This window comes from Catharus ustulatus, chromosome 5 (genome assembly GCF_009819885.2).
Source record: "Catharus ustulatus isolate bCatUst1 chromosome 5, bCatUst1.pri.v2, whole genome shotgun sequence".
In the NCBI taxonomy this organism is placed as follows: Eukaryota; Metazoa; Chordata; class Aves; order Passeriformes; family Turdidae; genus Catharus; species Catharus ustulatus.
This window is the reverse complement of record NC_046225.1, coordinates 7,192,116-7,264,204: the sequence shown is the minus strand read 5'-3', so window position 1 is coordinate 7,264,204 and position 72,089 is coordinate 7,192,116.

The following is a 72,089-nucleotide window of genomic DNA, read 5'->3' as shown; positions in this document are numbered from 1 at the left end:
AGCAATGCCTGTGCAGTTCCTTCGTGGCAGCTCACTTGATAATAATTTGAAGAAATAGTCAAAATAATTTGAAATGATGGTGCAAGGCAGCTTTCCAGAGCAGAGAGGGTTGTAAGCAATCAAAAACATGTTTAGTGAGAAGTTGCCACATCACTGAGCCCAATTTGTTTCATTCAAAACAGCTTTATGTACTTTCCTTCACCCGCAGCACCATTCCTGGGGAGCTTTCCTGGAGTTTCTGAAGGAATATTCTGGGTATTTCTGTGCCTGTATCTTACAGAAAGCTTCTTCAGAAAACTGAAAAAATTAATCATCTGTGAGACAGAAAAGCAGCTATGCTTGTTTGCACTGCCTTTGGATGGCTATGGGCCATAAACAATGTTAATAAGCCAAAGAGGAAGGCAGGGAGGGAGTATTTATACATGGTTCTATCCTGTATTCCAAATGTATGCCTGTAAGAGATAAAGGACCACAGTGCAATTTTTGCATCTGCCCATGTTCAGTCCCATCCCAGCTGAGGAGGGAGCAGGTCAGGGAGGGAGGGAAGGTGGTTTGGCTGGATGCATTCCATCTCAGCTGCCGTGCACCTCGTGCCTTTAGTGCTCAGAATAGCTCTGGGGCCAAGCTGTGGATGACTAAATTTCTGGGGAGTACTGGAGATGCCAAGGTAACTAACGTCACTTTTGTCTGCCCCCTCCTTCCTATTCTTTGTGCTGGGAAGAGGCACGAGGCACTCAGAAATAGGAATATTCAGTGCACATCGATTCAGAGCTGCATTTCTGACGAAAGCCCCTGCAAGTGACAAAAAGATCATAGGAATTTTTTTTTAAATAGAACAAAATTAATTATATTTTTTTTTTCTAATACAGAAAACTATTTCTAAAAAATAGAATTTTTTTCCTAATATTTCTAATAATTCCAATATTTTCTAATATTGGCATTTCTAATACCAATACATAGCGGATGCTAATGTATTGGTGACCATCTGAAAGGGATTAAGGGAACTGCATTGTAGCTACCACTCCCTAAAACATACCAGTTCAGCACTTATTATTATTATTACTAATATTACTATTACTATTATTATTATTACTATTATTATTATTATTTCTAAAATTAAAAAAATATTTTTAAAAAGCTTTCCTAATCTATTCCTGGTTGCAGCAGTTCAGCATTTATTATTATTATTATTATTATTATTATTATTATTATTATTTCTAAAATAAAAAAAAATATTTTAAAAAAAAGCTTTTCTAATCTATTCCTGGTTGCAGCAGTTCAGCATTTGTTATTATTATTATTATTATTATCATTGTTATTATTATTATTTCTAAAATAAAAAAAAAATTTAAATAAAGCTTTTCTAATCTATTCCTGGTTGTAGCAGTTCAGCATTTATTATTATTATTGCTATTATTATTACTTCTAAAATTAAAAAAATAATATTTAAAAAAAAGCTTTTCTAATCTATTCCTGGTTGCAGCATTACCCATTGAAAGGCTGCTGGGATTATCCATGTTTCAATTTAACTGTGTCAGAATTCAAGGCCTACATTTGGTGCAGCCGGGGTGTTCTATTTAATTAAAAGCACTGCTGTGGTGATCCCTGGCACTGTGAATTAGTCCTGGTCCCTGGGATAAAGGGAAGCACGTTAATTGTAAGCTGATTTAGTGGTTGTTTTCGGGCAACTGGATGGCACTGCTATTTACACTAAATGCGGTCAAGTATCCTCTTAATACAGACATGGATTACACACATTAAGCACGAGACAACATAATCTGAAAGCACACTAAAATGTAACAGAAATCCTGACAAAATCGAAACCAGCTGTTGTGCAGCTACAAATTACTTCTGCAACCCCTCCTAAGAGTTTTAGTGAAATAAATGGAGTGATAAAGAGCGAGGAAAAAAAAACCCACCCAACAATACAAACCATTAGAATAATGACAGAGTGAAAAATTAACATATTTTAAACTGTGACAGAAAGGATTTTCTGTATGAGTATTTCTCGCTAAAGAAAAGTATTTTTACAAAGCTTAATATGAGCATAAATGCACACATTGTTTGCTGTGACCCAAAACTTTAAAGGATTTTTCTGCTTGACTCCCCAAACCCTCTCATGAAAACAAATCGTGCAAATTTCATACACAGGGTGCAAAAATTTTCGTAGGGATTCTTTTTTTTAATTTTCTCATGTTGCCTCTGAGACACTGATGGGTGTAATCCCTCATATTCATTCTGATTTTCCATTTCTGTTGTTGATTGTAAGAAAGTCTGACATCAATGTGTAGACAAATTTAATTACCTCTGGCAGGTAGAGAAACTCTAGGATTGAGGAAAGCTGGCCTTAATTCTAGCATGTTTTCTCTTCAGTTTTATTCATATTCTGAAAAGGAAATGGCAAGTATCCTATATGGAACAGCTTGAGGGTTTTAAAAGTATATATATTAAAACAGTTTGCTAAGATGGTGTAACAGTCATGCTTAAAATTATGACTAATTATGATCTCATTTTGATCTCATTCTGATTGAAATATTGCTAATGGAAGAGAGGGTTTTTTGGGGGGTTTTTACATAAAGCATGCTAATTTTGGTATTTGGTATTTGTTTTTGTCTCTCCTGTAGATTTGGTGGTGTCAGCTGGTTCAAAATACCTCTATGTGATGAACTGTGGGAGGGTTGTGCAATAAAAACCTTCTGAGACCAGACCTTCAGCCAAGAAAGAAAGGTTCTATCCTACCCTTGGCAGTGTTTTAATGAACTTGGTAATAACTCTGCCTAGGTACAAAGATTTACATCATCAAAGATCAAGCTGTTGGGTGCATTATGCATAATGAAGTTATTGTCAAGGAGGAGGAGCCAGGAAACTGGATCAGCCTTTATATTCTTGCAGTCAAGTAAGACATGGGGCTTAAAATTGAAAATAACTTAAAATTAAACAACCTACAATGTAAAAATGCACACTCATGCTTTTACTAAGAAGAAGCAAAAAAGGAAAGAAAAACTCACAGTTAAATTAGCTGAGTTGTCTGTTTTTACTGAAATTAATAAAAAAAAAAAGATGGGAAATGAAGGTAGCCTTCTACTATTAATTTCCAATATTCCTAACAGTGTTAATAATTACATTTATCCTTTTTTTTTGGTTGTTTTTCTCTGGCTTTTGTAAGTGTGTTTTTTTTTTTCCTTATGAAAACAGTATAAAAGTATTTTGCCCCTTGCAGAAAGGAGAAAAATGGGATTTGAGGTAACAGGACCTCATTACTGAGAACACATTTAAATGAAGGGCTAGGTGTACTTCAGATAAAGGAGAAAAGATGAAAACAAATGTTCTTGTTTTACATGAGACCTAAAACTAGAATGTTTCAAAGACATTGTGGTGAGAATTGCCCTGTATCCCTCAGTCAGCACTTCCACTCACTCTTGGGCTGGCAGAGGTTGAGAGCAGCTGCGACTTCTTTACTGATATGACCCAAAAAAAAAACAAATCTTAAATCATATTTGTGTTAGACAACTTGATTTATCTTCTGAAGACTTTATTGTAATTAGTAGATCTTATTCTTAACTGTTTTCTCTTTTCACTCTAAACAGAAAAGTGCTGAGTAGAGGATACATGCAATATTACATTGGGTTTAGAGAGAGCTGTCACAGCCCTTCAATTCATTTAGTTCTAGTAAAATAATGGATTCTGGCCAGCAGGAAAAAAAAACCAAGAAATGTGTTTGGCTTTTTTCCCCCAGAAATGCTGTTTTTTACTTACTTTATCAGGCCCTGAAATCACAGAATCATTAAGGCTGGAAAAGACCTCTAAGATCATCAAGTCCAATCATAAAACTCCTACATATTATCTCAGAAGAACTGTTCAGGTGGTGATTGCTGTCTTTATTAAAAAGCGACTTCTTAAGGCTTTGAGAATCACGTTTAAAGTAAAACAAACCAAAGCAAAATAAAATGTATCACATTAAGAGGGCTTGTAAATGTGTTGAGTTTTAAAAAGATATTTTTGCACTACCTCAGAGGCATCAATGTCTTTGTGCTTTTTTTTTTTTTTTTTTCCTTAAAACAGAGTTTTCTGCTGTTCTCCCTCTGGCTTCAGGTGGGCAGCACCTGTTCCATTTTCATGCCATTGATGTATTTGTGCTTTAGATGTTTTAAACAGTTAAAAAAGATTAACAAATCAATCCAAAAAAACCAATAATCATGTCATGGACTGTAGGAATTAGAGAATTCCACAGCTCTAACCTTATAATGGAAAATATTTTCTCTGTCTTTACTTTTGTCCGTAATTCTGGAAATTATTTTATTTAGCCTATTAAATATAAAAGAATGTCTCTTCAATACAGTGTTCTTTTCAATGAGTCAGCTAATATTAATCCTAATGATTAAATACTTTAATCCCTTTACACAAAACTGAACTTTACTGAGGAAAACTCTTCATTACCCATGCAGCACAGCATTTATGCAAAACTTACCTGACATCCAATATCCTAGATTTAAAAATAAAAGAAAAAAAGTCAATTTCCTTTCCATTACATTGTTTTCAAAAGTATTTGTGAACAAAGTGTCAGGATATTGCGAAGTCCATGAAATGAAACTGATGAAATTCAAGTTGGTGGAATGTTTACCATTTTATAAGAGTTAATCTGCTCTTACCTATACATAACTCAGCTTCAGATGTGTCACCAGCACAGAGAGGCACTGGTGGTGCCTTGAACCCTGAGAAGGGGCTCTCACCTGGGAGTGGATGATGCAGCACCTAGTCAAGGAGAGCTTAACATGGTTTTATTAAGAAGTAAATGAGAAAAAAAAATCCTGAGCAATAAATGGTAACTATATGGAGATACACAGGAAAACTGAGCTCCCATGGAGATTAGGGGTACATAATTTTTTTGTATGGGCCAGCTGTTGTATTAGATAGCTCAGAAGGACGTGCTGTGTACAGAAATGCTGTCCAGGTGTTCCCTATTATGCACTCTGGAGGTGTAGGTATTTTCCTGTCCCTGCTTTCTGAGATGCAGAAGATGAAATCTTATTATCCTTCACTCAAAGCCTCAGGGAGAGATTCCATTTTGAAAGAACCAACTCCTCCTAGTAACTCAATTTCCAACAAGATCCGTACAAAAGATAAATTGTCAGATAATCAGAGATGCTTCTTTTGTGGAATTCCACAAGAATGGTGGGCAAATAACCCCCTGGAAGATAAAACACCTATTACCAGCACAAAGTGTAAGTCCCCCTAAGCAAGGTTTTGCCTGTGTGAGTGACCGATACCATCTGGAAGCAGAAGATTGACAGGCTGGAAGGCAGTTAAAGATAATAACAGGGCACCTGAGAATCACTGAGGGAATTTATCACTGTCACAGTGAGTGCTAAGTAGCACACGGCAAGGGTTTGCTGCTTTTTCCCCTCGTACAATTTGAGCCTCTGAGCTGGTTTCACATGCAGCTGAAAGAAGGGAGCACAATGGGTATTTTCCTCATAATGCTGTCCCACTGATTTCAAATACATCTCATTAGTGCAGTTTCATTTTACATAGCTCGACAAATACTGCTCACAAAAATTGCCATAATTACTATTGTCTAAGCCACATAAAGTAGAGATTATCATTTAAAATTTACAGGCTCTTTGCAGTCAAACTTAATTCTGATGCATTCCTGCTCTCTTCCAATACAGGCAGCATATTTTATTTCTAGTTGCTATCCATTTTCTCTGAAGTAACTGCATTATTTGTATTTCCTGTGTGCTAACATACATTAAAATTTATGTAAAGGAGGTAACAGAATGCAGAAGCACGGTCACTCTCATCTTTATGTGAAAATATACAAAATATGAAGCTCTGCAGGTGAAATCCACCCATATGTTAAAAAAAAAAAAAAGCAAACCTGATTCATGATCTGTGTGCTCATTTAATCCCACCTCAGCTCTCAAAATAGAGTGTGGTGGGAGTTGTGATACATGAAGTGGCAGATTGAAGCTATGGCTGTGAACAAATTGTGAACTCCGTGCTGCCTGGTGAATCCTGTTTTGCTTCAGGTTGTTTCTTCTGCATCCTCATCTCAAGTTTAAGCATTGCCTTTCTAACAGATTATAATGCATTTTGTTGCTTAAATTGTATTCTATTTAGTAAAAGGACTTGATACTTAATGAAAAATATATCTGAGGATGCAAGATAAAGTACTGAAGAATCATAAATTTTAAGGTACTCCCCCTGTGGGCTACTTCTTTTGTATTATTAGGTTCATTGATGTGAAGAGTTTCTTGTGTTCTAAAATATAGCTGGAGAAAAAACTCAATAAATCTGCATTTCAACCAAAATACAGAAACCAGCTTAAAGGACACCTAATTTTTAAGGAAGGATATGCGTCCAATTTTTTTTTTTTTCATTATTCTTTTTCTCCCCCAAAGGACAGTGACTGTTCACCCTGATCACTGTAAACCTTACAGCTGGGGCAATAAAAGACTCATGAGAAAAGGCTGTGCTGTTCAAATCCTTCCTTGATTCCTCTTCTGAAGGAATGTGCCTTTAGAACATTTCAACTAAGAAGGTTTTTTGAGTTAGTGACTCTTTACTTGGAAAGTTTGGGGCTTCCATGAGCATTCCTGATATCCATGAGGCTTGCATGGCGCTTGAGGCATGTGGGGGATGTACAGTAATTTCATGATTATAAGCCGCACCGAGTATAAGCCGCACTTTTGGGTGCCAGCAACTTTTCGTTCTTTGTCCATACATAAGCCTCACCTGATTATAAGCCACATGTTACAATACAGAGTGTGATAAAAAGTATCTGTTCTATCACCATCTGTTGAGGGTGGGGGCAGTGATCCTTATCTCTGTGGGAGATATTCTGCTAATGGGCCATCCATTGAAACCAGGCAGGGCATTGTTCTTTATCTTTTCACACCCCATCCTTCCTCCAGCGAGTCATTTTCTGCTCATGGCCATTGAGTCCCACTGTGGGACTGATAAAATTACTGCATCCCATTGGGAGTTGCTCCAGCCAGGGGGAAGAGCCCAGCATTTCTTACCAAGATAAAAACAGAGGTTTTGGGACACTAAGGGAGCCCCTTTCTCCACTGGACTCCAGAGGAAAACCGGATTTCTCCACATCACCACTGGACCTCCAGAGGGAAACTGCACCTTGTACAGGAGCACTGCTCCAACTGAGCCACATCTGTCACTGCAGGAGGATGCAGCCACCATGGAATGGGACTGCTACCAACACCCTGCCTGACGGGTGTCAGGTTGTACTCTGACTTTGTCAGGGTTTGGAGTTTATTTCTTTGTAGTACTGTATTTCTATTTTAATTTCCCTAGAAAAGAACTGTTATTCCTAATTCCCATATTTTTGCCTGAAAGCCCCTAGATTTCAAAATTATAATAATTTGGAGGGAAGGGGTTTACATTCTCCATTTCAAAGAGAAGTTCCTGCCTTTCTCAGCAGACACCTGTCCTCCAAACTAAAACAGCAACTTTTTGTTCTTTGTCCATATATAAGCTGCACCTGATTATAAGCCGCACTTTGGGTTCGGACCAAAATTTTAGTCAAAATGGTGCGGCTTATAATCGTGAAATTACTGTACATCTCCTGTCCTTCACCACCATCTTCAGTGTGTTTTCTTTCTTCCCTCTGCCCTAATCTATCATCCTTCCCACTATTTGTTCATGGCCCTTTTTTCCTGGAGGCCTTTTTGTGTGCTCACCTTAGACAGATATTTAATGAAATTTAGCTGTTCTACTTCAGTATGTTATAGCTGAGCAGGTTTTAAAACAGAAGTTTTATGATTTGCCTTTATTTGAAGCAGCAGAGGCATTCCTCACTCTGAAAACCCCTCAGCCTGGATGTGTCCTCCAAATTGCCTTTGCAACCTTCAATCTGTGACACACCTAATAGAAATTTGAAATTAACCTGCTGATTTAACCTCTGTTGTGCTGATTCCAGTCTCACGTTCAGAATGAGCTGCCTGCATGGCTTTAATTTAACCTGTTTCTCCTCACCCCTCTCCTTGAAAAACCCTCAATTGCTAGAAAGTTTCAGTCTAAAGGTTTGTCCAACTAGTTAAAATAAACGCAAGAGGATCTAAAAGACAGCCAGAAGTAGTGCCTATGCGCTGGATTTTCACAGTATGGTAGCACTGGCTGTATTTTGTGATTCATTTCCTTGCCCTAAATAAATTAATTCCAACCACAGTCTCTTGAAGCTCCTTACCAAGCAGGATCCCATACTGTTAAAGTCTTTTCTGGTCAGTTCTGTGTTACATATACAGAACCTGATAGTTCTTGTTATTTGAAGATTTATGGGATAATTAGATCAGTTTTCTTCTTGACCTTGCCTGCCTTGTGGAGCTGCTTTTCAAGTTTGGAAGCAAAGGCCTTAACTAGACAAGAGAAAAGTGGTTATTACTACTTTCCTGTGAGCTCCATATGGTTTTCAATTAAGGGGAATATATAGGCAATGGCTGCCAATTGTATCAATTGTGCAGAATTCCTGAGAAATGACAGTAGAACACAAGGCATGCCCTACAATGAAATGTAAGAGACAAAATGGGAGAGATGAAAATGAAGGGAGACAGAATGTCCAGAAAATACTTAAAGCACCACCCTGGCCACAAAGGAATAGAGTTCAGAAACCCAAGCTGCTCTGAATGGAGAGCACAGGCACTGGGACAGAAATGTATTAGAAACAAGGGCATTCCTAAAATCTTCCTTTAACTAAAAATCAAGATATCCTGATCTATGGTTTTGATTATTTCAATTTGCTCCGAGGAAGAAAAAGAACCATTCCAAAAGCTATTTTAAATCATCTTTCATCTCTGCATCCAGATCTCTTAGCCATCCAATCTATTTTCTTAGAGAAATTTATTTTTAAAATCTTTATGCTTAATTATTATGAAATGAAGAAAAATTCACCTTTATATCCCCTGGCCTTAAAACCCCATCAACAGGATGCAGAGAAAAGTGGCACAACATTTTCAATCAGCAAGTGCCTGCAATCCATAAGCAGCTCCCAAAGCATCCGTGACACATCGGGTGCATCTCCATCTCCGTAGGAGGTCTGCATCTCTGGCTGGCTCAGTTTAGAGTTGAGCCAGGTCCCTGAAATTCTGGGAAGACGGTTGTTTGTGGCACCATCAGGGTGAGCATGGTGGCAGAAGAAAGCTGAGAGCCTGCCTGAGACTGGTGTTGTGTGGGGAATGGGAGATCCCTGGAGAACACGGGACAAAAACAGGGATCCCTTGCTGCCAGGTGCCGTGGAGCCCAGGAGGGCAGCTTGAGAGTCTCCTTGAGATAGGTTCATGGAGGAAAAGCCCACAAAAGGCTGTTTGAAAGAGTTGTTTGGACACAACGCCCATCTCAGGAGCTCCTAGAGAGGGACACACAAGTGGAAAAGTGGGAGTAACCAGTGGTGCCTTAGGGAAGCTGAGGGAGGAGCATCCTGACTCCACACAGGGCATGACCCAGGACACCTGTGCCAGCACTGACCATGTCAGCTGATGGAGGAGGAGCCAGGTCTCCCTCCCCACATGGAGGCTTCTGGCCATGCAGATCTGCTCAGAGGTGGAAATGAAGTTGCTTGTTCCTTTCTGTCTCCCTATCGATCTTGCCGCATGCAAAGCGGATTTACATCCTTTAGTGTACGGTCTAAAATATTCTTACTTGCTTAAATTGCAGGTTTTCAGCCATTTCTGAGCTTTGGTGTCAGCCCTGCTTGGCTTGAAGAATGTAAATGAGCAAAAAGTGGCTGTCAAGGTTATCAGTGTCTTCTTCAGGCAAAGCAAGATCTTGGTGTTTTAAAATACTTTATTCTCTCCCAAACGTTATTTGTCCCAAGGAGAGATGTGCTGGATTTATCTATTACAGTTATCTTGTTTTATTTCTCTCAGTCATTTTGATAGTTGTCACACGTAAAAAAAAAATATATATATATTTATATGTTTATATGAAAGCCATCCTTTTGTTTGTGTGCACAGTAAATACTTTGTTAAGGGCAGTTTGAGTTCACTAGGAAACAGTTAAGGAAGTAGGTGCTACTACTCTTCAATGGAAAAACAGGTATGTGAGTAATAACTATGCAGTATGAGGAGCTTACATAGCCTTGAAGCCCATAAATTAATGAAAAATGTGAGTAAAACTCACTGCAAACATTATTAGAAAAAGTTTTCCAGCCAGCTCTGTAAGCTACCAAGTAAAAAATGAAATTATAAAGGTAGGGTGATTATGGTAATTTATCACTTTAGCTATCATTTAAATATGAAACTACAATAACTCCTAAGATTTAAACGTCAAGGGTTTCCTCCTGCATATTTCAGGAAGGACTGCCTCCAATTTTTTTTGGTGAAATATTTCCATTTATTTCACTGATCAATAATCATTCAATAATGTGAATGTAGAGGATGCAATCTATTTGTACCCTGATACCCTCACTCACGTTTTAGAGTATTGGATACACTACAACATGCACTCTAACAAGCCATATACTACTTGAGTTCAAGAAATGTGCATAATTCACTACATCAGGCTACGGTTTGGAGTGCACACAAAGGGTATACCCTACAAATATTATCCTCTAGAAATGAAATGTGATGGCTTTTTATGTTAGGCTTGCTAATTTTGAATGACTTAGTAATAATTTAAAAAAACAAACAGCTACCTGAAACTCACAAAAGAATAATCTACATGACTTCTTGTCATGATAAATTTTCTCCCTGCTGATAAATCATTTGTCCCCTGCTATAATTCATTTCAGTCCACAATCTGCTTTTGTTTATTAGTCAGAAGTCAAATAAACTTGTAGTACCAAAATGTATATCTCCCTAGATGCCATATAAATCTAGGTTTTACTTCTTAGCTACAAAGGGGCAAGTTGAGAGTAATTCCAGTTGTGACACATAAAAACTGACGTAATTGTGAGAGGAATTAAAGCTGTAATGCATTTCTGAGACACTGAGTGCTGGAGAGCTATGGATGCAGACATAATAATCACACATTCACAACACGTTGTGATTATTGATTAATACAGATTATGAGGAGTCAAAACCACTTTACTCAGTGCTTGGCTCTTTCACCAAGTAGTTTCTGTGAACTTGGGCAAGATGTTTGTCTCTTCCTCTTTAGCCAGGTGTAAAATCTTCCACCCACTGCAGGGGAGCTTCTGGGAGGTTTGGATGTAATATTGAGGGGTCTGACAGTGAGGCCATCATCCTCTGTCCCCTGACATGAGGGCAGCCCCATAACCACAGCCCTCTGCCACAAGATCTGGGGGTATGCCTGTCCCTCAGAATTAAATCTCTAAATCCTTAACAGCTTTCCAACATGCTGTCCTCGTGCTCCATGGCAGAAATACTGCCAAACACATACATAACACCACAGAACAGCACAGCACTCAGGGTGATCTATAACACGTGGCAATGTCTTCAGAGGGCCCAAGGAAATGGTGCAGTCTGCTTTGCTAGTTTTCATTTTATGTAATGAATTCCATTTGTAGCTGGGGCTACGGCTTCCCCAAGATTCATTAGCTGGAGTAGAGCTGCTTTGTTAGGCAAGTATTTACAAGCCTGCAGCTGCAGTGTGGCTGGCTCTGTTTGCATTGTTGAAAACAGTGTCATGAAGCCAAGGAAGCCTACGTAAATTATTAAGCTAATGCATTCTTGTAGATAAAAAATAAATTGAATTGTTCCTTCCACTGAATTAAAAAATCTTTCATACAGAGAATGCTGTGAAGAAATGCCTGCTGCTAAGAAAACATAAAACTTAGCCATAAGAAGGTGGTAAATGCAATCTTAATCACTCTGCTTATTGCAGTTCAGATTAGAAAAGAGACTTTGCAGAGGAGACCAAGAGAAATATTGCTCTTGCTGGCCCTGCTGCTACTGAAATCATAGAAACATGGAATTGATAAGGTTGGAAAAGACCTTTAAAATCATTAAATCCTATTATCAACCTTGCACTGCCACTATGTTCACCACTAAACTATGTCTTTAAGTGCCATATCCACAAGTTGTAACACTTCCAGGGATGGTTACTCTAGACATCCCTAGGCAGCCTTTCCCCATATTTTAAAACCCTTTCTGTGGGGAAAAAAAAAATAAAATTGTAACGTCTGACCTAAACTTCCCCTGGTGCAACTTGGTGCCATTTTCTCTTGTTCTGACATTTGTTAATGGAAGGACTCCTCACAGGCAGAGGCTGGAGATATGAGTGCTGATGGCAGATGCAACCACTTTGCTTCTAAATGGAGTGGTGGAGTTCCCATCCCTGGAAGTGTTCACAAAATGAGTAGATGTGGCACTTTGTGAGGTGGTTTGGTGGGCAGGGTGAGAGAGGGTTGGCCTTGATGTTTTTTTCCAACTTCACTAATGATCTCATGAGTCTAAAATGAGGCCATGAAATCACGAATCCTGAGATTCAGGAGACTACAAGTACAGCAAACATCCCCTTTCCAGCAGAGATCTTCACCCCAGAGCTCAGATGAGTCATTACAGGGTTTGGCTTGATTTGCTGAGAAACACACCCTGCTGATGATGCTTTGCAGCTACAAGGACTGCTAGCACTCTTCAAAAGCACCAGGGTAAAAAGGAAAATGAATACAGTCCTGCACACAAGGAAGCTTTGCTTTCAAGGAAAAAGCAACATTAAAAAAAAAATTAAAAAATTAAGAATTGGGTGCTGTAAGAGACCACAGTAAATGTTCCAGGAATGCAGAATGAAAGGTGAATAGTCAGTCTTAGCATGCAGAGAGAGTTTTTTGCTGTGGGAATCTGACCTATCATGATCAGCAACATTTTCTTTCTCAGATGAAATAATGGAGCAATGAACAGGAGGAGCAGGGAAAGAGAAGAAGACTTTAAAACATATAGTCAATAGTAATGCATAGAAGAAACATCTTTTTAATAAATACTAATGATGTTTAAAAAGAAAAATAATATCACTTTTAAAGTATAAATATACAAAAGATTCTATAGGTATCAATCCTAAAAAGATAATAAAAATAAATCATCAGAAATAAGTTGTCTGAAAAAATTGAAATTATGCTAAGGTTGTTCTGAGCAAATCAACACAAGTAACCAAAATTAAGCAGAAGCATAATGAAATAATTTGTGGATTAACAGTTTAAATACCATCTGGATATAAATTGAAGTTGCCCACCCAGGCATTTACCTCTCATGTTCATTTACATGAAAGATTTTTTTATTATTATTTCACATTCCATATCCAGCCTGAAGTAATTTGTTTTTATTTATATTAAGCAGAATCATGGGAACTGCAAGCCAAGGGCAGTTCATAGGTCAAATTTTACATAGAGATGTTGATATGCACAAATACTTGAAAATCTTGTATTTTCACCCCAATGCTAGAATATTTTCCCTCCACACTAATTTTCATCTCCATTTATAGTCCATTTAAATAAAAGGGACTTGTCAAAAATTTGAGACCCAAAATTCTGGAGCACAACATTAATCCATGTGCAAAAGCCACAACATAAAAAGGTTTCAGACCTTTAAGATATATTCCAGACAAATTTGACCTCAACATTACGAATTTATGGCTTACATTTTTGTTTCTTTCCCAGTTTAAAACAAAGTCCTATTGCATTCTATGTCAGATATACTGTAAAAGAAATTAAAAAGCCATATTAATAAACATGTTCATTCTGAATAATTAAACCAAACTGAAATTAATAGTTTTCAGTAGCATTCAGTAGCAGGGTGAATGCTAGTATGAAATTTGATGGCTCAGTTTATGCATTTTGCCAATAGGTGGTGCTACTATTTTTACATTTAATACTATCTACAGCAACAGGGGCTGTCTGCTCTGACCATCATGAGAGCAGAACAGTTTGCCTTTTTCAGTAGTGTTTTCAGAGTGAAATGATGTGTGGGTTTGTGATTACTTTAGTGGCAGCAAATAAGAGCAGGCATAACAGCTTGAGAAAACATGATCTTTTTCATTGTTAACTATAAAGTTTTGAGAAGTAGTTATGTAGAAAAATAAAGGAAAAAAATACCTCTGCATATTTTTGCTTGTATACATCCCACCTGTGCTTTAACTGTGATTTTTTGTCCTATAGACAACTTTGTGTCAGTGAAGACCTGATTCAACACAGATGAAAGGCAGTGGGAAAGAGGAGAGCAAAATAAGTATAATTTGAGATTAATTTGTTTCATTTTAGCTTTGTTACCCAGCTGTGTATGGCACAAAGCTGCTAATTTTACATTGTGAAATTTGACATTTCTCTCTACAATATCTGAAAAGCAGATACATGGCTGAGCCCTTTGTAACCCAGGAAAAGACAGATGTTCAGCTCAGTGGCTTAATAAATAAAACTTTCTTATTGAGGCTTCTATTACTCATCCTATTCACTGGGTATTTCTTCAAAATGCAAAATACAGTGTGGTGGCACACATGACTCAGGGCACTAAAAATCAAAAGGAGGTTTCAGACTGAAATGCTGCTCCTCTGCACTGGTTTTCTGTTGCGAGTGCCTCTAAATTTTTGGAAGTCTGGTGAAATGTTCTCTAATGAAATTTGGTGAAAAGAGATGTGTCTCAGGCACAGACATTTATTCTGTGAAGTCTACTTTTCAAGCATAGTGTAGCTCTGAGATTGTGCTCATAACATCACAAAGAGGGATTGACAGCTCTTGACACCACAGACCTTTATTTATCTTCAAAATAGATATAGTGCAAGGACCAGGCAGAATTATTTATTATCGCTTCTCAGAAATCTATTGTGTATTTATTTACTCCCTGTTGGAAAATCATTTCTTAACAGCCATCTGGAGAGCTGCTGCTGGGATGGGAAGGGAATTTATTTTGAGTGTTCAATGAAACCATCAGGGAAACTTCAGCTGCGGTGCAGACACCTCTCAGTCTGAGCTGTGCTTTTGGATTGAGACCTCAAACTCTGGTACTCACTGGGAGAGAAATCAAGCAGGTCTCAGATGACAACAGCTTTCAATCCAGACTAGGTTTTAAACAATTGCATGACAGTGAAAAGTACCCTACTAATTTCATGAATAAAGGAAAACAAGGGAAAAATAATGTGGGGGAAAAAGAGGAAAAAAAAAAGAGGAAAAAAAAAGAAGAAAATAAAAAGAAACATTCCTTAGTTTTTAACATGCTATTTCTTGCTTGTTTTACTTATGGTAGATAATCTTTCAAGTCAATTGCTCATCTCTCTAGACTAAGGAAAAATGCAGAAACACCAAAAAGAAAGCAAAGGAAGGGTGAAGTAGATACCCATGAGCACATATTTGCTTTCTCTCTCCTCTGTAAGTATCTGTATACATATATATGCAAATATATACCACAAAAGTATACAACATCAACTAAACAGTTCTAGCAAATATTGTTCACAAGTATCTCCACAAAATACAATCAATTTTTTAAAATAAATAGATCCTTATGTTTTTTTTCATCTTCATAATGATTGAAAAGTATGCAACAACCCAAGTCATGTAACTAATACAGAGATTTCTTGTGCAGATCTGAATTTAGGATGATCCAGGTGCTGAGGGCAAGGGATAGAAAAGGAAATGAGGACTGTTTCCATTCCCTCATTCTTAGAACAAGATAAAAATGAGACTCAATAAAGGCAGGTAATTGGTGAGGTAAAGAAGTGATAGCAAAGAATGTCCAATATGACAATAGAAGCCAGGAGTGTAAAATTAATATTCTGTCTTGGCCTATTTTTCCTCTCTGGCACTACTTTTAGATTACTTAAAATAACTTTTATCTTTAAATAATAGGTTCATGCAGAATTGCAAAAGTCTTGTCCTACACATTGATATTCATGATAGAAGCACAATTAAACAAATTATTTTTACACTTCATGTCTGTGTCCTTATCATACTTGAGTGAAAAGGGGATCAATGAGAAAGCATTTCTGTAAGTCCAAATGATATTTCCTGAAGAGCTAATAGCATGCACTGAGATGATTTCAGGTGACTTAGGCATGAAGCAGGAACATCTTTACTACAAATACTTGAACACTGTTCAAAAGTCTTGCAAAATTTTGGTATGACTTGCTGCTTTGTATGGGTTGCAAAATTTTATTTTCCACTGTACAAGAAGCTGAGTTCAGAAATTATATTTGTTTTGTTGGAAGACTGATAATTTAATGTGCCAGTTAGTTATAGCTGAAACTAGTGTGGAAGTTTGGAGATAATATTTTGATAATCCATTTTATGTCACCTGGCTTGAATGGGTATATTTTTGCTTTCAATAAGAACTTGAATTAGACACCATCTCAAAAAGCAAAGAATTCAATTGGCTTCCCAAATTCCTAGGTGCATAGAACTGGTAAATAAACTTCATTTGCCCCAGGAAAGTCTGACATACTGGTGAGGAAATGTCCGGAGCAGTGGTTTGCTGGTGTGTGCTGCTACACAAACTGTGAGTGCAACCAAGGGACTTTGTCCCCCAGGCCAGGCAGTGCTCCAAAGTGGGAGAAGAGGTTCTTGCTTTCTCTTCCTTGGGCTTCTCTAGTGATGCAACACCAAAATTTGACATTGCAAATTGAAATGCAGGAAAACAACTGTGCTGAAGAGGAGGACGTTCAGGGAGCAGGCTTGCTGTAATTTTGCTTATGCCTATAATGATGGCTGGTGGAAAAGAACAAGTTGTGGTGTGTCTCCTGTCATCTGGAGCACTGAGCAAAGGGCTGAAAGTTGTTACTGACTGTCATTCCCCACAAGACCCCTTGAAGGACAAAATGTAAATGTCACTGACTGCTTCTAAATCCACACAGCTTCTTGACTTCACTGAAGTCAAGCTGATTTACGCCAGCTGATAATTTGGCAGATTCTTAGAAGCAGGAGCTGTGAAATCTGATGTTTGGTGGACTCAGCCCAGTGCTATCAGAAATTAGCATTGACTTTATTGGGCAGCAGCCCTGGTGAGTTATTACTGAGTGTTTTGTCTTGCTGTGTGCTGGACAGCAATCAATAACTGCTCCATGACATAGACAGAAATCTTGCTGTTACCATAAAGATTTACCTATTTTCTACTGTCTTACAGAACTCACAGAACTTCAGCTGGGTGGTGCCTTTTTGCACCTTTTAAATCACCTGCCTGCTTGGAAGCAAGATGAGATCACTCATCTCTATGCTGGTGATTGCTGCAGGAAATACTGTAGGCCCACACTTAAAATATGAAATTTATTTGATGCTAAAGGATATTATTATATATGCATACATATATAGATATGTGCTAGGTAAACATTCCTTTTATCTGCCTGAGAGAATTTAATTACTACCATATGAGAATGATACCATACTTTTTATTATTTAATCATTATTATCATTCAAATAGTGTAGCACTGATTTAATGTTCTGAGATATCTTTTTGTTCTTTGCCTTTTTCTGGGCTGACAAAACAAAGTAAAATCACTACTTAAACCTTAAAGCCTTGTGAATCTTAATTTTAACTGTCTTCCACTGTTCTGAGAGGGAGTGAGGATTTCATTTCACTGAGGTGTTATTGTTGACTCTTAAAACAGAAGATAAAAGCTTGCTACAGTTTTACCCAGCTGTACATAGCTTTGACTTGTGAATTCAAACCCAGGATATTTAATAATAAAATAAAAATATAAATAAGATAAAATGCATATTTCATTTTGTTTGGGTTTTTTCTTTTTGTTTGTTTGTTTGTTTGTTTTTTATTTCAGTTTATTTTTTATTTCATGTTTTTATTAATTTGTTCATTATATGTTTTAAGACATGAATTCTGGATCTCTACACATACAAGGGTAATGCTGGGAGAGATTCCTTAAAAACAAGTAGTAAAGTCTTTTGGTTTGTTTTGTTTCTAAATTTTTTTTAAGAGAACACAAAAAGCGTTGACTGCACGAAGTTATTAGTTCCTCTAAAGACTACTGTTCTGAAAAAGCTGGAGAGCCAGAATCATTATTTTATTCATGAGGAATAATCACTGTGTCATAGAGATAAGTTGGATTTTTATAAAAATCTCCGTGACCATAATGAAACTTTTCAAACTGAAAAAAATAAAGAAGTATAAAAGTACAGTTCTAGCAGCTTCTCCAGCTCTATTTGCAGCTCACGTGCTTAGGAACTCAAAGAAAGTTATTAAGAAAGTTAAAATACGTGCATACATAGAGCTATGCATAAGCAATTTCCAAAGACTCTACAGCATTCAATTTTCTCCTTGGTGCCTTCCTTTAATTTACCTTTGTGCTCTCGTGCAAGAGTCTTCCTTTTCTCTCACCTGCCTTGATGATACCCTTCACTAAATACTCAAGGTTTGGGCACCCTTTATGACTAGTCACCTAGGAAAAAATACTTCCCTCCTGTCCTCACCCTCCCCCAAAGAGTTCCTTCAAACACATTTAGTTTTCCTTCAGCAGTGTAACTCTTGTCCTCCTCAAAAAGCTGGAATTTAATTTTTTTGTTTCTATTTTTTTTAATCTCAAGCTGTAAGCAGAACACTCCTGAAGAGGAAATTCTGTACATGAACATGAATACAAAATAACTGGTTTGTTTTACACATTTAGCTTGAAAACTTAGCTGTAGGGAATAGAGAACCACACCATTATTTCCTTGTCCTTTGTCTGGTAATGCTAGAGAGAGGTGAATATGCCATTAATTGGTTATTCTCCCTCTATCACTTACAACACTCATCTAAGCATGATGATCCTTATTCTTAGAAATACAGAAATCAACAGAGGGCCATTCCAGGGGAAAAATGTAAACTCAACTATCTTTAAACCTACCTAATTAATTAATGATTCCATAATTAATCTAATCTGTCTCTCCCTGTGGCCTCAGCTCAGTGGAGACACAGTCACACGTATTTCCAGAAGATGGTTTATGTGATTTCAGCACAGTTCCACTTGGATGGTTTGCCATTCCCAGAGCCTGATGAGAGATCAGAAGTTAGAAATGGGAATTGGAGGGGAAAATATAAGGCAGTAGGAAAGTGCACACCTGTATTATTTAGTGACATGTTGTTTCCATGCTGATTCCCCTGGAATATATGTGGAATCCAGTGATGTGGATTGCATGTCAGCACTGTGCATACACACACACACAAATTGTTGATAATACTGACAGAATTACAGAAGTGTTTGGGTTGAAAGGGACCATCCCAACTCCCCTGCATGTGGGCAGGGACACCTTTCACACAACCTGAGTTGTTCAGAGCCCCACCAGGCCTGACCTTGAACACTTCCAAGGATGGAGCATTCACAGCTTCTCTGCACAACCTCTTCCAGTGCCTCACCACCCTCACAGAAAAGAATTTCTTCCTATTATCTAATCTAAACCTTCCCTCTTTCAGCTTTAAAGCTATTCCCCTTGCCCTATATCTAAGACAGGATCTAAGAAAGCTGGAGCACATGTACTTGGTCTTACTGCTGCTGATGTTAATGTTCCCTGAGCCCACACCTTGGATAAGAAAACACTGATATTTTAGTTATTCAATGCATTCTTTTGATCCTCCATTTTCTGATATTTTAGATGTTTCTTCTGAATTTCATGTCTATAAGAGATGGGAAAATTTAAATTATTAGTGGGAGTCTTCAGTTAAGGATCTGAGTGCAGGCACTGAGAGCTTTAGAAAAACATCAGCTCTCCCTCTTTGTGTACTGCTGGAAGAGTTCAGTAGCTCCCAGGAGAATTTTTGAAGCTTGATTGACATTGTTTTGATTTTTGATCCTTACCAATTTAGTTCTTGCTGTCTTTATTGATATTGCCATGCTTTCCCAGTGTTGCTCACATTTGTCAAATTACCTCAGTGACAGCACAAACTTCAGAGTGGATTTCTGGTCAGTCAGCAGAGACCAGTGACATGTGATGGGATTGACCCCAGCTAGACCCAAACAGCTGAGACCAAAGTGAGATTATCAGAATCCTGTTGCTGAATCCTCCAGCTCTTCTCTCCTGTATTTGATGCATTTAAAAAGAAATAAATGCAATCCCTGGTAAGCGTTTTTGAGGTTGGGAAATGTCTGAGCTATTTACCAACTGCCTTTCTTGGCTGGCTTGGGAATCCTGATCTTCAGTCTGGACAGAGATTAGCTTTGTGTGTGCTGCTGGGGTTTTGGCTTTGTTTCTTTAGGGGGGCTATTTATTTTGTTTTTTTTGGTTGGTTGTTTTTGTTTTTTTGTTTTTGTTTTTTTTTTTTTTTTTGTGGTAGGTCATTGGCTTGTGGGGTTTTTTTTGTTGTTGTTTTTGTTTTGTTTTTTGGGGGGGTTTTCATTTTTCCTGCAAGTGGTGGTGGAAGGTTTTTTGGTTTCCTTGGGGTTTTGGGGTTTTTTTTTGTTTTGGTTTTTTTTGGTTTTTTTGTTTGTTTCTTATTTTTTGTTTTTCGTCTTTTGGGGTTTTTGGGGGTTTATTTTGTTTTTTGGGGTTTTTTTTGTCTTTTTTTTTTTTTCTCTTTGCCTTGTTGCAAGTGGATTCCTTTGATTCCAGCTGGGGAGTGCTGCCTCAGCCTGCAGTGCCCTCTGGTGGGACACGAGCCGGGTGCTGTTCCCCAGGGATACTCCTCATCCCTGGAGGCTGCGAACATAGGGCCCTGCTCAGCTCACTCCGGCTCAAAGAGAAGTTGATCAAACCATCGGGAAACAGCATGGAATTTCCCTCTGAGTCCTAAGGACCAAAAGGCGTGATCAAAGTGACAGGCTTTGTAGCAGAAGTCCTTAGAAGACACGTTAAGAAATTTTTTGTTGGCACGGTCTTTTTATTCTAATCCATGTATTTTTTTAATTATTGACGTGATTAACTAACGACCTCCATAAATGACATTCCAAAGTGACGATTTTCAGCCTCAGCAGACACATGCCAGCTCATCTTAGCCCCCAGGACCTTCTCACACACTAAAAAGGAAAAAAAATTTATTCCCCAATGTATGGTTTACAAGTCATGAGTTGCTAAGAATAATCTTAGAGATTATTGCTCTGAAAGAGGAGCTCTGTGTTCTCAGTAGTAATAACACCTGCAAGCCACAACTGCTTGTCAGTCCTCCCACCCTCCTGCTCCCAGCCCTGCACAGCTTCTTGTTTGTATTCTGCTTTGTGATTTTAAGGTGTAGCAATTGGTTTGTGTTTTCCCATATCTGTATCACATTAATCCGTACTGCAGGAGGAAATTCCCTCAAGGACATTTTTTTTTTCTGAAAGTTCTCTAATACAGAGCACAAGGAGATTCCAAGTACTCTAATTTCTTAAGGCTTCTTGTGCAGGAATATTTATTCTTGTTTGAAACAGTAAGCATTTCCCTCCCCCAAATATTTAATTAAAAAGTTGATTTTTTAACAGAGAAGCACAAATACTACAGGAATGAGTACTGATTGTTTCCCTTATTTCTTTTCAGCTACAGGATAGCTTCAGAACAGCTCAGAATCTTTCTGATTTGTAAAACATAGGTGGAAATGCTTCTCTGGCAATACTGAACATTTTACAAATAATATGAATAAGGATTTCACTGGGGAAGACTTCCTTGCTGCTGAAGAGAAATGTCTCTGGATTCTTTTGCCATCAGCCCATCACTAATGATTTTGGAGGCAGAAAGGTGTGTCTTCCACTAGGCTTCTTCTTCTGTGAAAAAATGCAAAGGGAGAAGCTTCATCCACATACAGGAAAGGAGTATTTTGTATTGTTATATTGTTTGGCAACCTCAGTGTCTTTTTCCCAGCTCTAACAGGCACTACATTAATGCTGGGAAGGGGACGATTGTTTATCTTTTGGCAGTCAGTAACCTATCAAAAGCATGAAATTGCTATTTTAAAATTGCATTTAAAAAACTTTTTATCTTGATACATCCTTTAAGATATTCTTTTTTTAAAGTTCCCTGTTTAGGCATGGATTATCTGTGCTTTAGCACCGAGACTTCCCCATCCTGGACTTTTGGAGACAAAATGAAACATGTTTGAATAAAAGCAGCAGCAGTTTCCCCTGGAAAAGTTTTATCACTGCAAGCCACTGGCAGATATTAAGGTGTCAGGCATTCTAGAATAAATCTGAGGAAGATGTTAGCAGGCAGAGGAAGAGGTCACAGGTAGGTGATAAAGCAATGGTGGCAGGCTGAGCAATGGAAAACATTCCTGACCAGCTGCTTGGGCATTGCCTCCTCCTCTGTACTTTATCCAAATGTGAGTGGTGTGTGTGTGTGTTTAGAATATAATTTACTTTATAAATAAAATGATACAGCTACAAATTCAAAGCTATTTAATTATTACTAAAACAACATTTACATTTTCTGTGATATTAGGAGATGACCCTATCATCTAGAATATCTTTAGAAATAATGAAACGTATATTTCTTCACATTCTTTACTTGCCTTTATATTGAAGTTTATTTTCACAGAGTTTGGCAGGTCTGTGAGCTGTGGGGGCTGCAAGAGGAGCTTCTGTGAGATACTGCCAGAAGCTTCCCTCATGTCCAAAGGAATTAAGAGGAATAAGTAGAAAATTTGGGAGTAAAGCAAAGCCCAGGAAGAAGGCAGGGGTGGGAGAAAGCTGGTTTAAGATTCAATTTTCTCACTCTGATTTGATTGGTAATAAATTAAACTATTTTCCCCTGACTGAGTCTGTTTTTCCCATGCTGGGAATTGGTGATGGAGCTCTCCCTGTTCTTATCTCAGCCCATGAGCCTGTTACATTTTCGTCCCGCTGTCCAGGCGAGGAGAGGAGTGACAGAGTGGGTTTGGTGGATACTCAGCATGCAGACAGGGTCACCCCACCCCACAACCCCTGTTCACATCTCCACTGCTGCAGTATCATCCCCACAGCAATTGCATTTATTTACTCTTAATAGGAATTTCTTTGTTATTCATTTAAATTTGGAAGACGGTTCAGGTCAGCTCACAAAGCATGCCAGGATCACTAAAAAACCTCATCATCCTTAATCATATTGACTCTCCTATTTTTTCTTTTTCTTTCTTCTATGAAAAAATGCTTTTAGACAATAATCTTAGAGCTGCCACTGGACCAAATGAGAAGCCTGATCATTTGCTTTCTCTGCAAAGCTTTTGAGAGCTCTCTGTGACACCAAAAAAAAAAAGGGAGAAATCATCTCATCTCCATTTCCAAGAGCTGCTAATTACATACAGCATATTAAATCAAGTCCACTTGGGAAAGACTTCCCTAATTAATTAATTTAATTAGCAATAAGGCAGCAGAGGGAGATATGATTATCAAGAGATATGATTATCATACCTTTGGGACACCGGGTTGCAAAGCTTTGCTTCATCTTTTTCATGACTGTGGTTTACCATGTGGTTTTGATAAATAACCTATAGATTCCACTGAACAGCCTTACTCTTGGTAGTGAGCTCACTCTGAAAATTCTCCGTAGAACAAAGCAACTGTAATCAGAAATTAAACAAGTGATTTGTAGTCTGCTTGAGTGCAATAACTGGGGGAAATCGTGCAATAGAAGGTGGCCTCTTATAAGTTGTACTGCTGCAGAATAGACACAGATGGATACCAGGGAAAAAAATTGAGAAAATACCCTTCTGTTTTTGGCATTTTTCCTGACACATTACTTTTACTGGCAACATGCAAAACAAATGACTTCAAATTAATTATTTAAGTAAATAGTTTCTGACAGCTTTTCTATTAGAGTACCACATTTCTTGCAAGTTTGAAAGACAAAGGAAATCTTTGCTCACTAGTGCTCTGTTCCTATGGGGTTTGAAATTTTTTGTGCTCTATCTTTTCCAGAATCTGCGTGGGCTGAGGAAAAGCCAGGATGCTGATATGCCTCTGCACAAATCCCAGGTTTGCATCAGGTTATTTTGCAGTGTGGCACATCCATCTACTCAAGAGACACAGCAATACAGTGCTTTTAAAACTGTTAACCATGATTCTTCCATAGGAGGGTTGCAGTTCTAGATTAGGTGCTCAAAAATTATCAAATCTAGGGAATCCTTGACGTAGAAAAGCATGTCTCTTAAGGAACCCTTGAGGTAACAGCATCAGATGTCCTTACCCATGACAGGGTATTTGGAATGAGATGATCTTTAAGGTCTCTTCCATCCCAAATCATTATTTGATTTAACATGCACAAAGGGAGCAATATATCTGGCTGTGCTTAAAATCAGTTTTGACTTACTTTTGGCTTTTTTTTTGCTTTACTGAAAGTAATTTCCTTTATAGGTTGAATAATCTATGAGTACAGTAATTTCACTACCATAAGGCACACCGGACTATAAGGCGCACTTCCGGGTTCGGGCAAAAATTTTTGTCAAAAGGGTGGGCCTTATATTCATGAAATTACTGTAAATTCATTCAGCATTTAAACATTTCATATTCACCAAAAATCAGGTCGAATTTCACAACATGAATTATTATAGAACACGGGAGCTTTCTCACCGACCTCACTCAGCGCTCCCCCTGAACCAAAATTCTTCCCCTGCTCTCTTTCTGTGCTATCTAATGTGGCAGCAGTTTTCACCCTGGAGTGAAACACTTGTGCCACCTCACACCCAGGGTGGCACAGACAGTGGAACTCTCCTCTCATTTCTACAACCCAAACCCCACAGTGTCACTTGCTTCCTCCCTGCCTGGTCCAGCTACATTCCTCTCCCTCTGCTTTTTGCACTGCAAAGTCCCTTCTCTCTTCCATTCCCTTGCCATAACAACCAGGGAGATGATGTCTACTAGGGAGGAGGTCCCTGACCTGCTCTGCTCTGCTCCCAGCAGTGTTTGTGTGAGCCAGCTCCAGCACAGAAGAGCTGGGCAAGAAGGGTGGGATACCTAAACTAATATATTCTGCCTCTTGTCCTTTCTGTTCTTCTCCCTACTCCAGTTTTCTTTGTGTTTGTAAGTCTTTCAGGCTCTGTGATTTTTCAAGACCCTGTGCTAACACTTGATCTCTTTGTTATGCTTCTGGAGGAATCCAACTTCTTCAAGTTCCACCTGCTTTCTGAGAGGTTAAAAAATATGGATTTCACCTCAGTCTCGCCTGCATCCTTTTCTACTTGCCAAGTGAAGGTGTAAAAGAGTGCTGCAAGCCTTTAACAAACCATTTATTCAGGGATAGTCATGTTGATGTCAATTCTTGGCCTCTTTAGCACAAGGAGAATGAGGAAAAGGAAGTGAAAAACAGTCATAAAACAGGGAAAAAGCAAACAAATGAACTATAACTCATTACCTGTATTAACAGAGGTCAACTAAATCAACAAGATGTCAGCAGAGTAATTCTCCTTGTGTGCTTTAATTAAATCAAATGATTCTCAAAAGTGACATCAGCACAACAAAAAGTGAGATTTACTGCTGATCATTTAATACTTCAGCTCTCATATTGTCATTTAAAGGATTTAGGAGTCATCCACATCCTGCCCCTGGGTTTGAGTTGGGTCTACTCAGTCCTATTTGCCCTGTTGGCCTAAACAGAAAGGAGGCAACGAGGCAAATCAGCCTCTCACTTTGAGATCTACCTTTTTTTCCTAGACCATAATATTCTCTCATTATTGAGTCTCAAGGGAGATTCAATAATGTACAGCCCACAGGAAGAGATCAGGCATCTCCTGAAGACTTCTGACTTCAGTAGGAACAATGCTAAAATATTACAGCAATTTTGAAAACTGCCATGACTTCTTGCTCCAAATAAAACTTCCACGTGTCTCTCCTTTACTCCCACTTTTATTCCAAGTGCCCCAGCTGATAGCTGAAAGTGTGCCTGCAGTACTGCAGAGAGGCAGGGAAGGTTCTGAAAATGACATCCAGGCACCATGAAATTACAGTCTTCAGAGCCTATCAGCAAGAAGATAATTGTATATAATTTCTCACTCTAGTCACAGTTTTTGGTGATGCCAAAGAGGTGTCAGACTTGGCATATTACATTTTGTGACTTATGCTATTTTGCTGTGCTACCTTGACCTTTTGAATATGCTGCATTTTGGCTGGATGGGCATTCCAGTCTTCCTGCTAAGAGTAAATTATCAAGGAACTCAAGTGGCAAAGAAGAAGTTGCACAGTTTTCAGATGGGTAGCTTTATGTGTGAATATGGGGACTTGGTAGCTCTATGTGTGCTTTTCTATATATTTTCTGTCTGTCTCTTCAAATTCCCTCTTCTTGCTGTTTTAGACTTACTTAAAATCGAACAGGCTCAGAGCTAGGGAGTTGAATAGGCTGAATTAATGCTTTGGGAAGTTTCATGTTGGTTGAAGGCTGCTCTAAACCTGACCTGAACTAGCCAAAGGGGTATTTTATCCCATAGAGCATCATGCCCAGTACATAAAATGGGCAGGTCATCTGAAAGCCAGGTCTGGGCTGAGCATCAATCAGTGGGTGGTGAGCAATTGTATCGTGCATCCCTTGTCTGTCCTGGGCTTTATTCCTCTCAGTCTCCTTTAAAAAAAATAAAAAAAATAGAGTAATAATAGCAATAGTAAAAGCAATAATAGTGACAATGATATTAATAAAGGTAATGAAATAATACTGTTTATTTTACTTCTCAAGCTGTTCTTATCTCATTCCGTAAGTTTAGCTTTTTTTCTTATTCTCCACTCAGTTCCATGGAGGGACTGAGTGAACAGCAGGGTGGTGCTTAGCTGCTGGCTGGGTTTAAACCACAGCAGAAAGATATGATGGCTGCAAAAGTGGGATGTTTCAAGGCAGTACTCATTAGGGACAGATACATTTCATCCAGCCTGGCTACCAGATTTTCACTGCCCACCAAAGACACCTGCTCAGATCCTCAGCTCATCTGCTGAAGCCCCATCCAAGCAGGTTTAGATGGACATGTGCCCACTGAGAATGGAGCTCTTCAGCTGCGTACCACAGCCCAGCAGGAATCCAGGCTGGGTGCTGTGAGTACACATCCTGCAGCAGAGATGTCTCCAGGGCTGCACAGAACATGCCTTGCAGTGCTGAGCTCTCTGCAGTGCCTGTCTGGAGCCGTGCTGTGCAGCTGTCTGATCTGATGAGAGGAGCAGGCAGGATGTGCACAACAGCTCACATGTACTAATTGCACCACAGCTATTAGTGGGCAGCTACTGGCAAGCTCTTACAAACTGCTGCTTCAACATGCTGAGGTTCTGTGCCTGCCTGAAAACAGCATTTTCATACACCTAGGTCAGGTATATCCATGCTGGCCTGACAGGTTGTGGGAGCTCTTCAAAGGACACAGACATTGCTGTGCAGTCCATAAAATGGAAATAAAGACATTAGTCTGAAATCTGTATAACACGTTGCAATCTGTTCAACAGGGTAGGTGAAGCATGTTTACTGCTTTTTTTTTAGTGTTGTTGATAAGCCAGTTTAAATTTCTTTAACGAGGAGGGAATTTGTTATAGATGCTTCACAGGTTTTTTTTATTTAGCTATTGAATTATTCTTAGTCTGTTTTTCCCAGTTCTGGTTCTAGTTCTGGTTCCAGTTTACTTGTAAATAGTTCCTTAGAAAAGACTCCAAAGTCAAAAGTACTAAAAATTTCACTGATGAACTCTTTCTTGGTGAGAGGTGGATGGCAGGGGTAGTTCATATCCACACTGTTGCATATTTGATGCTGTTCATGTTTCTTAACTATCTATTTGAATATGAATTCATGTTATAGAATTAACACATTAAAAGTCTGCATCAATCATACTGAAAAGCTAGTAAAAATGAAATATAGCATCTTAAACTGGGTTTGCATAGCCAAGCTTTGATAGTGAGGGGCTACAGGGGTGGCTTCTGTGAGAAACTTCTGGAAACATCCTGCATGTCTGGCAGAGCCAGTCCCTGGGGGCTTCAAACAGATGTGCCACTGGGCAAGGCTGGGGCAATTTAACAGTGGTGATAACAGATTTACAAATAAAAAAAAGATGTAATTGAGGCCAGAGAAGAACAGGGTGAGAGATGTGAGAGGAACAGCTCTGCAGACACCGAGGTCAGTGGGGAAGGAGGGGCAGGAGACGCTGCAGGCACCAGAGCTGGGATTCCCCTGCAGTCTGTGGAGATCCATGGGGAAGAAGAGATCGATCTGCAGCCCATGGAGCTGCTCACACTGGAGCAGGTGGATCCTGAGAGGAGGCTGTGATCCTGTGGGAGGCTCGTGGAAAAAGAAGCCCCCACTGGAGCAGCCTGTCCTTGAGGAATGCACCCCTGGGAAGGGTGAAGCTGCAGCAGCTTCAGGGGGAATGCTGCCCATGGGATGGACTCATGCTCCAGCAGTTCATGGGAGCTGCTGCTTGGGAGATGGACTCACTTCAGGGAAGTTCATGGAGAGCTCTCTCCCATGGGAGGGACCCCACAGTGCATCAGGGGAACAATTTCTCTTGCTGAGCAGCAGCAGGAGAAACACAGTGTGATGAGCTGACCATTACCCCATTCCCTGCCTCCCAGCACCACTGGGGAGGAGGTAAAGTGTCCCTAAGTGCTTTATTTTACTTGTCATTATCCTGCTCTGATTTTGTTAGCAATAAATTCACTTCATATCTCTCATTAGAGCCTGTTTTGCCCATGACAGTGTTTGCTGAGTGATCTTTCCCAGTCTTTAGCTCACAAATCCTTTGACATATTTTCTCTCTCCTGTCCAGCTGCAGAGGGCAGTGAGAGAGTGGCTTTGGTGGGGGCCAGGAATCCAGACATTATCACCACACTACACATGTACTTTATCCCACTTTATAAAGAATAATGCCTTTCAAGAAGATACAGATTACATTTTTATACAAACAAAAGTCCAGACTTAAGTAATTTACAAAGGTATTTGAGACACTGTCAGACAATTTCAGACACTTAATGAATGCCTTGTAGCATAATCTCTCAAATGTCTTTCGTTGCAGCTATCTGAACATATTTCATAGTTTTTTAACTTACTTGTGGGAAATTTATTATCCACCTGTGATTTAATACTAGCTTGAAAAAGAAGCAATACAGCAAGAAAAAGTTTAAGACATTAATTTCCCTTATCACCTTTAATTTTCTCTGGAAATTATTATAAGCGCTTTTATCTGAAGTGAAGTCTTCAGCCAAGATTTTTGAACCTGTTGCAAAATGCCATTTAGGTCAGCTCCATTTGGTTCATTAAATGATATTCCTATCATTTTGTCAACCAGGCTATTAAAGTTTGTGTTTTCTGGGCAGGAAACAAGTTACTGGATGGAGAGCACAAATCTGTGTAGAATGAGGATTTTGAATCATTATGTGATATTTTTATGTGGATGTAGAGCACAGGGCAGGATGTGTGTGTGTGTTTTGAATAGATCTTTGAGTTTAATTTTGCCCACACACTCTGCACCTTCTGGCATCTGACATACCTGACAGGCTGGTACTAATTTGGAATTATGAAGGTGCTTGGAGATCCTGGGAGTCATACCTTAAAGATGGCTTCATTATTTGAAGTTACATAAAGCTGGAATGGAAATAAATTTATTAACCTTTCAGGTCTCCATGAATGTTTTAGATTTACAGTTACAGAATTTTGTACAAAGGGGTTTATTTGAGGTTATTTCATCCTTGCCTTGCCTCATAGATATAAAACTGAAGGCCCAGAGGATGATGTTGCCAGTTTCCTTTCAGCCACTGGATTGTTTGGGTGCTTGCTTCAGCTTAAAAGAGGAGGAAATTGAAATCCACAGTTTCCATCTTGAATCCAGGGCTGGTGAGTAGGTAATGTAGCATTGCAGGACCCAGCTTTGATGTAATTTTTACATTCTGGTGTTTGCATTTACATTCCTCATATTGCTTTTTCTGAAGAATGCTCTAAAGTTTTTGTTCAGGGCTTTGAACAGAGACCAAGTATTTTGTTCAGGTCTCTGCATTCTGTTTTAGGAGGACAAATTCCTCTTTGATTGATTTAATAAAACTCCTTCTCACATTGTCCAAGCATCTTTGTCAGATTAACTCTTTGTTTACATACACCCAAATGTAAGATGGTGTTCAGAGTATTTATTTACTCATTTCAACAGTGACACACAAACTTAAAAGGCACTGAATCTCTATTTTTTCAAGAGCTTGATGAGATAAACACATTTCAAGGCTCCAATATTTAACTCTCCAGCTTTCTGTACCTTCCAATTATCTCTAGGTGTGACAGTAGATGGACAGTAGAGACTGGGTTTAGCATTTCTTTTGTGGGGAACATGATCTTGCATAGCAACATCCAAGTGTTACTTAAGGGCATAAAGAGAAAATCCATGTCTTGGACTGCATGTAAACACCCTGCTCTGCAGTAAATTTTGTCTGAATGATGCAAATCACACAGTTGGTGTTTGATTTCTCCCAAGAAAGTTCTGCAACAGCAAAGAGCTGCCAGCCTGGTTGACTTGTGCTGGCTTGTTTGTCACTCCTTTTCTGTGGCTTTCTAAAAGTCAAGTGAGTCAAAAGACTGCTTGCCAGCCCTTGTGCTGGAAGAGACTGGAGTGACAAGAGAAAGAATTTCAAGTTGCATACAGAATATTTAATACTTTCAAACTTTAAAAATTTCAACCCCAAATGCTCCACATTCAGCAGCTTTAATTCACCCAACTGCAGTAATTGAGTAAGGCAACCATGTTTACTGTACACAAAAAACCAAATGTTTTTTATTGTAAGAAAATCTGTGATGAACTTTGAATTAATCTTTCTTGAGTCTCACAGATTTCCAAAACTTTTGCTGCCATCTAGAAGCCACTGCATTTAAAACTTAAGGAAAATTGCTTCAGAGAACTTTTTGAATGCAAGCTGACAAATAAATTTTTTGAATATCTGAATTTAAAAAGTAAAATTTTTCTCACAGTTTTTTCAGGCATCTTTAATAAGTCACTTCGGTTTTCTGAGTTCTTGCAGAAGTATCCACCTTTTAGGAAAGGCTTTCTTGTTCTCATTAGTAAATATTTTGAGCAAAGGCAGGATGCTGCCATAGATGTCTGTGTGTGTGATTTATGTGTCTGTTTTCAGGAAGATGTAAGCAACTCAAAACTGAGTTAAAATGAAAACATGTAATTTTTCATATAAATTAAATTTCTGATTCAGTGTAAAATATGGCCCTGATTCTGTTTCCACATGTTGATGTCAGCAGAATTAGAACATAAACCTCATAAATGGGTCTGTGAGGAAGGCAAAATGGCTAGTTATCTACTTGAAATTCTTTTAGATTTTAAACTTTGGAGCTGTCTTAATGGTTGTTTTCCCCCTGTGGAAATGCATCTATGCCCCTATATGAAAGATAAGAATACGTGTGATTTCCTGCTCTTCTCAGTCATAAGCACTTTCTTCCTATTTAAAAAAAAAAAGAAAAAAAAGTAGGTTTATCTGTAATTTGCTTTATTTTATGCTAATAAGAGGGGCTGTCATTAATTACCATTTTAATCACTATAGATATTACTGGTAATGGCATGTTTTCTTTCCTGTCATATACTCTTAGAGGAAAAATACTAATTCATAAATACTCAGTCTCCTGAATTCATTTCCATCATAAAAGCATCAGTGCTTTAGTTATTTACAGTGCTGGTAATATAATTACAGATCCTACTCCTAAAAAATAATATTCAGAAATATTTATTTTTAGCAGAGTGCTTGTGCCATCATAGTCATACTCTGGATCTGTGAAGAAACACTCAATATGAGAAAGCTGAGAACTAAAACCAGAAGAAATTATGCAGGAAATGAAGGAGGTCGAAATAGCAGGCTTCAGTTTCCACTAGAAATAGACACAAATTGGGCAAAACATCCTAAATCTCTAGAAATGCCATCCCTTTGAGGATTCAATCTGTTGAACTGCGCCCTCGTGATCCGAGGATGATTGTGAAAGTCGTACCCACTCTGCATGCTAAAATCTGCCTCAAGGGGCTCTCAGCATAATCTAACCTCCTCTCTTTCATTTCTGCAGAAAGATCAAGTGTGCCACAGATACACTAGATATTTCCTACCAATTCGACAAACTACCCAAGGCTGCCTGGGAATCTCAAAAAGGTCTTTCTGTCCAACAAATTACACCAGAGCCCTTCGATGCCCAGCCATTGAAATTTAATATTCAAGCAGTTATGCAATTTTTATTCTAAGGAAAAACCACATACCTACAAGCCTTGGATGAGGTTAAATCCTAGCAGCATCAGAAGGAGGTTCTGGAGGTCAGAATGGTTGAAGTGAAATGGGGACACAGCTCCCTGTGGCAAATTTGTTGTCTGGTACCACAGAAAGAACTCCATTCCCTGGTTCAGTGCAATAGTTCAGAGACAGTGCTTATATATAAAATACATGAACTCTTACCCATAAGAAATGACCACCTATGCAGAAAAATGTCTTCCCAAGAAGCAGGGGAGCATTGCCTCAGGTATTGTTGCCCGGAGAAGATGTCTCCATCCCTACCCCACAACCCCTGTTCCTTACAGAGGTCCCCTCGTGCTGCTGAGTCATTCAGGGAATCAAGTCTTTCAAGCCAGGGAAAATTTGAGGTCTTGCAATGAGTGCATCCAGCAGAAAGGTGACTCTTTATGTCTTCCTCTTGTTCTGAGTATGAACCCAAACACAAGGCAAACACAAAGGCTGTGACTTGCAGTGGCATCCCCTTTTTATTTCCCATCCGTGTGTCTAAGTGTGTGTGTGCATGCACCTGCACCCACAGAGCCGAGCCAAGGTAAAAGAACTGAAGGGAATCTGTGCATGCTCAAAAGTTGTAGGAACAATTTTTCCAAGGTTTTAATTATAATACCAAGTGGGTTTGTAACAGTGATAAAAAGGGGCCTCATCTTAAAGAGCAGAGTTCACAGCTCAAGCTTTTCAAGTCGCAGGGGAATGACTGCTGAGCCAAAGCAGCTAATTATTAAACATTCATCCTGCCTCCTCCCCACAAACAGAATATTTGGTGGCTTATTTTGTTGATTAATGCACAGTGACAAAGGCATCAGCTTCCACATGTCTGCCTACTTGTTTCTTGAAAACCTTAATCTTGAAACAAAGGTCCTGTGAATACTTCAGAAAGTCAGGAGGCAGTGTGAGATTTGGGAGATGAATTGCATGGCTTTGGCACGAGGGCCAGTTTGGATGGGATCTAGCAGCAAAGGGTGGAAACCCAGGTAGAAGAGATATGCAAGGCAAGGAGTCACATACAGACAGTGTTTCACAAACCTGCTCGTTGCATCCCAAAATTTATGCTGACATCCATCTAAATCTGATGATTCACTCACTAGTGACCAAGTGAATTGGGTGTTGGTTTACAAAGAAGTTACTAATAGTGTTAAGACATTACTGATGCTATAATAATTTAGATGGAGATGAATATTTAGAATCTTCACATTTTTTCCCCTATAAAACTATTTTTTTATAGCGAAGAAAACATAACTTTTTCATAGTTAGACTTCAGGAGAATTTAACACATACATTCATTGAACAAATATTTTATATTTATATCGTTTTCAACTGGACAGTCTAGAAAAATGCTGAAGACAGAAAAAAAGAAAAATGAATAAATATTTGCTGAGAGTTTGGATTTATTTTTTATTTTATGAAGAAAAAAGTATAGACTCCACTGAAAAAACAGAAGGCAGTCAGCAAGTTGAAAATTTTTAAACTTTAACTTTTTTTGTGGTGTTACTCCCCACCATGAAAGTTTGGATGTGGCTGCTCAGAGTTTGCAAAATGATGTGTAAGATTGATACAGTTCCTGTGCTAGTGATAGATTAGCTGTGCTTGACTTTATAGGCTGACACTATCAATGAAGAAATTTGGAAGATGTCTCTGAAGGAACAAACAAGACATGGATTTAAATTTAGAAGGGGAATTATGCAGAGAAGTGATGGCGATAGCAGCTAAAAGTAAAAAAATTGCAAAGACAGTCATAAGAATTCTTGTTTTTCCTGCCTGCTTTATAAATTTCTGAAAATTAATGCAAATTTATTAGACTACTGTACAGCTTAACCTAGGTAGTCATCCTCCCATTCTGCTTATCACATCTTATGTCAGGCCCCTGGCCACAGCTTTACCAATATTGCTTATTTCTTTAGGAAGAATGCAAATATCTATTTTGTCACAATCCATAAATATATAAATAAACAGCTTTCTTCAGTTCAGTTTAAAAATAGACTTTAAATTAACCTTTCACAAGTAAAGTGCTCTCCATTATTGTAGGTAACAACTTGTCTGAACTGTCCAGAATGACTAATGAATGAGATAACAGAAATGCCTATCAATCCTTCATTGTGCTCAGCAGAAAAGTTTTTTCTTGTCTCCCTTAAGTCCCACAATAGCATCATATTTGATTTGAATATTAATGTTTAACTCTGAAATTATTAATTTAAAAAGAAGTTTTCTTCATTTGTTAGAGAATTCACATAGAAAGATACAGGAATATAAAATATAATGAACAGCACCAGCCTCATAAATTATGTAGAAAGACATCAGAAAGAGTAAATACATTTACTTTTCATTTCATTTTCATGCCACATTTACCCATGTGAGACTGAAAATAGCTTTATTACTTCCTGGTCTTATTTATATATAATTTATGAAATTACCAATAAGCTACTTCATACTTAAGTCTCTTGTCTGAATGTAACAGGCCCATTCTGCCAACATACCTGCTGTATTTCACTTATTTATTTGTGCACCAATAAGGCACAAGTGCTATGGAGAGCTAGTGGTTTAAGGTTTAAGGAAGGCTGTAGGACACCAAGAAATCCTTGTGGATGGCAGATTGGTAAAAAGGATGCTGAGAAGTTGATGTCCATGAGTTTTGAGAGTGACTCTCACAATCTAGAGATGAGTCCCTTAAAAGACAGTGTGTAGTAGTTGCTTCCACATAGTTATTTGCACTTAGTTTTTGTGACCTCATAGGGGATGTATTAACCATGTTCCAAATGTGCTCATTTTTATGGTATTTTCTGCTTTCAAACCTGCATCATGAAAAATATTAATCCCATTTTTTTCCATATTGCTTCAGAGTTTCTTAAGAAAGACACTGAAGAATCCAACCAGATAAGTTTTGTGATTTGATTTACAAAGAAATTATTTGCTATGGTTTCAGATCACTGTCATAAAGGAACACTTTAGATCAGCTCTAAATTAAAATTCCAAAGAGTTAATTATCCAGAAGCTATCAGGAGTTTGGAAATGTTAGCAAAGAAAAACAGAAACCCTTATATGTGGCTTTGTTCCTTTGGCTTTCCTCAAGAAAATTGATATGTGGTGATTATTCAACATTTAAAATTTTCCTGAGGATGTATGTTGGGAAGATATGTGGAGGTGTCTCAGATGTTAAATTTGTGAGTGCAAAGCATACTGTTTAATGGGCAGCTGAGGACTGGAAGATTAGAGTAAGAAAAGCAGAGCATAAAATGATCCCTCTAAAGTGGTGATTCACACAGTAATTTTTTTCATTTAAAAGCTGGCTCTGCACCCAAGATAAACGGCAGCAGTCATTTCTCAATCCTGCTAGCCCTCTTAACCTTATTATTGAATTTGAAGGATAACAGTAAGTGCCTATCAGACCAAAACTGATTAGCAGGACAAGCCCACATATATCACAGGCTCCACATGAAAAAGCAGTCTTTGGTCATTATTAGACACGGGAGTTCATATCATATTTGTGTAAAGACATTTTAACCGTTTTGTCATTCCATTATATGGACCTAAGCACTTAGATTAGGATTCTAAATCTGGATGTCTGCAGAGCTGAGATTCTGCTCTCAAGAATTCCTCTTGAGGATGGGGAACTTGTGATCCTTTTGATCTCATCGTGAGATGCTGCTCCAGTAATATTTCTAGGTTCAAAAAATTCCAAATACCGCCCATGTCATCGACTGTGTTAATTGATTACACATAAAAATAGTGTCCAAAAAGAAGGTGCATTAATTACATGTAGAAATATGAGGTCTAGCAATGTTTTATTTATTAAAATGAATGACCACCTGGTTTCCTGGGATTTTTACCAACTTTGGGGGCTAAGCATCAATGAATATAAAAAGCAAACAAACACACAGTTAATAATAATTTCCATAAGACTGCTGAAAAATAGCAAGCCATGTATTAATGTGCTGAAAAATGATTTAGGACAGAGCATAAATGCATCTGTTTCAACTCTTTTGCAAAGAGAACTTTGCAAAATGAACAAATTTATCTAAGTTGATGGATAATATTTCATAAAACCAGCAATTCTCCTTGCCAGAGGATACAAGCCAAATCTTTTTAACTGAAATATTGTGCAATAATAAAACTGTAGAAAGAAATTAGTGCTATGTTACTATATGGTGGATAAAGCTAAAGTAGAGAAAATATTTAGGGACATGCTAGGAATAAAAGACATACAGAATGAAAAAACAACCAGGAATCTCTTGCATGATGAACTATTTTTCTTTCTAGGCCAGCTGAAATGGGCAATTCAGCTGAAGACATACTGCACGTTCAAATTATAGTAGGTAACAAAGCTCAGATCCTTATTTAATTATATTAGCCTATTTAAAAATACAGTCCAACTCAAATTGACACCACTTAGGAGGATACAGGGGCAGGATCTGGCTCCTGACACTTGTAAACTCTTCTGCAGTGTGGCTGGTATTTTAGGCAACTCAGATTTAATATGAAACCATCTTTTGATCTTAATTTATAATTTTCATTCACTTTTTGGATGTTCTGATCTTTTTAAGGCCTATCACATCCTATGCAACAAGGTGTTTCATTCTAAGGTGTAAATGCTGAGCATGAAAAAGGTATGATTCATTTTCTTTTAATACTTTGGGGTTTTTGCTACTGTGCAAATGACAAAGTCAGCCATGATGTGTTCAACTTTAGAAATGACATTTGTTCAAACCCAAGGGTAAGGATAATCTACTGAGGCATCTGTGCATCTGTCTGTTTTAATAGAAGGGCTCTAATAGTATATACAAGTGGTAACTCTGACCCTACAGAGTTTTGTCAGCCCCCCTCATTTTGGAAATGAGATAATAAATGGGAAATAATTGTTACTGGTCCATTATAATGTATCACAAATTTCACCATGTATATGTCCATGAAAAAGTGAATTAGATAATTTTATTTATGAATTGTCAATTTTATGACTCATCCTTTGGTGCTTTCCATCTCTTGGCTGTCTTGCTCTGAAGAAATTGGAACAGAAAATTCTTTATATGTTTCTGTTTTCTAAAATTACATTGATTTGAATGGTAAAGAATATCTTCCTTCCAAGTGAAAGCTCTGACTTTTCATGAAAACTGTTATATGATTAGTCAAGGCAAAAATAATAAGTCTTAATTAAGACTTATCTAATTTCAACCTAATAAAAAAGGCAAGAATTTAAAGCAACAGTATACAAAGCTTCCAAAAATAGCCAGCTGTCACAAGTCTTTATAAAATTCAGAATTTTCTTTTAAGTATTTCTTCTTTGTCTTTAATGTTTTCCAAGAATAAAACTTAGAAAATGTCTTTTAAGTTTTTTGGGTTTTTTTCTCCAGTTTTCCTTGATACATTAAATCCTAGACTTAGAGATTTTTTTGTTGTTGCTGTTGTTTTGTGCTAAACATTGATAGTAGTTTGCTTTAATTTTTCTTAAATTTATTTCTCTTAATAAACTTGCTAGCCAGGAACTTTAACAAGCAAAGTTTTCCCCTGTTCCCTCATTTCTTTTTGAAGATTCCTAATTATTTCCTTCCTTGGTTATAATTAAAATGCTATGATTTCATCAGGTAGTTTTTTTCCAAGATGGATCAGTGTTTTTATTCTTTGGAAAAAATGTCTTTTGAGGTGCCTCACACTGCCTGCTTGGGAGAGTTTACATTGGATAAATGAGAATATGCACAGTGACTCTTGTCCTGTTTATAGCCAGTCTCACTGAAACATTCTTGGGGAAAACTTCCCTATGTGAAATTTTGATCCAGTCTTTAAAATGTCCTGATTTTCTGAATTACCTCATTTTTGGAAGCTGTCTCCAGTAGTTCTCGCCTTGGTTGCAGTGGAGTGGAGTTATTTTTCACCATTTAACCACAAAACTGGGAGTTAAAAACTGTTCTTGCTAGTCAGATGGAGAGCTGCACAATGAAGATAATGACTTTATGAAAGCTCTATACTCTTGCACAAAGGAAATGTAAACAGATGGTCAAATAACTGGAACAATCTAGAAGAACTTTCTATAGTTTATAGTCTATAAATTTTACAGTTCATTTTCCCTTTGCAAGCCATTTGGATTTTTAAAAGTACTTATTGTTGGTATAATGATTTCTGAATCAATTCCAAGAGTTAATCTCAACTTTAATATTCCTAATTATTTAATCTTGGCTATAGCAATAGCAACCTGGTAAGGATGAGATTACTATGGAGTTCACCTGCATGCAAACAAATCCATTTTTATGTCAGAAATGTTTTTAAAATTGGTGCCTAAAAGTTACTAATGCTTTAAATTGTGTCTAAATAAAAATTATCCTAATAGAACCATTTAATTCTCTAAGTATAAAGCCCACACCATTCCCAAGAGAAAGAAATAACTCAGAACACTCACCTTTTTTACAAAAACCAACTTCAGGACATTTTTTGCCAGTTAATTTAGAGACCTTTGAGTCAAAACAGAGTGTGTGGTGAATGCAAAATGCACCAGAGCTCTGCTAACTCCAAAAGCTGCTGTTTACCTTTCTATCTGAGCAGTGAATAATGCACTGGCAAGGTTAATCCATAGAGGGACAGGTTGCTTTTGGATGCAAAACAACCAAAGAGAGATCAGTGGCCAGTTCTTCCTCTCACAGCTTTGGAAGATTGCAGACTCCTCAGCTCTGATTTGGTTTCCACAGGCATTTCACAAGGATGCTTGGAGAAATATCAGACAAGCCTGCAGATAGCAGAGAAAAAAAAAAAAAATTTCCAAATTCCTGCAAACTGTATTGTCTGGACATGTGGAGTCTGGGGTACAGCAGTAAGTTTGAAGAACATAATTTTATTGAGTGACTCTTCCTATGCAATGCAGTTTGACCATGCTCAGCTAAGATCAACTGTACACATCAAAATTTGTGAGAACTTTTTACTGGGTGAATGCTGCTGCTTCCATAAATAATATCAGTTTTAAATTAACATTTTGCTATAAATTGCTGGATATTTTTTTCAGTCAAATTTTCAAAATGCAAATTTTTTCTTTACATAATATTCTTATTTTGAAGAGAAGATAAAGTAAATCATAAATTGTCAAAGGCCCATAATAATAAAATTTACATGGTTTTGCAGTGTGCATGTAAAACTAGAAAAGAGACGTAGGCATGCTTTAGAATAGTGAGAAAATGAAAATAAAAAGGTTTGTCATAGGCATTAGCATTTACTCTAAAACTGTTAAAATTATTTGTTTATTTAAGAAATGTGTAAAATGAAAGTGATTCTTTTGAATTGCATAAGACCACTGGAGGAATTGTTGTATTACAAAGATATTTAAACACGATTTACAGTGCAATGCAATCAGTTGAATCTCTTTTGTGGCTTTAGATGATGTTGGATAGAGTATTTTCTCAATGAAGCTGAAGAAATTTGTCATGACTGCGAAGAGCCAAAATAGCAAATCATTATAATAAAATCATTTAAAAGAAGAAAAAGTAATTGCTGATTTGTTCAGATTCTTTATGAGTAACTGAAATTTTCTTCAGTGAGTATCTGATAAATGTATAAAACCATTAAGCTAATAAAAATCCTACATAATAAATGCAGAATAATAATTACAGCCAGAAGCATTAAATTAATTTATTAAATTGATTAAATCTCTTCTGAATCAATTTATGTTATAATGACTATAGTCATGTGATTAGGGTCTCTTAAAACAATATTTTATCAGACCATCTTGCAGTAGAGCCAGGCAAATGTTTCATCTTTAATTTATTCTGAAAAGTCATGACAAAGAGAAATTTTTCACATGGCTCATTTGTTCTCTGTGCTTCGAGTCAGATCTTCAGTGCCTTTTATACTCCACACTTTCTCAAGCACCTCCTGTCCTGGAGTGCCTGGGTGCAGAGGCAGTGGAGATGAGAGATATACTGTGGATACTGAGGATAATGCTGTGTCATGTCACTGAGGGCTTTAGGCATGACAAATCTTCACAATATTTTAAAGGACATGCTGGTCCAAAAGAAGTTAGTGGCAAAATCCTCCTGGATTCCAACAGGGCCAAAAAAACAACTTAGCAAATTTTTCTGCCAGCTAGGAATCTTTCACATCACCCATGACTGACAGCAAAGGAAATCAGTTTTGGCTGAGAGTCCAGCCTTTTATTTTATTAATGGAGTTAACACTTGAAGGAAATAAGTTGTTTTATTAGTTAATATTTCCTTGAATCTTTTTCAATAGGGGAATTAGAGGATGGGTACCTAGACAGAAATATGGGAGAGAAATTCTTTAGAAGTGTGATATCAGTAAACCTTCTTTGTCCAGGATTTTTTTAGTTCAGTAATGTCTATTTGAAATTTTTCTTCTCAAGTCATCCAGAGCCTTGATTTCTCTCTTCCTGTTCCTGAGGAATGTTTTTTTCTCTCATGAATAAATGCTTAGGTGCATCATAGAGTGTACCCATGCACATAATAAATGAATATGTCAGAAAATTAATTAAAAGATCTCCCTTCAGCCAAGGTAAAGAAGACAAAGTGTGTGGGGAGACCAAATTCATACAGAAGAATGCAGTCTAAGCTGAAGAATGCATCATGTTACATCCTCAGGAAAAATGTAAGGTCCACATTACTATGCACCATTTACAGCACAGAAATACTGACCATTTACTGCAGCAAAAGCCTCCTTTTTTTCTAGGTTAGAGGAACACAGGATGCTCCAAATAATTCAGTCCCATGCACTACCAAGTTCTCCCCATATTCTTTCCTTCTTATTTTGTGTGTCCCCACATCTTTGTGTAAAGATGTTTTGCTTATGGGCCAATTGCTAAATTTGACTATAGACCAGTCTAGGTTTTTGATGTGTACAGAGCAAGAGAAATTCCTCCTCACCTCCTCTCCAAGCATGTCCTTACTGCTAGAGATCCCTGTATATGGAATTTGCAGCTCCACAGTCTCTGTTGTGGCAGTAACCAGTTGCAGTGTATTTCCTGAAGGTGTGTTTTAATCATTACATTTGATCAATATTTGCTCCAGAACCCACTTTTTGCTGGGAGACGTTCGGCAGCATCAAAGTTGAGGTTTCAGTCTCGTGTTAAACGTATTGAACACTCTCCCTTCAGGGGATCTTCAAGGGATTCTTAAAGGTGTAAGATCAAGGCAAATTTCTAAGCAAAATCGTCCATAGGTATGTCAATATGTACTTAGATTATATTGGCTGGAAGAAGTGCACTCAATGGTCTTTTTGCAGACTCCCAAAAGAAAGGGAGTTTTATTTAGCAAAAGCTCTAGAAGTGCTTAACTGAGCCCTGCTTGCCAAGCTGTTTTATCCACTCAAGTAGAGCAATTGAGCACAAATAGAAAATCCAAGACTCTTGCAAGAGAAGGGAGAGCAGAGGCAAAAAGAGATCGTTTTTGGAGAGCTGATGTACTATTCTTTAATATGTGTAAGAGCCAGGCAAAACTATTCTGAGAGACCTTTCTGTAAATCTCTTGTTTGTTTGTCGTGAAGGGAAAAGAAATGCCAAATAACATCCACAGCAGGTAGGAGCAAATGTGATAATGAGAAATGCCAATATAAAAATTGCATGGCTTCTGTTGAATTTCTACTGCACATGATATTAAAAGTAATTTACTCACATTTTTCATTGCATAATGATAATGATTTTATTTGTAGACCATAATTAATACATGATGGGAAGGTTCCTGTGGTTAAAATGCATTATGAGCTATCAGAGATGGAAACATACACAGCATGAGTTTTATTTCTTGGGATTTTTTTGTCATTGTTTTTTCTATGCTCAAGTAGAGATTTTGCTTTTTAGCTACATTTTCTCAGTAAAATTAACATATCTGGTAATGCTGCAGTGATAAGCAGCATTTTTCAAAAACAAAAAGCATTTGATTCGAATGAGAGAGTAAACTTTGCATTTATAGAACCAGTCTTTTGAAACAAGGCACTGTAGACAGAGGAAGAAACATAAGGCTACTTTATAAAAACGTAATTAGAATAAACTGCCATTCTTCATGCACTAACAGATATGCTGTATTAAGTAAGTGCCATCTTTCACTGTCACTTTGTGAAGAAGCTGCGTGCACACTGGCTCCTAAGGTAATTTTTTTATTTGCTGCTAGCTTTTGATTTATTTGACACATTTGACCAAGTGGCTATTTGATAATAGCATTTTAAGCTACTTTCCTTTCCTCCACATTTGGTAGCAGTACCTTGGCTGGCTGTTTCAGGCAGGTTACCTTTAGCTCCTCTTCATGTCTTAGTGCTGCACATCGATTTCTGCCACTGTGTTTGCTTCTCGCCTTACTGACTGTCAGGAATAATCAGCTCGCTGTCTCCCGTCTATTCAGGTGCAAATAGGAGCTGCACTTTGTCATATGAATACCAAGGGATGAAGCTAAAAGTCTTAGACCTTCTAAGTAGCATAAACAGAGCAAGATGCACACAGATGTTGTGCCCAATAATAAATTCTGAATAAATTCTGCTTCACTAATTCACAACCTTGGCAGACATTCCTCTAAGTATTCAGAAGATCCCATAGACATAATTGGCATTGTTATCAAGTGAGTGACAGCTATACAAATTCATAAAACAATTATTAAACTTTTAGTAACACACATATGATGTTGTAAAATTATTCTAAAGATGTAAAAACCTGGTCCTTGCTCTCACATATTGTTTTGAATAAGGGATGAACACTGCATGTCTACTCAGCTGTTTGCAGGTTTCTTTAAAACTGCTTAACACCAAGGGGAACCTGCTCCCTGCTAATGTAAACACTACATTCAGAACATTTATTAGTTCTGAGATGTTTTCATTCTGAGAATGTCACAGAGCCTGAGAGAATTAGCTTCCCTGTCCTAGTGACAAGGGAATGATAAAGAGAGAAAAAGGCTTCAGTCCTGCACCCCTGTTTGGTACTGCCATCAGTCCAGAAAGTTTCTTGGTTGAGCAACAAAGTACTCAAGTAAATTGTCTTGTTTATGTACCTTCTCAAGGTTATTCTCATGTAGTTAACATAAAAATAAAGTGGAGCCCAATTGATTTCATTACTGCTAGTAACAAACAGAAGTATAGTGGCATTAGCATGGATAAATAGCCATAAATAATACTAATCTATTCAGAATTAAACCAACTCAATTGTAAAATCAAAATCAGAATATCAGCTGAGTCAGTATTTTAATGAATGAATGATTCTGTTGAATTCCATCCTACTTTTCCTTCTAGGTCAGATTTCTATCTATCAGGATTTTATATGCATATGTCTTCTTGTGTTCAAGACTCTTCAAGAAATTGGATAGTCTTTCTATTTTCTTGCAAGAAGAATCACTTTGCAACACTAGTGTTAAATTTCTGGCATGAATGATGCAAAGGTTATGTGGATAGGTTTGAGTATGGCTTGGGTATGTGCTAGCAGTCTAAGGTTGAATATATTCAATAAAATGTTGTGATGGTTGTGTTAGTAAACAAAAATATCTGCGAGCTACTTGGAAAAAACCCAGAAATTTAACTAGACAATGATTTTACTTATACATGTAGAACTTAAAATGTGTCACAGAGTTCTGCATATATTTTCCTCTTGAGGTCTATTTCTTCTCCTATATCCTGTCATTCTTATGCCCAATATTTCTGATTCCTGCCGCCAAGAATGTCTTTCCTATAACCTAAGAGGTTTTTTGACCTCTCCTGCTTTTGCTGGCAGAAGATTTAGAGTGGCTCAGATACATCCTCCGAGGGAGTAAAGGTGAAAAAAAGGTAAGTGGTGCTAAAACTGAGCACATTTCTGACTGAAATTTTGTGGTTTATAATGAATACAGAAGGAAAAAATTCCCTAACTTTTCTTCAGCACAATTCTGAAGACTGTACACTTATAATTAAATTACTCTTGCTTTACATTCTTTCACAACTTTGATGCCATCATTTAGAAAATTAAAATTTGATTCACTCCTCCTCTTCTCTTTCTATGTGAAGACCTGAAGTGCAGTGTTTTGACATGGTTTGAGACTATTCATTATCCTCATCATCAGAGTAAAGCAAGATGTAGATTTTAAAAACTATGTAAGTGCTTTAAGCACTGGAAGTCTTTTATAAAGGAATTGTTTCAATAGCTTTTTATGAAAACAATAATAGAAGCATTAGCCCAAACTGACCACTCTATAGTTCTATTTTCCTTCTCTCTGAATTATAAAACTCTGCTATATTCTAGACTTAGCACAACATATGGATCAGTATTGTCAGCATTTTCTCTGGATGCTTCAGCATATGTCAGAGTTGTTGGACAAGTCCAGGTTCATTCCCTCAGCAGTCAAATTTTTGTTGCTAAGTTGGTATTTAAATATCTACTTGCTGTGTTTAAATGCCATAAAATAATTTCTTGGGTCATTAGGTTTTTTTGTAATAATGGCATATTAATATATGAGACAAATTTAATTTTTTTTAATGAATCAGACTCTCATATATTTCAGAAAAGTTATGGGCAAAATTAAAGTCTACCAAATGAAATAAACTCATTGTGGTACCAGAATATTGCTTTCCTGGATTTTATTTTTTGTTTTAAAGCTCCATGTGCTTACAGAGCTAAGTGGCTTCTCTAGTGACTTGCCAATGATGAAGAAAAATCTCTGTGTGAGACTGAAACTATCAACAGATAATCTCTCTAGGCCAGTTTGTCTGAGAATTCCACTGATGCCTTTCAGAACTTGGGGTATGGCAGCTGGAGACACAGCATTGTGCAGCAGATAAGGAAAGATTAGGAGCTCAGATAAATACACCCTGGGATTTTGAAACCTCTGTTGCCCCCAGTGCCACAGCCCACCCAGGGCACAAGGCTAATGAAATAGATTATCTATCATAATAGGTTATCTCTCATAATAGATTCTCTATCATTGTTTGCAATATTAATTTTTCAGCTACTATCTTCTGACTAATATGTTGACTATGTTACTTCTTTTATAGTGATTTCCTTTCTGACTTGTAAAGTATGCAAGACAATCAAAATGTTACCCTGAACATTGACTTTTGTACCAGGATACTTAAAATCTCAAGTCAGCTGTTGAACAAAACTTTTCTCCCCAATATCTATCATTTTGAACATTTCTTTATGACATGAGATCCTTTGGGAGAAGAATGACTTACAAGAAACAGATTGTTACATTCATTATTAGCACTGGAATGATAGTGGGACAAGTGCAGGAGAAAAAGTTTTGAAGTTGCAGAAGTACATTTTCAGAACCAATTTATTAATTTTGCTGGGGTTTTTGAGTTTTGTCCTAGGAGTCTCTATTGTGCTTTTGCCAAAATAATTTTTAACAGGACAAATCAGCATTTCTCAACTTGACCTTTATCTGATTCAAAGTCTCCCAAGCATCACCTGCTAGAAAAGGGCTATTGTAAGTGTGAGAAAAACTGTGCAGAGCTGCAAAGAGGCAGATTCAGAGCAATGAACTGGCCCCATGGCTCATTAATAATTATTTATTTTGTTTCATTGTTAAGTGAATAAAATAATAGATTTGGGGAAGTGAAGAATATTTTTATCTAGTTAAAGGTAAAAATAAAGAAAAGATTGACCCTCTAAATAAGCAGAACACACTGGGAATGTGGCCATCACTGCTTTGGCCATGATATAGGCAAGTTTGGAGGATTTTCTACATGAAAACAAATCTCATAATATATTTGGTGTCCACTCACTTGCATAGGCATTAAACTGATATTTTTTGTTTCTGTTATCTTTTGAATTGTGGTACAGCTGACAGGATTGAAGCTGTTACCTGAGTCACCAAACCTTTCCGTCTGCTCCTCACAAACTGGAAAGATATTGTGCAAGTCACACAACCCTTTGAATTCTGCAGACATCCTGAAGGTGGAGCCTGTGTGACTCCATCAGTCACACTTGCCCCACAGCAGGATAATTGGGACCTCATTAATTATCCTGAGGAGACCGCCTTCCAGACTGGAAACTTTCCAAAACACAGGATACCTAATTAATAGCAGTCAGCAATAGCTGTCTTGTAAGAATGCTATAAGCCAGGTTCTGAGACTGAAGTTAAGCTTCAGACTATCCCTTTTTCCATCCTAAACCCACAGAGACTTTTCTGGAGCAGCTCACATAAGCACAGTAAATTTTGACCCTAAATGGAAAGGTAGTACACTTAAAGTTCCTTCAAATTAATTTCATGTAAAGATATTTGATTATATAATTTCATATCTATGCTGTTATCCAATTCACATTAAAAATCCATAGTAATTACACACGTTAGTAATGCTTTAAAGCTTTTATAGAAACAGAGCAGAGCAAATAGAGCCAAAATTGTGGATGCCCCATTCCTGGAAGTGTCCAAGAACAGAGCCCTTGAGTAACCTGGTTTAATAGAAGGTGTCATGGAAGCATGGGAATTTCTTCAGCATTTTTACTATTACCTTTTGTGTGATGTGATGATACAGAGATCTTCATTATCAGTTTTGAAAAGGGTTGTCATCTTCACTCATAAGGAGATTTGAAGGTACTTGTATCTGATTTTGCAAATGGGGAGAGCATGCAACAGTTTGAAAGGGTGTTAGCTGGAAAGGAAGGGCAAGGAAATGTTTGCAAGGCCAAGACTAGCCATGATAACATTTTACCACTTGAAAAAATACGTTAAACTTACATGAGAAAACAGTGCCCAAAAAGTTAAGAATGTGGTTAGTACCCTGCATTTTTCTCCTTCCAGTTCCCAAGGAGGAATGGGTTTTTTCTTTGGTTAACTGCTCTGTTAGCCCTGGGCTAATGGCTGGCTCAGGGACCAACATCAGTTTGAGATGACAATAAATCTGAAGGGGTGGACAGTTTTTTAGGATGCCACTTGTACAGGTGAGGGAGTTTATTGTTATAGATTTTAATGATGCTGAAGACCTGGTAGGACTGAAATCTTTGTGGTGAATTCACTTTGCACTCTTCAACTGCAGTTCAGTATGCTAAAAACAGCGATTAATGATAACTTTTTCCTTTATTACATTGCTCATAATTGAGGCTGGTTAGGACAAAGCTTTCTTTATATGTTCATGCACAGTCTTAGATATTGATTAGAGTAACAGCCTGGAGGGAAAATTAGTATGTAAACAATAAATCACATTGAAAGGAAACATGGCCACAACTGCTCTTTATGGAAAAAAAAACCTAATTTTGGGATGATTGGCAGCACGGTGGTAATGTAAAATAAATTGTAATGAGTGGTTTAACAAGAAAAATCAAAGTTAATAGCATACATAATAACTGAGAACATAATTTAGGAGAGTTGATGTGTTTCAGAGGGTCACAAACAGCTGCATTTTATTATTTATGCAAGAGTTATTGCTACATGCAATGCTAATTAATAAACACTTGAAGTAATAGGATTAAAACTTGACAAAAATCAAGCCAAGTGAGTTTTAAGCCATATTAATAGTGGCATTTCCCCCTCAGATTTCTGACTAATGAGGCAGAAGGATAGCATGGATTTGTAATCGTTTCTATGCCTATGTAATTACAGCTGAACTCTTGGAGAGAGTGAGGGGACCCTGTACAGCAGCTCATTCCAAAAAAGAGGAAAAGATAAAAAAAAGAAAACAGGGCAGTGAATATTAGCAGTGCCTCTTGACCTTGTGTTTAAGTGCTATTACAGACTTCATTGAGAGTGAGAGAAACTATCACTAAACCATGATCCATGAAATCTCTTAGGCATATGTATCATTTAATGAGCAATGCCTTAAATGCTTTAGGCATATGTGTCCAATTTAAACATCTGTGGAGCTCAATCCAATTGTGTGCAATCTGTTTCAGTAAAATTTGAAATTATACTGAAAAAGGGTAAAACACAGTAAAAATAGAGTTTTTTTATAACGAGGTAAAAATAATAAAATATATACTTGAAAAAATTGTGTTCAGGGACATGAAAAATGAAAGATTATTGTTTATCTGTGATGGCTTATTTTCAATTTTTTTGAAAACAAAAAAAAATAGAGGAAAAATGAAAGAAGGATTCTCTAAAAATGGGTTTTGAAATAGATTAGAAAATCTAGAAAGAAGCAATGAAAACAATTTTCCACCTACATCTATGTATGTATAGTTGAATAGGAAACTGGCTTTCAAAGATTTTGTGTTTAACTGTTTTGTGAAAGATTTTGAGGTGGTTTTTTTTTTCTTTTTCTGTAATAACAGTTTTTAATAGAATTGGAACAATAGTCAAACTGATGGTTTTAGAAGTAGTGAACATATTTCCAGCAATTCTATATTTCTGTCAGGTTTTCATGTGCATGTGACTGAGACTGATGGTCAGTGCTTTGTCACGGTGATGAAGCAGAGAAGCAGCACCACAAAAATGGGTCTGGAATGACAAACTGACCAGTGAATCAAAATCTAACCCTTTTTACATCCAGCCTCTGCTCAGGCACAGCTTCTTCTATATGCACCAAGAGAGCCTTACCAGACTTACTGCCTGGTGTGATGTCCCTCTTTAAACATCTAGATCCTCTTTCAATTTGGTCTGAGCTGTTATTTATTGATTCTTTACAGTCCCTTAGAGCTTTTGCAAAAATATATTTTCAACACAGAAATTAAACCCAAAACTTGTGCTAGGAGAGAGTGAAATTATTCAGATTATGGAAGGAAAAAATAATTTAGACACGTGGTATTCAGTAGGAGACCATGCTGAGATGAAATTTTGGAAGGATCAGTTTAAACATTTTTCCCTAAATTCAAAACGGTTACATGTAGGTCAAAATTGCCCAGAATGTACTTTAAATAGTTACTCTAGAATTAGAAGGGGGAAAAGCATAAAAAAGACTGTTGGAGAAAAAAAATACTAAAATATTTTCCTCACTCACCAGACAAAATTTTTGGCCAAGGTCCTTTAATTCCTTTTGTGATGTGTCTGATTTTGATTGCTGCCTTTTTACAGAAAGACCTGAGCTAACTGGTGTCTAGAACAGAGTTACTGCTAAAAGAGGGAAAAGTTGGAATGGGAAAATTTATTTCAGATTGCTCTAGATGGAGCAATGACTAGAGGCCATTTTCAGCAGAAGCACTGAGCAAATATTTATGTGATGTGATTTGTGGGGAATATGTTCAAAAAAAGGTAAAAATTACGTATGCTTAACCAATGAATGTCAAATTTACTATTCAAAAAGTAACTGCTACGAAAACTGTGATCATATTTGGAGAATAAACATCCTGAATGTGACTTCCTTTGCACTGTCATTTATTTTGAAATTTTATCCTGAACATTTAATTTTAAAAGCATGTATCTTCTTCATAGCAAAACAAAAAATCATCACAAGTTCCTGTGGGGTTTTTGTCACTGTTTTCCTCCTAATTTTTGTGACCTGTTATCTTTCCAATATAGCATTGTTTTTAAAGTCATGATTTAGTATACACCTTTTAAGAAAACAAGAGTCTGTGACTCTCCATGTGGACCCTGATGCACATGGAACAAATTAGTCAGGTCATGTCTAGTATTACAAAATGAAATTTGTGTGCAGTTGTTGTCAGAGTTACAAAAAAAAAGGTTTTTTTCATTCCATTTATATCCATATAATTTTGGGTACTTCTGGTAAAAGTATTTGTGAACTTGAAAGTCTAGACACACTTTGATCTTCCTCTTTTTCCTGTGTTAGATAAGGCAGACACCTCTCTATCTAGTTGAGAAAATAGAAATAATACACCTTCACTAAAATACTAGAGAGAAATTTGACTCGACAAGTCTTAATTTATGTGAATATTTCACATTGCTTTAGGAGACTTGATTAGGATTCATCAAAAGAAACTAGGAGAGAACATATTGAGTACAAGGAACTGGCTCTTCATGTAATGATCAATTAAGCTGTGGAAGTTTTTGTGCAGAATGCGCTGAGTGCTAAATGCCAATACAGGTTTGAAACCAACCTAACAACTTCATAAAGGGAAAAACCCAGTTGAGGGTCATTAAAAATAATAGAAGTGCTTCAAAGTGTCTCTGGAATATCCCTTGAACTGTAGTTTTTCAGGGGATAGGAGAATATATGGTGGCTGTGTTGCCATTTTCTTCTCCTCATTTACGTCCCTAGATAGCCTTGAGTAACAACAGCCAGTGAGAACACAATAACCTGATTTACTTTCAACAAAATGAAATGCTTTTCCTCCTAGTTTCTTAAGAAAAGTAAATTTGTATCTCGTAATAGAATTAAAATAGTATCTCTGCTAAAATTCAAGCATAACAGTGTTCTGCGGTTGAAAATAAAAGTTTAATTCATGCTTTTGGGTAAAGCAATCATTTGCTGATGAATAAGTTAATATCCAAGAGTTGAACAATATTCTCTAGAACTACTTCTACATTAACTTTCGTTTACTAGCCTATTTTATTTTCTAGATTAAAAAGTGCATAGAACCTAAAATTAAACCCACATTCCATCTTACTCCATTAGATTCATAATATAAGCCAATGGTATATATATATATATATTATTTTTTTTTTTCCTGAGTTCCTCCTGGGTTGATGCCACCAAGTGTATCACTAGCAAATAGTCACAAGAATTTTAAAATTCATTTCTCAGAAATGGAACTTTTGGAATTCACTTGCTATGAAAATTACTGCTAATTAATATTTTTGATAATGGAAAAGATCTTATCTAAAATGAATTCTTTCAATTTAGCAAATGGTGTAGCAACAGGATACTGGAAGCCATAAAACAGTTGTTCTACTAAATTGATCTGACTTGTTAAATTGATGAATCTCTTAGAAATTCATTTTAATCCAGTGCTAGCACTGTGGGAATATTTCTGATTATTATTTCATAATATGCCATGGGGCTATCATTACTCTGTAAGTCTTGCACAGTCTAAGTCGTGTTTTCTTCCATTTTTTTAAGGAGAAAACTCACAAGCAAAGTCCATTTAAAAATACATGATTTTGTTCTTTGAGGTATATGCCTGTATGCTTTGGTCCTCTGTTCTGGAGACTATGTGACTTATGAGCCCTGCAAAAGTTCTAAAATCTTTTCTTTTTCTCTTTCTGCTCCTGTGAATATGAAGCCTATATATGTTTATCCCTAAATTTGAAATAATGGTTTCATTTACATTATTATTGAGGCTTTCTTTTCCAACTAGTACTATCAATTGCTTTAAACACAGATTGGACAAGCAATGAATTCTTGGCCCCCTACATCTTGTGTGTCCTCTTTTGCAGGTGATCAGATAGTGAATGTTGGAAGTCCTGCACTACATACCCAATATTGATCCTTTTTCACTGGTGGGAAATCAGGAAAATTATTAATAAACTCATACAGGGAGTTTATGCTAAATGTAGAGTTAGACATCACCACTTTCTACTTCAGTCTACTTCATATCTTTATTATTTCTTTATAGGACATATTTAAATATAAAACATGGGAAGAAGTACAAGTAATACTTTTTAATAATAAAAAGGAAACATACTTTCCTTGATTCCTTTTTTAAGAAAAGAGATTCACACAATCAATATTTTTACTGGAAGGACAGAATTATGGAAATTCTAAAACAGAAATAAAATTTGAAATATAGTCTTTATCACAGCAGTCAGTATTTTTAATCATAAAGATACATGAGAGGGCTGAATGGAAAACAAAACTAGTAGTTAGAGGAAATCAAATTAACTCTGCTTAGTTAAAAAAACCACCATATTATATGCAACTTATATTAGGAACTTTTCATTTCTCATAACAAAATACTAGAGATTAATTTAACAGCATGGAGAATTCCAATTCTCAGTGCACTACTCAAAATACTGTTTTCCTTGTTTAATGTAAACATTCCATCACAGACCAAGACATGCTCACACACCCAGAGAAGAGGAACTGAACAGAAATTCTCCCAATTTCACACGCGTAAAGCGCGCTCACGCTCTGGAGAGAGAGAAGGAGGAAAAAAGGCGAGTGTAGCTGTGTCCCTCAGCCCAGAGGGCTGGGAAGCAGGCTGTCCCCAGGCTGACCTTCACTGGAGCACTGCTGTACGTGGCAGATGGCCGTGCCCAGCAGGAGCTGGGCTGTTCCGACACCTCGCGCCCAGCGCGTGCCAAGTGCCAACGCTCTCTGCTGCTTCCAGGTAGATTTGGCCTCTGGGAGAGATCCAGGGTTTCTTCATTCAGAAGAGTCAGCACCAGTAGTTTCAGATGAGTTACCACCAGGGACGTGGTGTGGAACCAACCTTCTCCGTTCATCAGGGAAATTTGGGCTGAACATTAAAATATTGCTCACCAAAAGTGGGTGGAGCTCTTCACTCTCTGGAACTTCAGGGCTCGGAGGAAGTGGTCTGTTATAGATACAGAGTATATAATCTGGGCTGGCATGGCTCGAACTCTTTTTGAATTATGTGATTATATGAGGTTGGGCTCGACAATTTTGGAGATCTTTTCCAACTTTAATGATTCCATGATTCTACACTTAACTGTATGTTTGAACAGGGCTTAGTTCTTCACTATTAAAATGGTACATGTGTCTACAATGATATGAAATGTCTTAAAAGAAGAATTAGCTTTTTTTTTCTTCCCCAGCAACAAAATGGTCATGTCCAGTGGGATATGTTCTTCCTAAGCATGTTGAAAGTCTCTGCCAGATGCTTTATTCCTTTAACATTTGCAAAGTTTTTGTTTCTGTTCTCATGAGTCCCGCTGTTATGTTTAAAGCTGAAAGGGATAAATGTTGATGAAAACTCATTTCCATCAAAAATACCAAGCTGATTGCAAAGTAATCTATAAGCAAGTACCCCAGGCTCCAGAACACATATTCAGTAATATTCTGTTTTATTTGTACCAAATGGCAACCCAAACTGTATTCAGAATCCAGAAGGTTTGAGCTGCTCACAGAAAAGAGACAAAGCTTGCTCCAGAATAGATTTGAAGGCAGTAGAATGGTACATAGTTAAAAAGACTGAACATTTTATTTTTGAAGGTGTTATTACTACTGGAATTCTAACAGAATGCCATAGCAGAGAGTCAGATGTTTATTATCACTAATTTCAATGGGGGTTAAGTGCTTTTCAAAATTAAATTTTCTTAAGTGCTTGTTTGCATCACCTTATTATAAAAAGAAAAAAAGAAGAAAAAAAAAGAAAAAAAAGATAACCCTGATTAGACTTTACTGTCTTTACTTTATGTCAAACCCTGTGGATATGTGTCTTCTTACTTAATATATCAGAAGTTTCTTTAAGTATTTTAATATTCCAATTTGTTACTCTGAGTTTATTGTAAAGAATTTTCTTCTGCACCTTATTCACTTATTCAAGTTCTTCTTTACTAAATTACTATAGCAGATTTCACAAGAAGTTTACTGCTTTTTCATCTTTTAAATAATTTTATCTGCAAACCCATCTTGTTCAATTCTTTCTATGTTAAGTTAATAAAATTATTTTAGAGATTTGGGCCTCTTTGTTTAGTTTATGCAGTCACCTGGAGTATAAAGCAATTAAAATAATCCATAAACTGTGCCCAAAGGTGCAATATTAGTTGTCTATACATCTCTTATTTTGTGACATTCAAAACTGATCTTTAGTCTAATTTTTCTAAAGATAATAGTGGAAATTAAGCACAAAAAGATGACAAGATTGTCTGGAGTAAAGGGCACTCTAAGTACTGAATGAACTTAAGCATAGGTAAAACCAAAGATTTCTGATGTGGGGTACTCTGGGTTTAGATAACCAATTTCCTATTTTAGACAACTCTTAGCATCTTGGGCAAAGGTTATATTTAAACTAATTAATTAAAATAATTTCCTTTGTATGCTTGATTCATTTATAAAGGCAAATGTGTGGGGCCTCTGGTATTGATGTATGCTTCAGGTTTTGCATCATTCTAAACCCTTGGGTTATTACCAGGCTTATTAAATGCCATGGCTGGCATGGGTGATGAAATGGATTTGTGGAGAAACAAGGTCAACAGTCTCCTTTTGAAAGGTGTGGTACTGGAGGAGAGTTTGTGTATTAAATCCTGTACTCAAAATGAACAGCTGTCCCAGGATTTGAGAGTCAGGCTTTGTCCCCAGAAAGTAGAATACAGCCTGAACTAAAGAATATTTCACTGAACATTTAGCTTTCATGGCTCATTTCTGAAACCTGAAATGGAGATATCTTCTTTGTTACTTAGGGTTTTTTGGCAGAAGTACGTTTTATTATGCTCTCATTTTTAAAGACTGAGAAATGAGAATTTCTCATGTGCTTCTAAACTCAAATTTTGATTACTATATTGTTCCATAATGTTGCTCACTAAAACCTTTGAGGTAACAATATCTTCATGTTCTGGTGCTTGAACATCTGCTGCTGAAATCTCTCCTACTGAGCATCCTTTATCACCATGGATTTCTCTGGGAATCTTGATTGATTGACTCAATTTGCTGTATTGAAGCTTTGGATACCTTGGTATCCTGGACAAGTCCAGTTAACTTCAGAGGCTTACAGTCTTAAGTTTAGACTTGCCCCAGTAGTCATGATCACTCATTCTTTAGTTTATTTTTCTGTTCTTCTTGGACTAGAAGGTACTGAATTTTACTACTGAATGGAGTTTGCATGTGCCTAGAAAGCTGTGAGGATAACTCTATTTCAGTGCAGGAAAAAACTTTTTATTTCTGCAATTACAAGACTATTGGATGTAGATTTATTATACCATTTAAGCATGACTCTTATGTTGGCAAAGTAGAACAGAAATGTGGGAAGTTATGTTGATTCAGGAAGATACTAAAGCACAATTGTGATTCACACCAGAAAAATGACCTCTTCAGAGCCTAATTCAGAAAGGGCTTGAATAAAAAACATTCTGCCAACTGCTCACCTGCTGCAGATTTAGCTTCCCACTCGTCATGTCTCAAGCAAAAGCCAGTGTATTCTTTGTGTAAGTGTGAGGGTGTTCAGCTCCTACATCACTCCTAACCCCTCCTACATAAGGAGAATTAAAAAGAAATCAAAAAAGAATACCCATTGTAATTAAAACCAATTAAAGTTTAAGAGTATGTCTCATTTATTAAGTTCTCAGGAATCTTTTGTTACCTTTTCACTTTGTGAAAATGCCATCTGCAACACCTTCCCTAGAAGGATGATTCTAAAGTCCACAAAGGACATTAAAGACTCATTAGTTTTACAGCTAGTAACTTTTCTTATATGGATATTCACATGATGTGAATTCTTTCTGTCAAGTCTGTCACAAAACAAATTTTGTTAACCTGATTACTCATAAGAAATGAATAAAAGAGTTTAGAGATTCCATTGAAGTGGATACATTGCTTTTATTTAAATGAGTAGCTATAAATAAATTTTTATGTTATTTACCATCTTGCAATTCTTAGAACTCATAAATAAACTTTATAATCTGCAGTAGCTGTTATATGAGTGTGAATGATTGAAATGCTATAATGCTTTGTAAATGTAATTTCAGCAAGCACAATCGATCATTACTCAAAGTAAAACTTGATTTTCTGGAATGTTAGTTATTTGTCTGAAGCCTAGCTGGAATTTCCAGACCATAATTTTCCTCTCAAATGATTTGTTTGTGCTCTGTATTAACAGGTTATTAGGAGTCCCTGTCAGCTTCCACAATGAGTTAAAACACAAACATGAAATTGGGCAATTGTATTCCAGACTGATAACATGTGTGTCTGTGCTCACACTGCTGGATGTGTTTGAGTGCAGGGATGTCCCCTTGTGGGCAAGGCTGTGATATTTCCTGCCTGCACAGAATTTATAGAGGACATAAATCTATGCCTTGAGTCTTCTTCTCCAGAGTTTGCACTGATTGCATACTTGTATGTAAATGGCTCTACAGTGGGAACTTGGATGGATGTCAAATACTTGTCTCAAAGGGCAGAAATAACTGAGTCCATGTCATTGCCATCTTAATTTTGAGTATCTGGAGTCTTTAAAATTAAGCTAAACCCCATGACATGTGTCTTGACTGCAACTGTAATTTAAATCTTGATTCCTCCTCTCAATTCATCACTCAAAGACATGACTGCTGTCTTGGCATCTGTATTTTCCATTTGCCAGGCAAGGTCTCACGACTTGGAGAGGACTGTAGATCACCTAATTAGAGGGGCACCTGGCACCACTCCTCATGTGTAAGGTGAGGGAAAAGAGGCTCGAGAAAATACATCCATGAAAGATAAGGTGGACTTCGTGCTGCCTGAGCTGCTGTGTCCCCTAAGGATGCTCAAAATGTGGGTGTAACACCATCTGGAATTCAAGATATTGTGCTTTAAAGGGCTCTGGCAGATCCTTAACCCTTTAAAGAGCAGTGATTATGTGGGATGGTCATGAAAAGCATAATATTAAAAGTGCTCCTGAACAACATATTCTAGCACTGAAGCTTTCTACTGGTCAATTAATGCAATATCAGTGACATCCTGAAATAATTGTTTTACTAGCCAAGCAGTCCTCACTGCTATTGAAAATATTTATAAAATTAATTTGAAGGGTACTGTGAGCTGTTAATGTCTTCACTTCTGACATATTATCTGTATACAGTTCTAAAATCTAATGTTATGCAGCAAAAAATATCACCTAGAACCAGAACTAGAAAACTACTTCTTATCAAGATTTGAGAAACATTTTTATATGGGTTGACTTTGGGGAATAATAAAAGGACTGCTTATTTTAAAAATGTACAGTTTTTCTTATTCTCTGTATGTATTAACATGTTTTATATAGGAAAGAAATCTTATAAATGAAGCAAGGAGGAGCCAATAAAAAAAAAAATTGTATTGCTATGATGACTAGCAACATTTTTTAAAGTTTTAGAAATTTATGTGTATTTATTGAGTTTTACTTCCCCAAATTTTCATGGTATTATGCTCCCCCACTACAAAAAAATTATTTCCTCCTTTTGTCTTGCTGTTTTCTGCCACATCCTTGGAATCTGCACCTATGACTCCACAGAGGTGTCCTATTCCAGAGTACTAAACCAGCACAAAACGTGTCACTTTTTGTCATTGCTGTGTTGGGGCAGCTTTCTGCAGTGCATGGGCACCAAATTAACCTGGACAGGGCAAGGGATGCAGGCAAAGGAGCTCACAGTGATCAGGGGGAGGTGTCAGCAGGGAAAGCTGCATCCTTGGCCCATAAACCAGGGAAAAATCTCAACTCTTCTCTAGAGACTCCTTAATCAGGGCTAAAATGTCACAGAGATTATGCCAGAGGTAAAGTACCTTCTGGAATGATTCTGGGCTTCATTTTGCTGCCACTATTAATGCAGACTGTCTTTTCCCAGGAGGGGAATATTTCACTTCAGCAGGATTATCAGTTTGAAGGAGTGTTGCTTCACACAAGTGGTGCTGTTTCAATAAACCTTGTTTGACAGTGAAGGCTGCAGTGTTCTGTGCTTTCTGAGCCTGCACAAGGATAGATGTGTCGGGGCTTTTTTACAGTTCTTCCTGTCAGATTAATTTCAAGGAGTCTGGAGCATTAACAACTCCTTCACTTAAAGAGGACTGGTAAGGATTTCAGTCTCCCTGTCTTCCCTGCCTCTAATAATTGCCTAGCTCCCAGCAGAGCACAGTAGACCACTAATGCTGCACTGAGGTACCAAACTGATGGTGTCCCTGAAGGATCTGTGCAAGAGAGAGAGCACTTTGGAGGGAAGGGATGAATACTTTACTTTACCCAGGTTAGGGACTGGAGGGTGGTAGGGGAGAGCAAGGGAAGGAGGCAGCAAAGCTCTGCATCACAGACTTCATGCTGAGTGGGACATGAAGCTCTTATGCATTAATTATTATATATTATTAGGAATTAATAATTTTCTGAGATTAAATGCTAACAACAACAATAAAAATATGTCAGCAACATATCAGCGTCCTTGCCTCTTCAGGAAATCATAACTCTGCCAAAAATGCATCAATATATATCATTTTCCCATTGTTTTGGATTCTTCCATGCTATGTGTGTGCTTGTATGTCAGTGGAGCAGGAAGGTCAGCCCTAAACTGTGTATTCCACAGGAACATTTGTCATGCTACTAAATAATAACCTGTATTGTGGAAGAGCCTTTATCTGAATTATGTCCATACATGTTAACTAGAACTAGACTGTTCTTTCTGAATATATTTAACAGTCAGAAAATCTCCTTGATGTCAGATGTTATAAAAATTACCAAGTATTTTGAAAATAGTCTTGCTTTGTGCAAAGCTGTTTTGCTGACTGCCTCTCATCCAAGGTGTTCCTATGCTGATACTATCTTGTTTTCTTAAGTGAATTTCTTGTAAAAAGGTTATGTCAGCTTTTTTCTGTTTCAAAATATTTTTGTGGTTATAACTCTAAGCCTTTTATGTTCCCCATTACAAATTCAATTATCTGGTTTGCCATAATTCCCTTCTATATTATTTGACCATTTGGTATACTATACAATGCTGTGGTCAAGTTTTAACATAACTATAAAAAAACTAGTATTCTAAAACTATTCGGATGATGCTCATTTTTGTAGGGATTAATACATCAATATAACCTTGAAAAACCTACTAAAATAATTTACATATATTTACAGTTCATCTTTAGCCCAGTTTCTCATTAACAGCCTCTGTTGATTTCGTATATCACCATTAAATCACTTATCTATAAAAATGATAAAATTAATTATTAAAAAAAAAAAAAAAGAAAGATGGGAAGTTGAAGCAATAGAGATAATCCACACAGCTGTGGCTAAAATGCAAGAAATAAAAAAGCAAGAAAGGCCAGAAGGGTGTGAAATTTCTTTCCTTTTGTGGCATGCAGATGTGACTCTACTGGTAAAAAAAAAAAAAGAAAAAAAAAGAAGTGTGTGTTGTTTGAAGTTTTTCCTTGAAAAATTCTATTACAGGCCAGTCATCACATCCAAATTTCCCTGGCTGATGGAATCTGACAGGATCACAGCCTATGGGAATATGTCTGTAGGCCAGTAATTTTTTTTTGCTCTTGTCAGAAATACTCAAAAGGGTAAGGCCATCTGCTTTCCAGCAATTAGATACTCCCCTTTCAATTGTAATATACTCTGAGCCAGATAATTTATTCATCCCAGGGTAAATGTATACACCAGCAGTATGGTGGAAATGGAGAGAACTGAGCCTGGCAGAAGAATAAAAAGCTCTGCTGCACTTCATCCCACCCACAGATACTCAACGTGTCACACTGGCTGTCCTTCCGAGTATCCCTTCCCAGCCCCCTCCTCTTGCTTTGGGACATGAAGGAAAGCTATCACTGCCCATTACTGGGAGATCTCTGAAGGACTGGGTTATTTGGTTTAAAATTTTCAGTGGTCCACGAGGATGTAGAAAGAATACTGGCAGATAAAGCACAACCAGTGTGCGAGACAGAGCATCAAGGAAACCAAAGCAAAGAAGCAGAAATGTGTACCGATAAAGGAGATTTTTTAAATCTCAGTGTCATCCAGTGAACAAAATTTGTTACTGTTGCTATCAAAAAGCCACAGGCTTCGCATTAATCAGAAGCATGAGATGCTCCATGGCTGTGTACCCTGATCCCAGTGGGATCCCCTCGGGCAGTAGCAGCCTGGTGGGTGCCCAGGACATGGGAAGATGCTGATGCAGGTTGCAGACTTCATGAGGTAATAATTTACTTTGTCACTAATGATGCTTTATCAATCAGGATGCAAGGTGCTGATAGTATTGAAACTGGACTAACAATTATTATTCACTGTAGTGTGATTAGGCTGATAAAACATGAATGAGGGAAACAGCAAATTCTTGAATCCATGTTTATGGTGCATTCCCTTTTTCCCCATTATGAGATTTTGAGTGCTACCAGTGGAAAAGCTTCTTGCTGGAGTTAATTCCATGTGACAGTGAAAAATTTGACTTTGGAGCACTTAATGTAACAATATTTAAAGATCCCAAGCTAACAACACAAAAAGGAAAAACAGTTTTATGAGTACTAAGCCGCTAAAGTTAAGTAGAGCTGGATCTCTCCTCTTAACTGTATTTCTACATAAATAGTAATTATACAATTTTAAAGGGTAAGAGGTCAAGTAAATATTTCTCTGGAGGAAAACTCTGGTTCTTTCAATATTCAGAAAAAATCTGATACAAATCTAACCAAAAGTGTCTGGCTGTTGCTTTGTAATAGTAAAATAAAAGAAAATATTGTAGTTAGTGTGCTTTGAATGTTGGAGAGACTCAGAAAATTTTATCCCACTGCAATTAAAAACATGAGAATTTTATCTGGTATTTGAAAAATTGTTCAAATCAATAGTGTGTAGCTTTTAGGAGCACACATTAATCGAATTTCATTTGATTGAATTGATTTCAAAAACCATGTATCCAAGGTACAGACGCAACTCTTCCTGGAAATGGTCTCCAGTCTATCCTCTGCTTCAATGATATGGGAGATACTGAAGAAGTGAATTTGGAGACTAGGCCATGTGACACTCGCAGTGGTCATGTGGCCAGGTGGGTGGGGTCATGTGACATTCGCAGTGGTCATGTGGCCAGGTGGGTGGGGTCATGTGACACCCCAGCAGTCATGTGGCCAGGTGGGCAGGGCCACATGACATCCACAGCAGTCATGTGACTGGGTGGGCGGGGTGTGACCCATGGCGGTCACATGGCCTGGGGGCGGGCATAGCATTTTCCATCTGCCATGATGTTGGATGTTGGCATCAATTCCATAGGATCTTGATTTAGCACTCTCACACCTGATGTTTTTGTACGCACCCCCTGGCAGCTGTCTGTTGCAGTGGAGGCTGGAATTTGTCTTGCTTTAGGTGAAACAAAGTGATTTTTACAGACATATTAAATAGCAGAACAGATTGCAAAACCCCAGGCTAGATATCACTAGGAGCTTAAGAGACTTCTTCAGGGCAATTTTTTTCTACTTCATTTCATAAGTAGGATAAAGTAAACACCAACCCTTTATGGACAAACATTGCTTTATATAAATCCACAGACAGGAGACATTTACTTACAAAAGCAAGTTAAAGCCTGACAGAAACATGATGTATATTACCTCTAACTTAATGGAAATGTGAAGATTTGCTTTCATTTTAGAGAAAGAACTTGCTTCCCACAAATTCTTGGAAAATATACTTCTTTCTTTAAAAAACTTCAGTCTAGCTGAATTGAGGTTACAACCCTAAAATGTTTCCTAACACTAATCTCACATATTACCAGGGTGATAATAAGTTTCTTCAGCTGAGAGTGGTGAAAAGCGAACAGGGAATAGGATTGCTGATCTTTCATTTTTGTTCTTCCAGTCACCTTTTCTGAACATATATGCCATTAAATCTTTAGCCTAGGAAATAGAACAAAGATTTATTGCCTCAAAGTAGAATTTCCCAGACACCAAAACAGAGGAAAATACGAGGTTGCTGGTTTATGAAAAAGGGAGGCAATGTGTCAGACCTACCTTGTCTGCTACAGTGGTATTTCAATACGTGTGTGTAGTATTTCAAAATATATCTTAAAATATATATATTTCCTTCTTTCTCCTGGACTACTAATATGAAACATTCATTTGAAATTTCATATTAAATGTCATGTATTTTTCAGTTTATCTTCACATTTGGCATGCTATTAGGTGGTGCCCAAATTCAAGTAAGTATTGGCTTAAAAGGGCATCTCGTGTGTCTGACAAAGCAGCAATCCCCCTATTCATTCATAGCACATTTCCTCATCAGCAGGGTTGTTTTTAACAACATTGCCACAAAAGAGAGAATAACAGCACTGAGGAGGTTGTGAGATCTCTCTGGAAACTTGTGGCATTTGTTTGTTTAGGACCTCTGTAAGTATTCTGGCATTTTGCTTCAGATTGAGGATCATGGAGCATCATGTCTGAGAAAATAATCAGTATCTTATCTAAATTAAAATCTAAATGAAATCTATGTGCCTTGCAATTCAACCTTCTTTGCTGTCTGTTTTATTGTTGGGCTGAATTCAGTCTTGTTTTAAAGAAGGTGCAGAAATGCTAAAATCTCCAAAAGAATCAGTCGGGACAAAGCAATGTATTCAAAGAAAGGATGAGAAGAAATAGAAGAGCAAGTTCAGGTATCACATTAGTCTGTTCTCATCATTTTCCTTCGTTTTTCCTACAGACATGACATGATAAGAATGCTGGCTACCTCTACTGCAGGTAGGTTTTAAGGGGGCTGAGTAAATTAGGAAAATCATGTCTATGTTAGCCAGGCTATTTAAATTAAATGTTTCTAGATAATTGTAGGGATCACTTGGGTAAATTAAACATGGCATTCTGCTTTAATTGACACCTACCTTTCAAAGTGGTTAGGTACAGCTTGGACACAAGGTATTTCTGAAAACAAAACAAGAAAAGGGTGGTAACACCATCTGCCTTACAAACTGTGAAATTAATCTAACAAATGGAATGCAAAGTGTGAGTAGTGAGAGGGCTCTGACCAGGTCTGTGGATCAGTCAGACTGCTCCTGTCCCACACCTGGCAGAAAAGGGTGCATGGTTGCTGCCTCATGCTGGTTGAGGACTGAACCTCAGGAGCTCCCATCCCATGGGGCAGGCATGGAGGGGCCCTGCAGGCAGACACTGCCCTCTCAGGGGGAAAACTGAATTGATGCTTTGGGAGTTTGAAGTTTGACATTATTTGCTCTTCTCTGTCCTTCCATAAAGGACCTTGTGTATCCCCTTGGAAAAGTATTGTGAAAAATCTTTGCTATTTTAGTACCTAGCAGAGAACATGTTTGTATTCAGTTTAAAGTCAGGCATAGGTTATGTCAAAGATTTATTAAAAACTACCAAAAGCAGAATGCTATAGTATGTCTACTTAAAAATAGAGTGTACCAGCCTTAGCTAGTTCAAAGGCAGAAAATATTTTCATATTGTCTACGTATGTCACACTATATTCTGTAAAAGTATAGTGTTTCTGCTAACTTTGTTTTAATCTAATATTCTCAGTATTGGAAACAAATACTCAGGAGCTCTGGGAAATTTGGTAGTTTTACTTTACTTTTTTTCACCCCCTTTTCTGGACTGTGTGGGAAAGAACTACTCATACTTTGGAGTGCAGCATAAAACCCATAGTCAGCAACTGAGAGATGGCTTGTAAGTTTTTAAAAGGTTTTTTCACATTATGTTGATGTATAAATATGATTTTTATTTTTGAGTTTATGGCGAGCCTGCAGGGAGCAAAAAAAGACAAAGAAAACCCTTTTTGTATTACGTCTCAGACTACATCTACTTTATCGAGCATAAATATTCAGGGCAAACAAACACAATAAGCCGAGGCCTTCGGATGAAATGCTGTCTTGGTTCTGCCTGGAATGAAGCTGAATTTGTTCATAACAGCCAGTATGGTGTAGTGTTTTGGGTTTTGTAGAATCCCAGAATGTTTTTGGTTGGATGACCACCCAGTTCCAATCCTTCTGCCATGGGCAGGAGCATCTTCCACGAGCCCAGGCTGCTCATTTATGTAAAGTTGTGCTGGTAACACATCAGTGCTTTGACTTCTGCTGAATAGTGATTTCTTATAGTCTTGCTCTGTCCCCTCCAGCTTGTTGCTTGGGTTGGGCAAGAAATGGAGCTGGGACAGTGCCAGGACAGCTATCCTGACCTGGCCAAAGGGATATTTCATGCCAGATCACATTATGATCAGAAAAGGACTGTGCAGAGCTGTTGGTTCTTAGAAACTGCTTGGGCACTGTTCTGCTCATGGGAGGTGGGAAATTGTTGCCTTTGTGTCACTTTATTCCATCCTTTCACTTACTAAACCATCTTTCATCTTGACCCATGAGTTTTATTGGGTTTTGCACTTGCTGTTCTTCCCCTGTCCCTCTGGGATGGGACAGCAGTGTGGGCTGGACAGCACTGACAGCACTGACCACCACAAATGGTGATGTGCTGTAGTCTTCTACAAAGGCAGGTAGGAATGTGTCCATGAGAGATGTAGGTGTCACCTAGAATGTTTTTACAGAGATAGTCAGGAAGTACATGAATAAATATGCAAACTTAGCTGTTTGTGAAGAATTTCTTTTGTATGAATCATATACAGAAATAATTTCAAAAGTTTACAAGTCACTGTAACGAGCCTACTACTAGTACTGCTACTAGTACCTCTGTGTCAAAAATATGTGCAGATAAATCAGCATTGTATTTTACTACTCCTTACTGTTTGATGGTGACAGAAAGAAAAGGTTGTTGGTTTAGTTTGTTTTGGTTTTTTTTCCTATTAGTTTACTATCATATTCTTCTTTTCCCAGAGAGAATAACGCTGCATAGTCCCTTAAGAATAATTATGATTGCAGAAACTAATTGGAATCTTCCAGGAGCTTGTTGTTCACAATAATATGTTAAATATACTTGTCTTAAGATACACAGTTGGAATCACTGGTAAGTTTGTTTAATTTGCAGTTTGCACAAAATTGCACAGCATTTATACTTCCTGTTTTCATGCAGTTTCACTGAAAAGCATTGGTTTGGCTATTAGGTGTTTGGACTTTAAAAAAAAAGTAACAAAAAACAAACCCCTGCCAAAATGCAATAAAACAGTTTCAAAGACCAAAAACATCAAAGTATAGACGTTTAATAGTAAGAAATGAAGAGGAAGCAATTTCTGTGATTCAACCAGTCAATAATCCATTGAAAGTTTAGCCAGAAAATGAGAGAAGACACTGAACAGCCAATTAAGTATCATTAGTGGGTATTCTTTCCTTTTCATGTTGTGCTGTAAAACATCTAAGGTACAGTGCTAATGCAAGGACCTTAGATGCACAGACTGATTTTCTGCTTTATCTCTTCTCCTCTCATCCATTCAGTGTGACCCATTGATGGAGTAACTGCATTCACTAATTACTTAACTATTCTTTGTGTACTTGGATCAACATCATTTGGATCAAAGGGCAGATAGGGAAATATTTCAAAGCGGTTTTCTGAGAGTCAAATGTGAAAATCTTATATATTGAACTTTGTCTTGAATTGATTTTGCAAATCAGTTGGTCCTTTCTCTGAAATTCAGCAATTATTTTTTCAGTGACAGGCAGAACTTATGCAAGCAATGACAGCTTGGATTTAGAGTCTTCTTTCAAGCATTATAGAATCTAGATTTTGAAGCAATTACTTTTCAAATAAGCATCTATATTCTCTTGAAAGCTCCCCTTAGTATTGGGAATTGTCCCAACCCCAGCTTTATTTTCTCATTGCAAGCAGGAGCTGCTCAAAGAATTACATTTTGTGAATGAAGAGAATGCTCAGCATCCTGAGACTCTCCAACTTGCCAAGCCCATGCAGTGCCTAAAATAAAACTACAGGTGATGGGGTTTGATTTCACTGTAACTTTCTAACATGATAAAGCCTTACAGCCTGTGAGAATGAGCTGCTGTGCATCTGGCAAACTGTACTGCTGCCAGAGCAAGTTCAGAGTTCCCTCTTTGTGACACAGTGAGATATGGGTACAAATTCATCATATTTCCTTCCTCTGTGCCAGTGAAAATGTTATTTGAAATACCTGCTTGTTACACAAACACAGCACATCAACCTTGAGATTCTAACCTGGTGTAATACTAATGTGAGCAGTAAAGACTGAAGCAGGAGAGTTTGCTGAAGGCATGCTTGATTTTAATTTGCTGCCTTGCTCAGCAGACTTCATAATAAAAATGTGCATTTTTATATTATTTTTATATATATTCTCATACAAATTGTTTAAAAAAAGTTCCTGCAGGCTTTCCCAGATAATGTTTTCTCCTTCTGTAGTACAGCTGTTAACCTGAAAGAGCATCCTACCTGTGAGCAAACCTTTATTTTCAGGGGTGAGGCTCCACTTATTCCTTTTATAACCACAGATTCTACTATTTTCATTCACATTTTCTGAAAGAACAGCCTTAATGAAAATTCTTTTGGTGTTTAGTTTGTTTACTGTTGTGAAAAGTCATTTAAGTACAGCTGAAAGAACCTATAATTTACTATTTTCAGTGCAGATGTTACTGGCATATTAACATTTCATGTATAGATTTTTGTATGCTGTATTTTAGGAAGCCAGTGATGATTGTTTGTTAAACGTGAGTCAGGGAAACACAGAGAAATAGTGGTGATGGATATGATTCCAGCATGAAAATAGCAATGGATTATAATTTTAAAAAATTTTAAATGCATGCATATATCCTGCATTTCCACATTCTTCCCAGACACTTATCACAAGTCCAAAAACCATCTCTCTCTCAAATAAAGGAAGGGTTTCTTAAAAGGTTTTCACCTAAAACTAATAGAAATGTAAGAATGTTAAATTATTGTCTGACATAAAATCTAGGTGTGTGCTTAATTATAGCATGATTTAAAAAAAAAAGTATTCTTTTTACTATGTTGTGTTTTACCAAAATGACAGATATATTAAAAGGACACTACTGAATATGCCATGTGCTCTAATAAACTATTGTAAAGTTTGTAATTATTAGCAGAGCCTATTAAGGTTTAACTTTGGGATACAAAGATTTCCTGAGTGAGCTTGTGAGATCCTAAATCAGGTGTTTTAAACCACTTTCTCATTCTGAATCTCTAAATTCTGAGCACTTGTGAGTTATTAAAGCTGAATAATTAACTTGTTGGAAAATCAAACAAACACCTGCTAGTAAGCCTGAAGTGTTGTTCATTACTTTTCAGACATTCACAATATAATTTGCTTTTAAAGATGTATGAAAAACTGAATAAAGATCCATATTTTTAAAGGCATGCTTCTCTAGCATCAATTTCTTGTCTTCATGATCAAACCCAAGCATTTAGACTATTTTAAACATGATTTTTCAAAATAGTTTTCTTGTCTTGACCCTAGTGATTGAATATTATCTTAAGAGTGAAAAGGTTAAATTCATTAAATTCTTCCCACCTTCAGAGCTCCAATCAAAATTACATTTGGCTTCATCTTCAGTGCAGTTGGGGTACTGATGGCAGCAATTATAATACATTCATTGGAATGTGACAAAGCTGTTAAAAAAATCCCTGCCAATGTGTCATGTATGGCAGCTGCCTGGAGACTGAGTGGGCATCACTTGCACTCTTCATGTGTTCAGCAGCTGCAGCTTGTAAATATTTCAGGTAAGAAAAACACTGAAGGTTTTTATATTCAGGCATCATGTTATCTTTGAAAAGAAATATGGTTTTGGTATGTTTTTTTGCATAAGATGGAGCATGGGGTTATACTTAGCTCTGAATGCAATTGTTTTCATTTCAAAGGACTCCAGCATTTTCTGTGCTCTTTTCAAGCCACCCTCCAGTGATGAGGAATGAACAGGAGATTAAGTCATTGGCTGGGACTTGGGAGACCTCAGCACAATCCTATGGATGCTTCCTGTAAAACATTGGAAATATTACTTTTCTCTGGTTTGGTTTCTCTTCAGATCATTAATATAAAGTCAATTTGTGCCACGACAATCACATTCTCTAGAGTCGAAGGAGTGAGAAGAGATCTGAAGCTGACCTGAGAACATCTGGTATCCTACACAGTCATTAGACTGCCTTTATTCATGGTGAATCATGCACTGATTTCTATGACAATATCATTTTTTTCTAATGGGGGAACAACAGTCAGGCCTTATGAAAACTGAATAAGGCCATAGTGGAATTAGAACATTATGAGTAAAACCAGAGACAAAAAGTTTTCTGTGCCCTAGTCATGGAAAGAGGCAGGATAATTGGAGCAAACAATATGAAATTAATTTTTAAAATATATAAAATAATGGGTTGTGCATAACATGCTCTTACTGGGACATTTAACCATCAAAAGTTTGATGAAAGCACTGATACCCTCACCATGTCCTGAGGATGTCTCCACTAGCAAAGCACTGGCAAGAGGGCACACATGTTCCTGTGAGCCATTCCTGAGAACAGGAATTACAGCCACTGCTTTGTGGCACAGTGGGACCTAGAGGCAGCTTTGTGGAGCAGGGGCTGTTTGCACCTGGAAATCAAATGCTCCTGACTCTGCCACTACCAGACCTGGGTATTTACAAAACTGAGAATTTCTTTCAGAAGGAAGAAAAAGCAAGCACAAACCTTCACTCTTCACATTTACATAACTTTTTGTTTTGGTTGTGTTAGAGTAAAAACAAACATAGACAATGAAGTCTGTTCCCTAGAGAAATTTTAATCCAAAATAAAGCCAGAAGTTGTAAACAGCAACTATTTGCCAACAAAAGGAAAACTAAGAAAGTGTGTAGGCTTTGAGAAGAAAACCAGCTTTTACTGCATTGAAGGTGAGCATAATTATGGTTCCTAATTATATTTAATGTAATATCACATATTTTTTTATCCTTGAAGCAGGCACAAATATTAAGATATTAAAATATTGACAAAACATTTTAAGTCGTGCATATAAATCTGAGATGCTCAGCTGCTGCAGGATAATTTCTCAAAAAATACTCAAAGAAATCAAAAGAACTGGAAACATAAGGAAGAGAACTTCAAACTTCACTCTGAATAGTTCAGTGGAGCTGTTTTCTCTTTAGGTAGCTGGTGTCTGTTTTCTCAAAGGTTTAGATTTGTACCACACTAGTAACTGGTTTCCAATCTCAATGCTTCTTGATATTTACAGCTTCCCAAGCAACATCAAGCTTTTCATCATCTAACCTTGATAATGACACCCCCTTTTCACCAACGTAGCTGGGGCTTCTAGAAGTCCTCAACTTTTGGTCATAACTTCCATGTTGCCATTTTCCATTTACTAACAAAATAATCAATGAGGGAAAAAAGTGATGGTGTAGAACAAAAGTACTGCTTAATCCTGTCATCCCCATTTCCATGCTGGCTTTAGCTACAGCATTACTGATTTCTGATAACTGAGCACAACGTGGACTCCTCTCTACAGCATGGTAGAGGAAATTGCTCTTTTTCCTTTGTTTCTGCTGCTGCAAGAACATGGGGCTAGAGATGATTTTTGTTTTCTTTCCCACATGCTTTCCAAGATAACTGAACATCTGAGAAATGGCTTGCAATGGGGCTTATTAAACTCGTATAAATCTGATTTTTATGGACCCTAAACTGTGACTTTCACTTATTGAAAGTAACAGTAAGAAACTAATGTGAACTTGCAAGCAGATTAACAGGTTCTTACTGCAGAATATTTTGGAATTGCTTAGGTGCTTAGATTATAGCTTTAATTTCCAGAAGTAGGAAAACTTTCATGTAGAGCTCCTTGGAGAATCAAAATATGTCTAATTATTCACTAGAAGAATAACTCATTTTTTAGGAGAGGGTTAATAAAAGGAAAACCCAGACAGTACTATTTGTTTATTCCCAACAGGTTGTAATGATAGTATCAATATGATTTGAGAACTGCCTAATAGGCAAGAAGTCCTTTCAGACTGCAGTTTGACAATAGCAAGTTTTAAAAGTGGGATGGGATGTGAAAATTATAAAATGTATTCCTAAAAACTTAATTTACTTCTTTGGACTTCTAGCTTTCCACTTTAGATGGATCTATTTCCCACAAAGTTATGAAGCTACAATATGTACAGTTTAAATATTTTCTTCATTGGAGCAAATCTACTTCATATTATGAAGAAAGTTTTGAGTGAGTGCTATAGCACATGAACAAAAAAATAACCTGTAAAAAAGGTAATACTCTTACCAAAGACCTTTTTCCATCAGTCTGCAATGTTATATTCTACTATGCCTGATAGGAAAAGTGCCTAGACCCTTGGTGCATGCCACTACTGAGGTAAAATGCAAAAATATTAAAAAATATTGTGTGCAATGACCCGCAGTGTTGGCTACTCTGATCTTGCAGAACGAGGGAGAATACAGAGAAGGGATCTGTACCTCTTTCCTGATTTCCCCATAAGCCTACTTACAAATGCAGAAATTGTGACAGTGACTGTAGCATCCAAATTGCCAAATGTGTTGGAGGGCAGTGAGCTATTCCATGTTCTCTGTACTTTAAAACACTATTGCTCTTATCATGAAATATGCAGTTATCAAAGGAGCCATATAAAAGCCTTTCCCTTGAAACTCCACTTTATAGCTTTGAAAATGCTACCCCACTTGCAGGAGAAAACACCAAGGGAAAGAGTCTTGGACTGACTTCCTTTAAAGGAACACTATTAAAAATATATCAGGTCTTTAAAATTATTAGGAAAGATAAGCATTTCTCAGAGCTGTCAAAAAATCCTTGTACTTATTCAAAGGAAAGGATGACCCTACTTATTCTGTGAATTATTAGCCTGTTCTCATAAGAGTTATCAGATGTGAAGTAGAGAAGACAGACACAGCTCTCAGGTCAAAACTCCAGCTGAGCAAGTGGGTTGAAAATACACCACGGCATATACAAATCATGGGGGAATGAGCAATTAATTTACATCAAGAATTGGCTTTGCAGTTTGAGGGTTTCCTTTAGCAACCCTTTGGCAGCACTGCTGTGAGGCAGTGAACAAACTTTCTAGAAGAAAGTGGGTACCCTGAAGTAGAGGAGGATTGAAGCAGCTGGCCCCTGGGGAGGTAGTGGAGGGAGGGTTTCAGCATGGCTTTATTGCCTTCCATGAAGGAATGCATTTCAGATGGATTTCTGGAGCCGAGGGGACTTGGTTTTTATTGGGAATCTGCAGGAGCAAACAGCCTCCTGCCCATCCTAGCACCTCCCTGTGGGATGCACCTGCCAGCTTTGGGGATGTAGTGCAGAAAAATGTCATCTGTGTTTTGTAACGAGGAGTTTGACTTTTCTCAAGGAAAGGGTAGATTTTTAGTGTTCCCTAAAGCTCAAGACATGGAAAACAATCAAATAAGGAGTATTTCTCAGGGGATGGCTCTGCAGAGACATGTTGTTCTCTTTCTGTGATATGTCTGTAATTTTGAATTTCATCTTTTGATGCTGCTATCATTTTTTTTTCCCCAAGAATTCCTTAGTGTAGGAGCATACCTACTCTGCAGAGAATTTCTTCATTTTAAAGGGCTTCTCAGGGTGACTGTCCATCCAGACAGCAGAAGGTTTCTTGGCATCAGATGTTATTGTAGTGTGATCTGGTTTTGAGTTTTTCCTCAGAAAAATGGGTCACCCTTACTAAATTTCCTTGAATGTTTCTTTTTTTTGGGCTTAGTCTCTGCTTCCATGTACTAATTCTTCTTTTCATTTGGATTATCTCCCACAAATCTGCAGGATTATTATTGGGGTATTTCGATGTGCACACATACAGGTACACACAAATATGACCTGTACCAGGAGACCTTATACAGGGTGTTTAAACTGTCTTTTTGTGAGAGACTGGACGGATTGATGCCTGGAGACATTCTGGGGTGCACATGTGTGAGGGAAGGAACAGGCTGGGTCTTGCCCATGTGAGGCAGTGCCCTCTCTTGTGCACCCCACTCCCAGAGCCTGTATCCCAGCTGCCCATCTCTGGCACAGCAGAGGCAATGCTCCACACCCACCTCTGGAGCCTCTAACCCAACTCCTGAGTGGCCAAATGACCCAAAATCCCACCTGGGGGAAGGGGCCAGGAAAGCCAAGGGGTGTTTAAAGCACAACATGGGGCAGGCACATGTTTTCACCCTACCTCCTCTTGGAATTTCTATCAACTGAACACTGCTGTAAAACAGGAGTTGGTAGCTGTATGTGTGCTTTTCTATGTCTTTTCTGTCTTTTTCTCTTTCTCTTCTAATTCCCTCTTCTTGGCATTTTAGAGTCACTTATAATAGGATGGGCTTAGAGATTGTGAAGTTGAATGGGTTAAGTTAATGCTTTGGGAAGTGTTTCATGTCGACTGAATGCTGGTCTAAACCTTTTGCCAAAGTTCTCTGATTCTCTAATGTTTCTAGTCAAGTCTTTTTTGTTGCTTTGACCTCTTGAGAACATCTTGTATTTCTCCCATGCATCGAACTTGGAGTACAAGAGCAAGTGTAAGCCCTTTTAAAAGTTACATTGAGTGAGTAGTTTTGTAGTTACACTTTTATCTCTCACTTTTTGCCTTCTGTGTTTATAGAAGTGTCTCACTAGTTAACGAGTTTCTTAAGTTCAATTTCACTTTATTCCCTCATGATGAGCTCCCCAAATCATAACCAACAAGGTGCCAAGGCTGTGAGCAGATCTGAAGACCTTTTCTATACATGGATGTCATATCCTCTTCCCATCAAAAGTGGGGGAATGTCACTGCATGAGCCATAGAGCCAGAATGATCCATAGAAATCCATTCAGCACCACATCTGCCCTGCATAACTTAGAAATCAAGTTACTCTAATCAGGAACTGCTTTTTCTTACTCTTGCCCAAACCTAGGTTGATCTTATTTCAGTGCCATTTCTCCT